This window comes from Bombus vosnesenskii, unplaced genomic scaffold (assembly GCF_011952255.1).
Source record: "Bombus vosnesenskii isolate JDL3184/JDL3185 unplaced genomic scaffold, Bvos_JDL3184-5_v1.1 scf7180000013512, whole genome shotgun sequence".
NCBI lineage: Eukaryota > Metazoa > Arthropoda > Insecta > Hymenoptera > Apidae > Bombus > Bombus vosnesenskii.
This window is the reverse complement of record NW_022883093.1, coordinates 1-57,854: the sequence shown is the minus strand read 5'-3', so window position 1 is coordinate 57,854 and position 57,854 is coordinate 1. Positions and strand designations below refer to the sequence as shown.

The window sequence follows — 57,854 nt, the reverse complement described above, 5'->3', positions numbered from 1 at the left end:
TTTTACCATATATACAGTGGAAAACTATATTTATCTCACCTTAATAGATTTTATCATTATTATTTTAATTTTGAAGGTGCCGAAAGTACAAATCCATACGTAGATCATTTGTATATCAAAATAGCGCTTAAGAGAATTATATGGAAAATTATATATATAACTTTAAAAACACAGTATAATAAAATGTTGTGTGTCCTGTATCCCTGGGTAGAGTTCGCAAGTTGCAAGGGTGGCTTTTCTTGTTTCTATCGATCGACGCCTGTGCAGTGAGCGACGTCGACTTGACCGCCGACCGTAGCCCAGGAGAAGCAATCATCGTTCGATCCTCTCTCGTTTTGAACCTGTTTATACGACTATAAATTTCGATCTTGGTGTTCTCATGTTTACGTGATTCATAGTGTTTATCTTCGTCTACTAAAAATCAAATTAGAAGAACAGGAAGAAGAGAACAAGAAGTATTTAAAAATACCACAGTGAAAGCGCTGACAACAATCAGAACAATATTTAGAAAAACAATACATACATGTTACAAGGTAACTACAAAACTGTCACTGTTTTAAACGAAGACTTTCTTATTTTAAAGAATAAATAAAAGTGTGAAATGGTGTCCAAATATATAATACACGCCCGTACATAATCATTTGATACTTGCATTATGAAAAGGATAACATTTCATCAGAGCTGGGTAAAATATTATTTCAAGTATTAAATTCTAAACCGCCTGTTTTACTTTAATTCGTATGTATACTTTCGAAAATAAAATAGGTTACTTGCGAGAAAAAGTTTTAGTGAAAAAATGTGAGAAAAAGAATAATATTTTATTTGAGGAATACTGAAAGCAGTGAGGCTTATATTGACATATTTTATTTAGTTTATATTTCTTTACTATCCAATATGAAGATTACAGTAGCTTCTAAAGAATATAATGATAGATAAACGTAATTATATTAGAGAAACGGTTTAAGAGCTTTAAAAGAAATAGCAATTCCAGATACATAATTTCAGTCTTTTTCATTTCCGCAAGGCAGAATACAAGATATAGGAACATGACTTTTTAACATTTATTGAAAAACTCAGTAGTGATATCCCTGACACTCACAACAATATTACAGAATTAGAATTATTCCAATATTTGGATGATAAAATTTAAAGCATCGAATCTACAGCGAATCTAAAGCATCACAAAGTACAAGTAGAAGAAACAATTTTATTTATTTATTTTCAAAATATAATATGTCGATATCGACATATCCTTCATTTAAGAAACTATTAAATTACGCTGGATTGACTTTTTGTTCATAAAGGAGTAGTCTAAGTGATGAAAACTTTGAACGATACACCTTGTTATATGCGAATAGTTAACCTTAAAAAGAAAATAAATTTAATTTGTAAATATTATGGATTTTTACATTCCAACATTGACTTTATTCTTAATCTACTTTCACTTTTAATTTTAATTGTTAAATGTTTTAGATACTATTTATAATACAAAGTTTAAATATTTTACTTTTATGCAATACAATATGGAAATAAAAATAATTTTATTTTCCGAAATTTTGTTTTCTATTTGAAATATTATTTTATTTGAACTGTAAAATGACGACTACTTAAAATAGTATTTTAAATATTTTTTCTACATATTTTACTCAGGACTGCATTTTATTATTACATACATATGTATCGTACAACATATGTCAGTTATATCCTTGAGTGTACCATGGAATAGTTTACTATAAATAACAAATTATTATCGTATAATTTTATTTTAGCCAGAAGATGCCATACGAAGACTACTGGAAAAGAACATGATAAGTTACATTTTTTTCTTTTACAGGAAGGTAATTTTAGGACTCACTACATTGTCAATCAATTTCGTATTACTAGTATCTTTATATTTGGTTTCGGAGTTAGTCATGTGTTTTTTCATTCTCTCCAAAATTTAAAAAATATGCATTGCTCGTCATAATGTTACGATATTGAAGATATTAAAATATTGCTTCTCAAAATAATTATAGCTTGGGCTTCTACAAATTGTCGTCAATTTACTAATTATTTTTAAAAGGCCTACATCTGTGGACTTAGCAGGTTATTTGGATTTTGAAATATTTCATATTAAAATTCTCCTTTTTAATCATAAAGTGATATTAAAATCAGAAAACTGAAAAATGTACTTATCATGTTTTCTCCTGTAACCTTCATATGCAACATTCACGCTATATCTAAGATTGTTACCAAAGCATTAATTACTTAATTTTACTATATTATGTGTTTTATCATTTTATATTAATTTTGTAACAAAGGATTGAATTCAAATTATATTCTTAACTATTTTGTATACTTACAGAAAATAGTAGCAGTAATATAATAAACTAAACTACTGATTGGACTTATACTTGATTAATCAAATTTTTGAACCTATATTGATATATAATGTCATGTACATGTGTATATATAATGTGAATTTGAAGTACATTATCACATAATGTATACGTATGCACATAAATAACATAACAATTATTTCGATTAATTTAACTCGTTATTGATGGACATTTTTTCGAAATATCATTCAAAAATATCAAAAGTTATATCTATTTTTACCATGTACCTAATTATTTAAAAATTACGTTAATACTTCAAATAGCACACATGATATTGATTGGCTTGTAGATATACATTGTGATAATTTCAGAGTGAGATGTTATGAACAAGTTTTTCCTTTTTAGATTGGGGTTAGGTATATATAGTAAAAATACAAACGGTGTAAGATATATTTATTTTTAACTTTTGATTTAATTAATTTTTTAATACAATGTTATACGTTATGAAATATTCTAAACACTATTAAGGACAAAAAAGATAAATATATGTATATTGTAAAAAGTACTTTTGTAGAAAATATATATGAGTAGTATGAGAGTAAAGGTCCAAAAAATCATCAAATGATGAAAATATTTTATGGATAAGATTAATAGTTCATCTTTTAAGGCAACAAAAAATAAAATTTTCTATAATCAACGTCTACTAAACGGTTATTTTGTTAAAAAATCAATGAAAGAGCTGCAGGACAAGCAACATTCAATTCTTGAGATGAGAGACAAGTATGTTACTGATTTATTAATTAAATGTTGCTAACTTGTAAAGATTATGAAGGTGAATATGATTTGAAATGTGAATCACTCATAAATATGTATAAAATATTAGATCTATTTAATCTTATTTCGATTTTTCATTTTTCTCTATATCTAACTGCATGATTTTTCTCTCTTGTATTACATATACAAGCTTATATTACATAAATTTATATAATACAATTTATTTTATGTTATTCAGTGTTTGTAGCAAATTATTGTTTAATTAAAAATTAATATAATGTTGTAATTAATTTGAGCGACTTGAATAACTATATATAAGTAATACAAATAATATAAAATTTGGTGGAGATGAAGAGAAAATTGTAGAGTTCCGTTTAAAGAGAAATATAATTGTACTTTGCAATTACATTGATATATTTGGGACAAAAAATTGCGTAGCAGTATGATAGAACGTGTTAAGCAATGTAAAATTTTCCTCTATAGCTTTCTTAAAACTTCACTTGGAACAAAGTTATAAGGCCGTTCCGGTACTCAGTACCAGAAGATGAATTAGTATCGGAAGAAGAGTAAGTGGGTCATAATCTGCGAAACGAAATTTAATTAGTTACAATGATTTATTTACATATATTATATGAATGATCTATATTTTAGCATTAAATAATATTAAACAATTTACAATTCCTGGATATTGCCTAAAGAGAGATATCAATGTGCTCATGATCAGCTTGACGAACTAACAATGTTTCATCATAAGCAAAAACTGCTGTTGGATATAATAAAAATTAGGTAAAAAAAGGAATTCGAGTAGAGACTCGCAGAGGCGAGTAGTGTCAAATGTACACATGTTTCAAATGTTGGCAAAGATGATTTGAAATTAATAACGAGAGAAAACACATGAAACAATTATAGATCAGGATGTCGCATGAAATATGTTTTCGAGCTGTTTATTTTTAGTTGGTTTACGATGTATGATAGGAGGATATGCATCGCCAATATTGTAGAACTGTCAGTTTAGAAGGATTAACAACACCTTTATGTAATAAATGTATTCATTGTTGTTTAGGTTTGAGTAACAAGATCTTACTAAATCAGATTCAAGTATCTATCGATATACAATTTTCTGATAAATGCAGTTTAGAGCAAAATTTCAAATAATCAATGAAATGTATATTAATTAATGTAACGACGAATGTGGTGTTATTTTTCCTTCGATTTATATTTTAATCGTGTTTTAATAGTACCAAATAGAATATTTGTAAGTACGACAATTTCAGGGGCAGCATTTTGTGATTGCTGCATTATTCCTTCATTTATTACTTATGCATATGTATGTATACATTTATAGGGTATTTCACCTAACTTGACCATTTTAAATATCTCACTTATTTTTTATGATAGGAAAAACTATCAGAGGGAGAGAATATTCGGTTCGAAGGGGAAAATGTGGTGATAGGCAAAAAAGTTTTCTCATGGTTATTTTTTTCTTCGAGATTTCAAGGTTATCAAAGTATTTTTAAATGGGACCACATATTTTCATTACAACAGTTTTATAGCTTATATAAAAAAAAAAAAGAAGATTATGTTTGTATAGGGAAAAAGCAAAGATAAGACATTGACGTTTCAATGCAAAATATTTATTTCAAAAAGTGTTCAAAATATGCACCATTAACCTCAACACACTTTTGGAGACGGCAAATGGGTGATTTTTCTATATTTTTAAGTACTTTTGTAGTAATTGATGTATATCCATGTAGAACCCTTTCTTGCATGTTTTCTGGTGTTGTGGGAGTATCATTGTGAACACACTGTTTCAATGAAATTGAGATTCTTTCATTTATTCTGAACGGGTATTGAAATTAATTTCAAACATTTCATGATTCTTTTATGAGTTGTAAGATTGTTGACATGAAAATATGTAGTTCCATTTAAAAATACTTTGACGTCCTTGACATTTCGAAAAAGTGACTCTGAGAAAAATTTTTTGCCTATCACCACATTTGATATCTTTTACATTTGATATTTTTTCCTATCATAAAAAATAAGCTATGAGATATTTAAGATGGTCGAATTAGGTGAAATACCGTGTAAAGTGAACAACAAAGGTATTCAGATGGCGTGGTAGGAAGCAATATATTTTATTTGAAATAAAATGAAATATAACAATTTGAAATAATGAATTATTTCAACTAATAACATTGAAAAAGTAATTTTATTTCATGTTAAAACCAAACAAACCATTTTCAAATAATTTCTTATTTGTATTCATTAAATCATTCAAATAAAATAACAAATAATCCAATATAAAAGGTTGTGATGAAATAATTTGTTATGTTATATTATTTCTTTATTTAGCTACATTAAATCCTTAAACTTGAAGCCCACGAATTTTTATAATATAATTGCCAGAATTGAGCACTTTTACAAAGGACAAATAATTATTCTAAATAAAATAACAAAAGTTTATTTCAAAATAAGTATAAGTACAAATAAACTCTAATCTTATTTGAAAAATAAATTATTGTCAAGTGATAGTTTCAAACGATAATGCAAAATAAAAAATGATAATTTTTTTTTTAACATACTAATTATTATAAATTATTCGCTCTTGATACAACTCGAAAGTCAAGCATTTCATCAGCTGGTTGATTTGCACGATTGTTAATAATGGTAACATAAAAATAATCATTCAACCGGACCTCATGATGGAAGAGCAGTAAGCACTTGTAAACAAAATGAAACATATTTGAAATGTTACATATTATGTTAATCGAATTAGGTCTGTTGAACATAAAATGAATAATGAATAAAATAAAGAGTACGAATCGTGATAAATATAACTAGAATAGGGCATTAGAATATAAACAATAGAGAACAGAAACACCGGCGATAATACATATTGTCATAAGTTTGTGTTTTTGAAATAGAGGTTCTACCATCAACCCACGACAGAAATAAAATTATTTTCCTGGTACAGTCAAATAACAAATATCTAAATTTTAAATAAACTAATAAATAATAAAATTATTGATTTTTTAAATAAACTGTTATTTAAATAACATCATCTAATTTAAAGTAACGGAGAAAATAACAAATAAAATAAAAATTTTATTTGAATAATTATTAATAAAAGTTTGTTTCAATAATACCCTGTTCTGATAGCCATACTTGCTCTCAAAATTGTTCTCGTTCCAAACATTTTGTCAGAAAAACATGTATATTGTAGCAAAATTGTGTGTGAAAAACTGTAAGAAAATATGTACGTATTTTTGTTGCAATTGAAAATGTTGAATTAGAAGGATTAAGAAACATTTAAGAAATTATTTGAATTAATATTCATTCATTTGATGGTAACACAATGAAACAATTTAGAAAAATATTAGGTAATTATTCGGAATAGGGGCGGTCCCACCGATTTCGATGACCCTGAAATAGCTTGTCAAGGTCAACATTCTGAACAATTTTTTCTATATATAATGCAACCGTCGCTCGGTCATAGGTTTCAAGATATTCGCGGAATCTTTAGCTTACTTTTACAATTCATCATCGATTAGGCGATCAAATTTTTATATAGCATAAATAAAAATCAGTTATAGGTAAGGATAGAATAGTGTTCGAACTATAATGGTAGCTGGTAACGCTAGTGTAGGATAGTTTCTGATGATGATTATTGTGATCTTCAATTGGGCAAAAATGAAGCAAATGTACCTGTCATTGTAAGGTTGTTTACGGAAAAAGAATTTATGGAACAATTGGTTAAGTAGGTGACACCTGGTTAGAAAATAATATATGCAAAATAGAATGATTAAACAACGGGAACCCGTGTCGCATTTGAGTTACAGATTAGGCAATTTTAATTAATAGTTAAGTACATAATCATAAACAAATAGCACGTAATAAAGTTTTTTAAATAAAAGATATTGTTATTGTAAATGGATATAATTCTCGTAATTGTATAATGGCTTACATGCATCTTTGACAATATTCCTATGCGCGAGCAAATTTACCTACACGAACGAAAGCAGATCAGATCGAGCAGCGAGGTAAATACATAGTGATCCTCAAATCGAAGGACACATGGGCTGCAGCTTATCTCATACAAGTCGTAGAGAAGACTATGACGTGTGGAAGCATAAACCATTCTGTGCTAGGTTTTGTAAGAAAAATCATAGATAAGACATTAATCTTCTTAACCCATGGAAAATTTATATCAGCATATCGAAAACTATACTATGGAATTTTAGAGTATATTTACACAAAGATCGCATACGCACCGCGAATATCCAGACTGTTCACAGAAAAATCGTAATGAAAATAGCAATCGTTTTACATTACAGTGAATATTTAATATAACCTCTGTTTTCTTGCAAAAAAAGTACGCTATGAACACAATATGTACAACACGCACTGTACGCACTACACACACTGTACAACAAAATCACTCGCGTTAGAATTAATAAAAAAATTAAAAGGATACATACAATACGCAGAAACAATACAAAAAGTAAAAAAATAAAAAAAGTAAAAATAAAAGAATTAAAAATAGAAGATTTCAATGAACTAAAAGTAAAGTGGCCTAACAAATTTTACAGCGAAATAACATAAACCTGTACTAAAACTAATTATAACTCTAACTTTATGTTTATACAGTTCTCCTAACGTTCCTCTGTAGCTGTCGATATGACTTTGTTCTTTTATAATTGCTCTCTTCTCTTATCATATTTCCAAAATCGTTAAAACATGTTACATGGCAAGTTAGTAGTACAGAGTTCGTTCGAAAAGAAAAATTTACGATACTCTTCGTCCATTTTTTCGTTTTCTTTATACCATATAATTCGAAATTAGTTAGAAGCAGTCATGGATCTAAGGTGTTTCTTTTAAAGGCATGGTTGAATATACCTATCGAGAAAACGAACAGTCTGTTCACCAGATGTGTTTTAAAATGTTTAGAACTTCCTTGCAAGGATAGTATCATTTCGACAACGAACATTTTGCTGTATATTAATCTATGTTATTACACATCACATCATAAGACGATACTTTAATTAATCCTATGAGTATAAGCTCAAACAATTATTTTGTAGCTTTTCCTATTTATTGTTTCCTCGTTTGTAGTTATCCTATCTATAATTGTTTCTTCGTTTTTTTATTCCACGTGTATGTATGTGAATATTATCATATCTAGTGACCTATAATTTGTATGGAAAATGTATGTGGGTCATGCGAGATCAGCGTAAGATCACCTTCATTAGCCCCTCAAAAATATTGAATGCGTACGTAATTTTTCTGAGAACATTCACGGATAGGACAATGCGTAAACTTCGTGTAAACATTCTTTATATGTTTTTTTGTTTATTAATTATTTATGAAATGCAAGGATTAGAGAAAACACTAATCCTGTCTACTCGAAAATCCCATGGGACGGTTTTCAATATATTGTTATGTATTTCAATGATTAAGCAGCTTTAATGTTTAATCTCTGATTTTTCTTACAAAATGTCGCGCAGAACGGTTTATGTTTCACAGTGTTATAGTCTTTTTTTTTACAGCTTGCCTGAGGTAAGCTGCCAACCGTGTGTTGTTGGATTTAACGATCACTGTGTATCCTGCTGCTTGTGTTGACCCACTTTCAAGGATATTTCAACCATTTTTTAATTGATGATAATTGAAAAATGAAGCCGAAAACGCAACCTTTTTATTTTTGATTTGAGTCTTATTTTGGTTTCAAGAATCTCCCTTTAAATTTGTTTACTCCTGTAACCGAACCCCCTGTATGTACATTCACTAAATGTATGTTAAGTTAAAGAAAAATTTAAAATATAAAAATGAATTACTCAATATTTGTTACAACTAAGTACATACAAATAACACGTAATAAAAATATTCGAACACTGTGTTTTAAAGTACGCAATGTATAAACATGTAATTATCTAAAGATTAAATATAGACAAATGGTCTTTAATGTGCTTCTAACAAAGCTTGAGAGCAAACAGAAACGAAAATTTAATGTTGATCTACAATTGAGAATCATAAGTGAGAAGAAATCGGAAAGAAATAAAGCTGCACGGGAAGTTATTTTTAAAGTACATAAAAGGTGAAAAATCGCATAAAGAAACCACGGATCTTTTAAGCAGAAGTAGATCACCAAGCTAATAAAAAGGTATAACCGTGGCAGAAATATTGCAAACAGAACACGATCTGGATGTTACTTATTAAACTGAATTACTTGTTCATAACATCGTTAGAACACCTGATTTACGCAATAAATATATACGAGTGAATCTATAGAAGATTCTTTTATAACTCTAACTTTTTAATACTCTTAAAGCGTTAAATTGTATTATATTTGCATGGCAGAGAAAGATAATAGTTGTGACTTCACACATTATGATAATTTGTAAATTTCATTTATTCATATCCAAAATTTATTTTTTATACGTGAAATTCTCAGTCTACTGCCGCAACTACAAAATTTACTCTGCAACCCTTGCTCAGTGATGAATTTGAAGTTATTTACTAATTTTTCCTTTATATATATACATTTTACAATAGTCATATTTATCATTCACATTTATTTTTACTTTAATCGACTTCACTTTATTGACAAAAAATATCTAGAATCTTTATTATCACTTTTATATCTCACTACTGTCTGTGAAATTATTTCTAAAAGACCATATCTATAGCATTGAGAAAGGAATCACGTGAAGCAAGTCAAAAGTAATCAAGTGAACTTAGTGTACTTCTTACTTTTTGTAATGTGTAAGTGGCCATTTTTGATTAGTTAAAATTGTAGTCGTATTATATTCCAAGTTTTTAATTTTTATTAACTTTTGTTTAATGTAACGCAAATATAAAATTGGCATCTAATTTTTTTCATATTAGAATTAACATTAGAATAGTAATTCACTTGAGAATTTTTATCATTTAACCTCAAAATTCTCAGTTCTCTGGTCTCAGGCCTCTGTCAAACAATATGACAGAGAGAACTGAGAGAAGTATTCAGGGCCTTGATAAAAGTGTGTCTCGATTGTATTTACACTACATAGATACTTAATAAATGGCTTGCCTTGTTTAGATAAAGTAACCTCAATCTTGACTGTTAGAAAATAATGTACAATTTATTTATTTTAATTTACGATAAAAGACGCAAGATTTGAAGAACTAGTTTGTTTATGTAAAGAATAAATATTCATTGACTTTGAAAATTCAAAGATTTTCGTTTTTAAGCTTGAAAGCATTAATTATTTTTTAAATTTAATTTTTTGTTTTCACTTTCAAGTTTAACTGACAATTATCAAGATTGGTAATTATTTCGATTATAATCTAAGTGATTGCAAATTACTATTGATATACGATGTTGGATGTTCAAATTTTGTAAATAATCTTTCAGAAAACTAATTATCTCTTAACTAATTCTTTGTGATAAAAAGTGTGTGAAACTATTGACTTTTTCAAGTAAAAACCTTTAAATACACTTGATTATATGAGACTTTGATTGAAATCTCAGTTCTCTGGATATTTCCTCAGTACTCCTGATAGTTTCTAAAAGATACCGATAAAATCACATACAGTTATTTATTTATCTGGCTTCTTTTATAACAACCAGCATGTCTTCTGGTATATTTGAAGTTTATTACAATTCATAAATTAAATGAAAAGATATATGCACGAAGTCATAGTCACATAATTCCCATATTTTTGGAATCAACCATACACCTAAAAATTTATAAATGTAGTATTTCACTTATAGTCAATTTTTACTATGGTCAATTTATAGAACAAATTATTAAAATCTAGATCGTTTTAAATGCCTAACTGAATGCTTACTTTTAGTAGAAGTAAAAGAACTAGAAGTGAAGAAGTTCAAATTATTAAAAATATTTAATCGTTATATAATTATTTAATGATAACAGATTGCACATTCGATTATCTCTGCAATAATACTGCACTTTTAAACAAGTAACTTAATGTATGCTGTCTCTATCGTAAATAATTCACAAATAATTTTGTTTTTCAATTGTGTTTCATAGGAAGTAATTTGCCGGCGTCAAATCTAGAGTCTCGTAACGTGTCGTAGGGTGTCGTAATGGAGTATCGTAACAGTGTCCATCATAATGTTTTAACGGTTGTATTTAAGTCAACAAGTATAAGTGTAACTACCTACTGTAAGTAAGGTAAACGATAAATCCAAAATCATTTAAAAAAATATCTCCTCAAATTATCAATAAATAATACTTAATATAATATTTTCTCATAAAAAGACAAATTTGCATAAATTTTGACAATAAAAAAATTGTCCATCATGGTAATTAAATATTATTTTATAAATCTGTGGGTTATTTATATAATTATCGCTATATTATCATATGGATAGAATGCAGGTAAATCATTATATACTGAATGTCCAACACATTAAGAAATGAGATTTTATTATTACGAAAATGTAGTTGACTTTCTTAGATCCTCTACGTAACCATTTCCAAGGAAACTAATAACATGAAATAGTGCCCTCTTCGACACTATTTAATTTTTACTTGTAAGATTTTTCTCATACAGTAAGTAATTTTGCAATAATTTGAAATCATGAAGTTAGATCCCTCATTCTATTTAGGGCAAAATATTTTACGTACTAAGCAATAATTTTCTGTTTCTTCAATAATATCACGCTATTTACTTTTTTATATGACTGGGAAAGACAAATATATTGTAAATAAGATAAATGTTAATTTTACGAGAAATAATTTCGGTGACCTTGACCCTGATATACATTTGTTGTCAAAGACACTCTCCTGAGTAACATCCAAGAGGTTTTAGCCGTCACTCCTTCCTTTAATCTTCCTTAAACGGTTATTAACAGAAAATTGTCGTTACCACTACAGTGAATACTGCCCAAGGTCGTACATTGAAAAGAATTAAATAGCATCTAACACAAGTTTTGTTGTTTCGCACATTCATGCACACGTGTACATATATCGGTCTTTATCTAGAAAGCGGACGGCATTCTATGGTTTTTAAATATATTTTGATAATCAACATGTTGGACAATTTTTTCCTATTATATATAACCGCTAAGCTCGAGATATTTTTCGAGATATTTACAACAAACTATCGTTATCATTATCGTGAATCGCTCAACCTTTTTTTATATACATTAAATTACTAACAAAAGATAAAAATTAGGTTTGGGTTAGATGTTGTTTTATCCGGACGCTTTACGGCGATTGACAACCAATATTAGTGTATATGTCGCCGCGGACACACATGTATAGACACAATTTATGTAGTAGTGACGACAATTTTTTGTTAAGAATCTCCTAAGAAACACGAGCGACAACTAAAGTCCTCTGGAAGTTGCCCAGGAGAGCGTCCTTGACAATATATGACATGGTCAAGCTCATCGGAGGTACCTCCCCTAAAGTCAGTATTTATCAGCAATAATGTTAATATACACAAATGTCAATAGAACTTTGGTACCATTTTTCAGAGAACGGTTGAGTTTCGACCCTTTCATGTATCTTTTGATACGTTTACTCCTCGTGATGAATAGAATACGACACAAGCAAAAAAATTTGATCTTGAATTTCAAGATCAAGACCAATTTTGCGACAGCTTGCTTACATTAACCAGTTATGATGGTTTCAACATATAATTTCTTTACACCTTATACACCACATGCTGTGAAGAAGAATATTTAATGATTTGCTGTATGATCCAATATTTTTATCCCTCAGAAGTGTAACAGTAACCTTCTGGTTATAGATTTGTTTAAAAAGTCCTATAGATATCTGAACAAACTTTAATATTATAGAAGATCATATTACGACATTGTTTTCATATTCATATTCAATAGATAATTATTCCAGAGAAATCATGGTAAGATTATTGACTCGGCACGTCAATTTTACTTCACATTACACGTTATTTCTTTCTAATGAAATTTTACGAACCTCGTTATTTCAAACAAATTTAAATAAACTTTTAATGAAAATATTATCAAATAAAGAATATTAAACACCATTGTCGCATTTTCTCTAGCAACCCTACAAATAAAATAGGATATATTATTGTTATAAATGTTATAATCATGCTGTTATATATACTATGTTAAAAACGAATGGCTTGTCAAAGTGTTATAATTAATCTATTCTATTCAAAGCAGCATTTACCTTTTTTAAAGGCATATATCATCTTATACATTTAAAAAGAAATCGGGGAAATTATTTTTGAACATTTTTAAGTTTTATATACATATATTGAATATTCTGGCGAAGGAATTTGTTGAAATTCGAGTAGTTAACGAAATTATGACATTGAAGAAAACGGAATGTTAGGACAAATAAACTCTTAATCTAAGTATATAATTTATTGCACAAGATATATTCTACATAAGATTATATACAAAATTGAGTTTTAAGATATACGGAGCTTTTAAAAATATCGTTATTATATTCTTCCTTATATTTAATACCATAAGTTATAGAAGATTGAAATTAAAATATCTTTTAAACTAATTATTTTTCAACCCTAGCACCTTAATACTATTTTGTAGAAAATTAAAAAATGTATAGTTCCATTTTAAAGAATAAAGGACTTTAGTATAACCTTGAAAAGTTGTAGGGAAAAATTTCTTCGACATCGACATTCTTGATAAAAACAAACAATAAAAGTTTCCGTACATTTTTATCCTATCACCTACCTTCAGTAGTTATATCATTCTGCACTTATCACGGAACATCCTGTATAGTCTGATTTTATTAGCTCTTTATATAACAAATACAAGCAGTGATCAATGTTGCAATGTTTAACACAACTATGCAAGAAAATAACGTATAATGTGCGATAACTATATTAATATTTAATATATTTCATATATTTAATTAATATAATATATTTAATTAATATTTGATATATGATAACTTATCTTGTAAAATATTTTTCATGTCATATTATTTTCACAAGATTTTGTGAACGACAGTATGCTTACTTTGAAAGAAATATGACTGCTAATTAATAGTAGAACTACCACACCAGTCAAATTGACTGGCTTTACAGTTTCATTTTAAAATTCCTACTTCATGTTATATTTTTCCGCAATGATGTAATGACTTTCGCAACGATAACTAAAAGAAGAATAAAATGAATTTTATTTTGTTTTTTATGTATTCAAACTCGAAATAATTTTGTATCAAGGCTACTTATACCAATACCGGTCAAAGGTACTTGTCAAAGTGTAAAAGGGTCCTGCACTCTGTTTATCTAACCCCAATTAACCAGTTTCCTCGTTTTCTACAATTTGCCATATGTTTTTTAAATTTTTACTGCGTATCATTAATCAATATGATGATATCAGTTATCAGGAAAATTCCGGATCGATCGCTAAATCGCTAGATGTTAATGTTAGAAATGCCACAGCAGTCAAAATGACTGGTTCTACAATTTTATAAATGTGTCAACCCTCCTTTAGGTCGATCATAGTCCCAGATGAATCCATCTAATAATGCCAAAAATGTACTACATGGCATAGAATTCCTTCTGTAACAGTGTAATAAATCAATAACTATAAAAATATTCTATTATCACGTATTTTTTAAAAACCAGTCATTCCTTTGAAGAAAATTGAAAGAAAATGAAGAACAGTTATGTTAGTTTAACCAGAATTATATGAAAATGAATTCTTTTCATAGAAGGAAACTAAAAATTTCAGCTATTGGATAAAGTACATTTCAATACATGTATAAAACGGTAGCAGTAAATAGAAAACAAGTCTTGCTTACAATTAGTATATATTAGCAATTCTGAAAATTTTAATATAACCTAAATTCTGGAGATATTCCATGATATCTGTTTCTAATTTTCAACTTTGGGAACTGTTTTCACCTCTTCAATGTGAATGTCAACACGTAGAAAGAAAAACTTGACTTGAAGAAAACATTCTTGTCCGACAATAGTTAGTACATCTGCTGGAACAGCAGAGGCGTAAGTTGTATAAATTTAATATGAACAAGTATAACAAATTTGGAGAACATTTAATAACATATCTACCAATAAGACTATCCTTGAGATTAACAAATAATGAACAAGTGATAAGAGATATCAGAATCTGGATAGAAGACACAATGATATGGTATAATAAGAAAATAATTGAGTATCAAGAAAATATGATAATGCAAGAACTGGACACTTATAATGATCTAAAAGAATTATGCAAACTCTTATGACTAGAGTTCTGCCCGAGCAGTCGAGCTATACGGACGTGTGAATCAGTGCTTCTGCAAGTGCGACAAGTGGGAAAACAAAGTGACTCATAATAGAACCAATCGCTAAATGATGAAAAACATGCAAAAAATACCACCAATAAAAATTCTAAATAAAGGTGAAACATATTCTATAAACAGAGCTGTAGATAAAACTAATCCAAATAAACGAACAAACGAAGATCAGGATTGCTCAGTTATAAATGAAATAGAAATGGAAATTACACAAAATAATGACGAAAAGAATAATATCAACAATGATCTATCACATCAGAACGAAAGCTGGAGGACTGTAACTCCCAGCAAGAAACGAAAAATAACTTCAAACACAAATGTTAGGAGGGCTATAGAAACAGAAAGGCAACAATGGCTACAAGAAATTCCTCTTAAAAACTCCTTCAGCTCACTGCCAGAAGAGAAGGATTCAGACCCAGCTGAAAAACCAATAACACACATTGCCAAACCACCCCCAATTTACATAGATGCTAAAATAATAGACCTCCTCATTGAACTGCTAAACAGCACGGCAGGAAAAGAAAATTACACCATATAAACAACTTAAATTGGATGAGGTAAAAGTACAAACTAATACTCCAGAAATTTTTAGAAAAGTGACAAAAGCACTAAAAGAAAAAAACGCTGGGTATTATACTTACCAACTCAAAACTGATAAAAGTTACAAAACAGTAATCAGAGGATTACACCCAAAGACAAATACAAGTAACATATGCGAGGAATTAGCCAAAATCGGACATCAGGTAAGAACAATAAATAACATAACCAGATTTGATACTAAACAACCATTACCGCTATTTTTAATAGAACTTGAACCTAAAAATAATTTTCGAAATTAAACAAAGTTCTAAACACAATAATTACAGTCGAGCCACCCAGACACAAAAAAGACATACCGCAATGTATGCGGTGTCAACAATATGGACACACAAAAAATTGCTGCAACAGAAACCCGGCGTGTGTCAAATGCGCAGAAATGCCCACTAATAATGAACTGCCCACACACGAGAAAAATAAATGATATAAAATGTTACAACTGCAGTGGAAACCACCCAGCTAGCTACAAAGGCTGTTTAGTCAGAAAACAACTTCAATGTAAACTGTTTCCTCCGCTTCGTAACAGGACATACAATAACTCACACACAACAGGACATCACAGTAACTGAGACATCAACAAACGTACAGCATGTAATGAACATCAGCCATAATAATACCAACACCTATGGTAGCCGAAGCTACGCGCAAGTAGCCAAACAATCAACACCATTAGATAATCAAAACCAGAACAATAATATCAACGACGCTACAGAAATCAAAGAACTGTTAAAGCAATCCACCAAAAACACGGAAATGCTAACAAAAATGATAAGCGAACAAATCGCAGTCCTTAGACAGAAAACGCAACAAATAACACTCATACTACAACTACTTACAAACATGCTAAGCAAAAAATAAAAATGGACACGCTTAAAATAGCAGCCTGGAACTCTAACGGCCTACAATAACTAAAACATTCCTATATAACAATAATATCGATATACTACTTGTTTCAGAAAAACATTCCTATATAACAATAATATCGATATACTACTTGTTTCAGAAACACACTTCACTATAAAAAGTTATATAAAAATACCATACTACATCATATATGATACCAAGCATCCCCCAGGAAAAGCATAATAAGAAACGACATTAAACACCATTTACACAGCCAAGTTAGTAAGGAATATATCCAAGCAACCACCGTTACAGTACAAACTACCAGCAACCATTTACAGTTGTTAGCAGTATATGTACCACCGCGACACAAAATTACATCACAAATGTGGGAAGAGTACTTTTAACATTTAGGTGACAAGTATATTGCAGCGGGAGACTACAATTCAAAGCACGCACTATGGGGATCAAGAATCACTACACCTCGAGGTAGAACCTTGGAAAAATACATTAGAAACAATAATCTCAATATATTATCCACAAGAAGACCGACATACTGGCCGACAGACCTAAGCAAAATACCTAATCTGCTAGACTTTGCAGTTACAAAGGGACCAAACGCAAATAAACTAAACATAGCACCCAGCCTCGAGCTTACCTCCGACCATACGCCCGTAATAATTACATACAGAAACAAATCAATACTTTACAGCAACACAGAGAAGCTATGCAATAAAACCACCAAATGGCAAATATTCAAAGAAATAATAGAGAGCAAAATCAGCTGCAACATCCCACTGAAAACACCTGAACACATCGATCAAGCAGTAACAACATTCACAGAAACTATCCAAGAAGCAGCATGGGCAACCACCATACCTGAATCAACTAATAGACAAACAAAAATAATTCCCCCAGACATCCTCGAAAAAATTAGAGAAAAAAGAAAAGCGAAAGCAAAATGGCAAAAACATAGATCAAAAGAAAACAGAAAACACCTAAATAAACTCGCAAAGGAAATAAAAAACAAAATAAAAGAACACAACAACAACGAGATCACAAAATTCATAGAGTCACTATCTGCACACGAAAACTCCAACTACTCCCTTTGGAAAGCCATAAAAAAAATAAAGAAGCCAATAAATCTAGTCCCAGCAATCAGAAAAGCAGATAACACATGGGCAAGAAGCAACGAAGAACAAGCTGAAGAATTTTCCAACCACCTGAGCAACACATTTACACCACATAATATCAATAACAGCAACCACAATTGTCATACCGACGAGGATGCGTTAACCACTAGTACCTCAACTGACAAACACTACATCATACCTAAAACAACAGCACAAGAAATTAGAAACATAATTGAGAAAACAAAAAACAATAAAGCACCAGGAATCGACCTGAACAATGGTAAAATCTTGAAAAACCTTCCTCCAAAAGCGATACGACTAATCACAATAATTTACAATACAATATTAAGAATCCAATACTATCCTAAACTATGGAAACTAGCACAGATCATAATGTTACCCAAACCAGGCAAAGACCCACACCAAATAGCAACTTACAGACCAATATCACTACTTCCTGTGTTTTCCAAAATACTAGAAAAAATAATTTACGCCCGCTTAAAACCAATAATAGAGAAGGAAAAATTAATACCAGATCACCAATTTGGATTCAGAAACAAACACTCCACGATAGAGCAAATGCACAGACTCACTAATGAAATAATACCAGCATTAGAAAACAAACAATACTGCGCAGCCCTCTTTATGGACATCGAGAAAGCATTTGACAAAATAAACCACGAAAACCTACTTCAATCAATCAGAAAACAATTCCCGAAGCAGATATACCATTTAATAAAATCTTACTTAAGCAGCAGAACCTTCGTAGTAAAAATTAAAGACACATACTCTGAAGTTAAAGACACAAAAATAGAAAAGTGGCTTCAAGTTAAACAAATTAAAGCAAACCCCGATAAATGCAACCACATTACATTCACACTGCGAAAACAGATACCACCAAACATTATATTGAACGGCACGCACATAATACAAACAAGGCAAGTCAAATACCTAGGACTCCACTTAGATACACGATTCTCCTGAAAACTGCATATTAAATCAATAATAGACAAAATACAGATAGCAAGGAGACAAATGCATTGGTTAACAAGTCGAAAATCCAAACTAAGCATAGAAAACAAACTAAAAATATATAAAATGGTCATAAAACCAATCTGGACGCACGGAATAGCACTATGGGGAACAGCAGTAATGAGCCATATAAGCAAAATAGAGAGAATCCAAGCTAAAATTCTTAGAACAATAATAAACGCCCCATGGTACATTAGAAACGAGGACATACGGAAAGACCTTGGAATACCAACGGTCAAGGAAGAGATTAGCAGATTCGCAAGAAGGTACAGAGAAAGAATAGCAACGCACCCGAACCGGCTGGCAGCGGAAACGATCAACACAACCATAGAAAGGAGATTAAAAAGGAAACACCCAGCAGACCTCACAAAGAATATATCTTAACAAACACGAAGATGGTTCCCCACTGGGGGTAGCCACCCACATGATAATCAAACAGCTAAAAAATTCTACCAAATGTCCAAATTGGACAAATTGTGAATGTGAAATATTAAATAAAAAAAAAAAAATAAAACTCTTATGACTAGTTTAGACAATGCAGCTTTCTGACGAATTGGTAATTGAAAGCAGCGTGTATACATTTCAATATTTTCAACGCATGATCAACTTCCAGACATATGAATTAATGGTATTCAATGTGGTGTGTAATAACTGTTACTATAAACAGTTTATTCACATTACGATGAATTGTTCATTTGGCGCCTCAATTGTTTGTTTAGTAGTACATACTTGCATACATTTCATATGTCTGTATATAATAATCACCGATTCGATCGCTTTCAACATTCGGTTTTATCGATGTGTGGAGTGATTGGGCAATAAAACCGAATATGTTATTGCTTCGAAAACTATCCTACTGCATGGAAACAATGGATATCTTCCCTATTTTTCTTCTTTTCCTGATTACAGGAGGTTTCTACATGTCCCTCTCTCCCTTTCACTACACGTTTAATACCTTCGTATTAGAGACTTGTTCTTGATCCCTGAACATTCCAATCATTTCTCTATCATTTAGTATTAAGGCAAATAATCCATTGTTTCCATACAGCACGATAACTCTCGAAGCGAGAAAGTCAGTCACTTTAACCGAAACAAAAAATTGTTTATAACTTTGAAACTATTAATTTTTTAGTCCATGTTTGTTGGAACCTTTTTTCATCATTTGGCGAGCACTATCTACTCTAGCAATTATGAGTCCTTTCTTTTCTTTCACCCTGTATATATAAAAACGAAAATGCTGATATGTAAAATAACTAAGAAAACAAAAAAAAGGAGAAAAATCAAGTACAAAAAAGGCACAATAGACATAATGAAAATACGGAAGTCCCATTCACACTGGACATACTTTTGAGGCGTCTAAACATTTTGTCAGCTGTGCAAAAATATCTTTATGTGGAAACCACTAGTGGCGGTTAAAAATAATAATTGGGAAACCCAGAATAGAATAAGTTACTTGAATCAGTAACTATAGCGATGTTGACCTACAAATTAGGAAAGGGGAGTCGAAGAAACACAAAACAGCTTTCTGGAAAATTTGCTAAGTGTTTTATGATACACTCCAGACTACATGCTACAAAGGAAAGTAGGAAAAACTAGATTAGAAAGGAAAATTGTGAAGCGAGCAATAACTACTGCTAAAATCTTTTCGGTGAAAGGGAAGCACTTCTCAAAGTCTTGCTATCAATTTGTTACGTCGCGTAACCCTCTACCTAGCCGAGGCCACACACCGCTGGCAATATGGCTACCAGATGTCTTCGGATACTCGCAGCGTATCTTCCATGATTTCAAGGACCTTCCATAAATCATATAGATTTCCTAGAAAAGGTCCTTCAAACGAAACAAACATCTGGTTCGGAGGAATTTCTAGAGACTATTGTCTACCACGGCTTAACAAGGGAAAGTTAGTTTTTGTCACGTCCGCTGCAACTTTCCTCCCACTAACCACTTTCTCTCGAGGGCGGTTAAGACCCTTCGTTTAACCAATTAAAAACGAAGCCTATTCCCTCACTCTCCTAAATAACATCGGCACCAACAAATCCGATGGTCCCGTGCGCTAGACACACTCATCCTTAGCTCTCCTCCGAGACAGCATCGTCTTCCAAGAGTACTGTTTTTGCATCCTTCGAACGGTCAACATCCTTCGAGCGGGTATACACACCCGCAGATCACTCAGTCACTCACTCATCTCGTACATACGCACCAGTGTAACTATCCTCGCTATAAGTTGTGGAATAAACGGTGAAATATAACTTACTACTGTGTCATATTCAAATCAACTACCTCTGTTATCCTAAACGAAACAGGGGAACGACTACTTCGCGGCGTCGATTCACCGAATCGTAGCGAGAAGTTACGCCTCTCGCTGACGCGTTTTCCTCGCGACCGCGTCTCTCCGCGAACGGTCGTAACACAATTGCTGGTCAATTTGGTGGAAGGATTGAACCAAAAAAGAAGCTTGAGCTCGAGCCTGAAAGAGTTATTCGCAGAATATGGCAGAATATGTGTAGATATTTAATTTATAACAGAATCAAATTATGGACAAAATTAAAAAATACTCACTTAAAGCGTCGATGATCTATAGCGTCATATACGGGGTATTTTGTGTAAAATAGGCCAGTTAAATATTTTCTTAATCTGTAATAATACATATAATTTTTGTTGCTGTATGTTACAGCTAACACTGTTGTACATATTATTCATGTGTGATAGTATAACCTTGAAGTGATTCTAAAATTTTAAAATTACTATAGAATTTATTTTCAGTGAGATTCCAGGTCGCCTTACACTACTCTTCAAGTATAGCAATCGTACCAAGAGTGGATGGATGCCGCTTATAGCGGATACGAGGAGGGGTTTTTAATGAGTCGGCAAATGACAACTCGCCAGCCCTACATAACTGACGGGTACGGGCCGAGGGCTGATAAGTATGCGATGTGCTTTTTTCCTTCCTTACGGAAAGGAGAGGTTAGCTTATATTGACACGCAGTTTTTGATGAACTTTAATGATTTGTTTCATGGGTAATAGTCTTACGTTCCTCATGTTTGTCACCGATACTACCATTTTCACGAAATGTTTTAATAATATTTATGTATATAGAATGCGATGGACAATTACCTATTGGAAATCTTTCTTTGTAACTCTGTAAGTTTCTCTTAGATATTGTTGAGTTTTATTATAAATGAAAATGATTTCAATTTTTGCCTCCTTCGAGTAATGCATTATCGTTTGTGGATGTACCGAAAGTAAATCTTTGATTATCTGCAGAGCAATAATAAATGTGTTTATTTTCAATCTTAAATTGACTTTTGTCGTGGTTGAAACCTAGAATCTCGTTGAATGTAATGTAATGTTCGACACTAATCTTAAAATTTGTGACTTTAAGGACATTTTAAGCTGATACTATCATACATCGATGAATGTAAAGTAATGTTGACTATAACATACAACAGAAGAAATTATGTGTATATCCTCAAAAAACATAGATGACTTTGAAAAAGCTATTAAAAAATTATATTTGCTAAGAAAAGTTTTTTCTGTTTGATTTGCCTCTTAAAATCAATTAAATTACGCAAGTTTATTAAAGTTACGTAAAATACGTAAATACATATCTCGTATTATAACAAGTAACGAAGGAGTTTAGGTGACCTATTTCACATGAAATACCCTGTGTAGCAGAATAGCGGACTTGACGTAAGGAGAGAAAATTGAATACTTAAGTTTGAAGGCACATTGCGTTGGATAACAAAATAATCCAAGAGGGTTTGGTTTGTACGAATTGATTGTAATTTATAATTACGAATTATTGCTAAACTACTGCTGTATAAAAAAGACATTCAAAGAGGAATTGAATGGTTTTGAGGGATCATAATGTGTTAGTAATTAGTTTTTCTGTAGATGAACGCGTAGAGATCATATAAAGGTGACATATGTTCTTTTAAGTGGAATTATAATTTTTGCATGAATCTACTCGACATCATTCGATTGTTGTTTGAACATTTTTTTTGATACAGCAGATAGCTTATCGGTATACCGCATTTATAAATTAAAACCGGACACCCTGCTCTAATAAATAGCAACCTAATGTGTATTTCTAACGAATTGGAAGTAAAACATGTCTTAATTTACTGGCTGCAATACGAAACATTCGGACTGAAGTCTATCCCAAACAAAAGTAACATCAACTTTCTAGCAACGGAGAATAAGGGGGCAGTAAAAGATATTTTGGGGTGCGTTGGAGTCTGTATGAAATCTCTCTCTCTCCCTCCCTCCCTCTTTCTCTCTCTCTCTCTCTCTCTCTTTCATTCTCTCATTGAACTATTGGAATCCTAAACGCGATTACTAATAGCATATCATAAGATACTACCGTTTTGTTTTCTTTTGTTTTAACTATGGAGTTCAAAATCATACATGTACAGGCTATTCAAAAATTATTTATTGTCGTTTTGGAAGGTGATTCTACATCTTCAGATCGGTGGAGATCTGTTTAAAAAATGGACCACAAAATTGACCTTAAATATGATTGATTGAATTGATATATATGACTGATTTGAGAAGATTTTTCAAAATTTTTTCTATGGCATCATATAGCATTCATCACGGAAAACAAAAATCTCAGAAGAACCATGGGTCACAAATGACCGGTTTTCTTAGAAAAAAATGTTGAAAGATTCATTAATTCCGAAATTGATTTTATTCCCATTTTGAAATCAGAAGTAGCACAAAATAAGGTCAACTTACTTGTGAACGTATAACATGTATCACTTTAACTTTCAAATAGTCTTTATTTATATGGAAAAGATGCAGATTCAGATGAGGAATAAATCAGACATATCAAGCGGTTCTAACTAAATCTCTGTGTCATAATGTGAGGATTACTATACGTCCAAATTTGGCATTCTGATGATTGAGAATGTTGCTGTGGAAGATCTGCTCTCATCCGTGAATAGGATATCTTTAAGACATCATGGGTTGCGTTCGAATCATTTTAATAGTATAATATCTTTTAAATTAATCGCATTCAGCGATAAAATTTTCGTTGAGCGATATAGTTCATGTTGAGATAAATGTCATGTTAGTATGATCACTAGTTTCTATATCCAAAGTTGGTACAACTGCTTGCGGTTCTCTTCTGTTTTTCCCCGTCCGCCACGTTTTTTTCATCTGAGTATCCGGTGTGTTGTAATGATTGTACAAGGTGGTGAAATACAGAGCATACAAAACTAATCCGTGTAAATCAATTAAATATCAAAACCTAAACCTATGTAATAACAGTTCATTCTATGAAGTTCTTGCACACGGTGAACCTTGTAAGGATGTTCATCTTCATCACATATTATTTTTCTCACTGCGCCGTATAAAGCATAATACTTATTCGACGAGCTATTCTTCGCATATACATCAATGAATACACACGTAAAAATTTGCTTTTTTTATGCCAATGAGCACGAGATCCATGGAATGAAGAATTGCTGTAACAATTGTCAACCATTGAACTCTTTGGGAATCGCGATGATCTGGAACTTCTCCTCGATGCTGCAGAGTTCTATTAATTCTTGGTGATTGTTAATATTATACCACGTCATAAAGGATAGTTCCCACCGGCTTCATCAATGGCACGCTTTCTAACCTTTATTGTTTATCATCATACCCATTATGTTATATGATACTATATTATTATATTATTTATTTTGTTTATTTATTTACTTTTAGTATATATCAATTTTAGTTTATTTATTTTGGTGCTCATATTATCTTTTATCTGTAATATATTACCACAATATAATAAATAAGATCAATTTAAAAATTAACGGAACTTTAAACATTTTTTTTTCAAGAGGAGTCATTTTCGATACGTGGCTCCTCGTGATAGTACTATATGATGTAATAAAAAAAATTTTGACCTTGAAAATCATACTAAAGGGCAATTTTGCGATCTACTTATTTAACAAATTTCTATTAATTCGGGGGTGTAGAATCACCGTCCAAAGTCATGACAAATAATCTTGTGGCATGACAAAGATTTTATTAGGCAACTACAATAGTCTAACTACAAAAAGTAAACTACTACCATATGTGTGTATATATATACATTACTACTAATAATATTATATTAAGGACAATATAATTATATAGCGATAACATATATAATTTTTTTTCAGGGTTTTTGGTGACCGATAAAACACTAGACAAGTTACAGTACGGAATTAATATGGGAATATTGCCATATTCTAATGAATACAATTAAAAGGTATAGAAGTATATATTACAATCATCCTCGTGTCCGCAGTAATGAATTTGGAACAGCAACAAAATTCTTGATTTTACAGAGATATGAACGAAAAATAATAAAAACAAATATATATGAAAGCGGGCGTAAGAATGTTATTGTCATCTGGTATACAACAAATGTAATTGCAATAGAAAATACTTGTTTATTGAATTTCTGTCAGTTTAACTGCTAAACTGCAAATTATTTCTAAATAAACTTTAAATAATTTGATTGCTGTTCAAATGCAGTATTTGAATGTATATAAAATTAATTTATTTAGTGTTTTAATACGATATAATATTAGTTGCCATAATTTTGTGAAACTATTTAAAATTACATTAATAAATCGTCGAAAGTTATCATTCAATGTCAGATTTTAAGAATATAATTGATCATTTCGAAAGTAATGAAGATATATATTTTGACGAAATTTTAAGAACTTCGAGTTGATAAAAAACTTCATTCCGTTAACATTAACTGAAAATTAGCAAAAATTCATTAATTATGAAAAACTGTTACATTGAATTAAGTATGATGATAAATAATGAATACAATAACATACAATTTTTCATATTTTATGAAAAAATAATAGTTCTCTAATAGTTGAAAACGTTGAGAGATACGAAAATGTCTGAAAGTAAAGCAAAACCGGCATCACCAATACCGCCGGCTACTACTATACAATGCTGTAATAGTTTAACAGATACACAATGTCCAGCACTTCAAGTGACGTCACGAATGTTACGATCGCCGAGTCATGAAAGTGTTACGACTGACCTCTCTCTATTTAGCGTCTCTTCAATAGCAAGCGAACTGCGAGGGGTTAACAGACTCGTTACTTTTAAATCTTATACCGATATACATCTTTCTGGTCGTGGCCCATCACCGAAACCTGACTCTCGTCAGGTTCAAAGCAACAGGTTTGTGTTATTTATTTATACGGACAGTCTATCGAAAGTATCGACTTGGTCGTTAACAAAAGTTTTATTGATAGATGGCGATTCTATCGAGGTATTAGAAACATGTCAAGATTTTTGCTAATTTTTATCTTTACTAATCATCACATTAATTAAAATTGAGGTTTTCGGACATAAATCGTGTTCTTTTGGAATAAAATATTTACCTAGTTGATCAATTAAAAATCTTTGTACGAGATACGGCATTGCTTATGAAATATATATTCTGCTAGCCAGCTTTATGCGCTACAAGCCCATTAGCCACAATTAACCACGGATTGTATGATCAACTTATAAATCATTTTTCGGGAGTTGTGTTGTATCATATCAGAAAATGTTCACATCTTGTTCAAATTTTTATTCCAATAAAGCATCTGTTATTAAATCCTATGTTTTATTTTCAAGCATGTAGATTTAATTAATTAATTTGTAAATGCTATAATGAATGCAATGATCTGCAAATACTTTTTTTAACCACTGCGCGCTAATTATAACAAATGATACGTTTTCATTATTTCAAATAAACTTAGTTACGCAAACTTTGTATATACTAAAAGTGTTTTACATTACATTAGATTTAATAATTAGTATGTACATTAGTTTCAGTAATGTAGAGAGTTTCTTTATTGATATAACATAACTATAATAAGTTTAAGTTAAACTTTACAATCATTTGTTTATTTCAATTATTCATTCCATTTCATTTTTTCCATTGATGCATTGATCCGTATTACTGTCGCCTTCACGAATATTCCAGTAGTATCCAATATTTTGGATGGTTCTGTAATGGGTGTAACTTTTAGCCTAGGAAAGGCATTTAGTGATTTTAGATGGTGGTGTATCATGCAATTTCTATCGTTAGGGTTTGGCGAAGGTTTCATTCTGATCCAGTGTCTTTCGTTGATACTTTTAAGGGTTTATACGATTGTTAAGTCGCATAAAGTATTCGCTATGTTGTTATTACCTATATACCATGGTGCAGTATCGTAAGTATCATCTTCAGTAGTTTGGATTATACTGTTTTAATTTTCTTCAGATTGCTTTTGATGGTTGTATTCTATAGAATTGAAGGATATGTCCATAATAGCCCAACCATTATTATATACACAATGTGTCGATAAAGCTATTGCATAAAAAACTTGTTATTTTGTGATTCATTTTAACATCGCATCGCTTAGAAAAGTATTGGGATACAAATACACACACTCACAGGTTTAAAATACACGTATAGCGTGTCTCACGTAACTGGACAGATGTATCTTTCAAATGGTTAGAAATGGGTAAACATACTTCGAGTCAATATTAAATAGTATCTAATGATACATAATGCGGAAATAATTTATTACACTTTTATGCATTGATATGCTTAAAAAATGCAATTTTCTTTTAAACAGAATTCTATACCTTTGATTGACATAGTCGATGCAGTTTTATATTTTTAAAAAAACGTACTAAGGTACTTAATACCCTAGACCTATTAATTCAAAACTTACTGTAGTTAAGAGTTTGCTAAATTATTTCGATATATCTGCAAATGTGATATTTACGCAATAACAAATGTTCGAACGATCCTGCATTGGAGTTTATGCATCTTTACGCCCACTTTTCTTTACTTTAGCTGACGCTTCAGTTATGTCTTTCTCTACAATTTTTGGTAATTGTAGCAAAATACATTGTTAGGTGGCTTGCACACTACTAGCAGGATGAGAATACATTTTGTCTTTAAATATTTTCATAAAAGGAAATCGAATGGTGTTAGATCCGATGATCGCGATGACCATAAGGAATTCGTGTAGCGATCTATGTTATCGCCACAGCGATCACTGGATCTAAGCCACTCGATTTCTCATCCAATTTCTTATAAAAATGTCCATTTGAGTTTATGAACTTTATCAAATACAATATATTTTGTCTGAAACAGTTTTTGGTATAAGGATAACGAGTTATTTTACATAAAAAGTTTTATTGACTTATTTTGCATATTCTGTTTTTGTTTCTAAATTTTGATTTTGATTTTCTTTTATTTAATCAATGCAGCAGATTTATAACTGTTGCTGTTTCTTCTTATACGAATTATTGGAGGAGTTTATTTTATTTTATGTAATATAATTTCTAAATATCTGTCTGTGCTATCCAACAAATAAGTTTTTTTAACTGGTTTCGGTGTCTTTTGTACCATTTATAAATATGATAGTTATATGGCAAAGTTTATTTTATACCTTTCGGCTTAAAAATGGGGGGTTATATTATAGTTGTATGTTAGATTTTATGTTAAATTGAAATTATTATTGATATCGTAAATTGTGGTATTGTCTGTGAACGTTAACGTGATAATGTTAACGTAATGTTAACATTAATCTCCTTAGTCCTTTAGGAGAATCTGAAGTAAAAAATATTTATTTATATGTATTTGAATTTTCATTGTCTATTTTAATATAAAAGAATCCGTTAGTTACATAGCCACGAAACATGTTTATCTGATATTTTGGTAGTTCTCCTTTTGAGAGTAATAACCTCGGTCTGTATAAAGTGGATGTTTATACTGGTTTCTCTGGTAAGTAGTAGAACAATTCTTGCATATTTTCACACTAATACAAAGTCTTAGAATCTCATGATTGCATTGAACAATATTGTAATGTGCTTAATTGATTTTAATATCATGTCTTTTAGGATTTTTCAAATAATTAGACCTTGAAATCTTTTTAAGGTTAAGATTTCTTATTAACACTTTGATTTTTTTCTAACTTGTTCTGAATTTCTCTAGAGGTTTCAGTTTTTGTTTTGTATGTTTTACTTTATTGTTTGTATTGTAAGTATTCTTGGCTAGTTCTGTTTCGCGTTGTGCGTTCTCTATGGAACATTAGTCTCCTTCAGTTTTATAATGTTTTTCTACTATCTTCCACAGATTATAATTTGTACCTTTGGTGGTTTCTAGGCTTATTATGTATGTTTCGATTGTGTTATTGCTATAATCCTTGAGTAACTTTTTCACTTATCTGTCGTATATCGTTCTAAATGTCGGTATTTCCTCCATTTCTTATTCATTCTGCATTTCATTGGTGATATAGAAAGTACTGTCACTGTTTGAACTATCTTCTGCCTCCTCAATATTTTCTATTGCTTTAAATCTGCTGTTGGAATTTATCTGACTATCTAATCCCTTCCTGAATTCACTTCAGTTAATTTTTCCAATTATTCTTTAAGAAAGTCGCGTTCAAATAGTTCAAATAGTCAAATAGTCGTTTTGTGTGTAAATATAAGTGAGCGAATAACGGTAATAAGCGAACGCAAGTGCGAAATCGAACTATAATACTCGAATACCGGGATATAACTAAGTCAAAATGTTAAAAAAGAGGACGCCCATCTTCTTCACTAATATTTACTGTCGCAATATTACAGAGAGATGTTTGTTGTCAAAAATATGGACCACGAGATACTGTACAAAACCATATTATTGTCTACTATGAACAAAAAATTATCCTCTAGGTTCAACACATGCAATACATCAAGAGACATTTTAGAAAAATGTACATTATGCCCTCATTTCGCAAATTACAAAGGGTACACGAATACAGAAATCTACAAACCACGAGGTAAATTAGATAGAGACACAAAAATTATCAGAAGTAAGAAATAAGAGAAAAATTATGTTTAGACCAGAAAAGTTAACACAGAAGAAGTAGATAATAATAACTATATTAATAATAACTCAATTCTGAACCAATTTTTATACAAATTGAAAATACTGTTTAACCAGTTCATGAATCAAAGCAATATAATCATAAATGCGTTAACGACCGTTACCGAAAAATAATAACAATGAGTTGCGACTTAGAAATAATCATATGAAACGCAAACGATTTAAGACAGCAAAAGAAAATGGATATGCTTCTATTTCTAAAAACATATTTTACAAATAAAAACTACTCCAATATCTTTAACTACAAAATATATTCCATGCTACATTCAGACGGAACCACTCATTTTAAGGTACTGCTACGATTATTAATCCCATGAGCGTCATAGTTTATCACTGAAAGTGTTTTCGATACTAGCATGAATTTCCCGCTACTAGCGTATATGTACATCGTAACCAGTACACTATCTTGAGAATTGAATTTACCATTGAACAAAAGAAGATAATTTTGAACAAGTAGGCCAGTAGGATGAGATATTTCAAAGTATAATACAGCAAAGTCTCATAAGTTAACATATCTGACATAAACAGTGACATACATAATAATTTTCATAATCTGATTATATCCGTCATTTCCGCTGTGAATTGACTTTGATACTGACGTATATATGCTACATAATCGCTTGAGGGATTAATGGAAAGATGTCACACCGTGAAATAAATAATCGAATCACGAACATCAAAATAAAGAACTCAAGAGCTTCACTGCTCATAGCTGCGGTATATTATCTCCCACGATACCGAACATGTTTAAATATGTTAAATGAGAGGTTTATAGCAGGAGACAACTGCAATGCAAAATATACGCAATGGAGTTCAAGACTCATCAACTACAAAGGTGATACACTCCATAAAACAATGTTATCAAGAGGATATAACTAGATAAAATCTACTTTGTTGGCCAACTAATTCAGTAGAAACTTTCTTGGACTTTTATATTACAAAGGGTGTCTCCTTAAATTATATTAACTTTTATTCCAGCTTTGATCTCTTATTAGATTCTTAGAATGTTAATATATAACAATGTTATATTAACATTGAACTTTATCAATTGTAGGAAATAAAATACGCTTATTTTTGCGCACCACAAAAACTAACTAGTGACTATCCTATCTGTAAGAGAGGAAAATAATTCGTAGGCTAAAGAAGATTAGAATGAAGCTAAAATTTTCACGATACACTTATCTAAAGTCTTTTAATCCGATGACGATTTGACATCTGGTAACGAGAGTAATGCCATTATAGATTACCCAAACACCTCATCGTAACTTAGTAAATATGCTCAACATTTCAGTTTCAAAGTAACAAAAGAGATGGAATTACTAAATGAAGGAAAAAGTATCTGAATATAATTTAATAACTGACAAAATTTTAACAGAATTACCAAAAAACAGTGCATAATCACAATAAGCAAATAAATAATCGAATAATTAGAAATCAATAATTTCCAATACGATGGAAATTTGCTGAAATCATCCTTATTCCAAACTTAGATAAATATCTCACTACTTTCTTATAAATCGATTTCTTGCTCAATTATTTATAGCCACCCTGTCAAAATTATCTGAGGAGTTATTTTTAAAATAAGTAAAACAGATAATAAAAGAAAATTGTTTGATACTGCGATATCGATTTGGATTCCGGGAACACTACTGGAAAGCAAGCAGGTCAAGCAATCGATAGAGTATCGCATACAAGCTAATTATACAAACTCAACCAGGAATTGCCACGCAATTATTATATTCTACAGAAGTTGTATTTAAACGAGAAATATTTTCACGTTAAACAAAATGGCAGTTTCTTCAAGATTAGTCCCATACTAGCCAGTGTTTCTCAAGAAAGCGTTCGAGTCTCCATGTTATATCAGATAAACCTGTCTTTCTTCTTATATGGTAAACGCGCACTATGCAAACAAAATCGTATAGCAAATGCTGTGTAAAAATTGATTTGTAAGAAAGTATAAAACCTGTACCAAACTAATTAACACATACTATACAAAACGTAATTTAAAATATAAAAATACATTCACTAAAAATATTTTATTTCATGAAAATCTAAATTATATTTAAGAAAAGTAAGATTTGAAATATTCGTACGTGTGTTTTTTAGAACTGTGTAAAAGTAAGTAAAAAACATCGAGTAAATGTAAATGAAATGTGTTAAAAAATTGTGTAATTATGAATAAAACGTGTTAAAAAGAACCACGTGACTGTGAATCGTGTAATATAATGCTGTATAAAAAGTGACACAGATGTATTTATAGACCTCTCTTGACCCTGTAGCGAAAATGTGTTTACAGTTACATATTCAAACGGCGCTATGATATTGCCATTCCACGAAAATCTCTCTGAACCATCAAAACTTCTACAGAATTCTTTGGACAAAATAGCTGTGTGAACAAAGAAATAGACAAGAAATTAAAATTCGTGCAAAAAAATTAGCCCACCTTTTATTTTAAAATATGTTACGTGACCACAAATCAAATTGAACAATAAATATCTACATACAATATTTATAAAAGACACAATTAAATATCTTGGAATGTATCTAGAAAAAGAACTTATGGAGAGAAATAATATATAAATAGTGAAAAAATAATTATATTTAAAAGTAAGTCTGTATTAGGCCCTGGGATACAAATCTTCCCTCATATTACAAAAAAAATTCTGTTATATAAAGCTACTTTCTTATATGGATGCATTGTATACAACTCTGACCAAGGAAGCAACTTGCACACTATCCACAGATTTCAAGATGAAGCTTTAAGAGTAACAACCGCTCTGAGCTATGTCAGTGGAAGTATTTTTCACAAAGACCTTAAGATAAACTACGTCATAAAGCAAGTACATAAATTCGCGATAAAGAAAAGATCGCCCTCAAAAAGAATTTACTATTTACGATCGCGGCGTGTGTGTGAAATTTGTATTTATTTTTTTATTATTTATTATTGCTCAGTCCGTGCCTTTCGGCTTTGAACGAACTTTCAGTTTTACATCTCATATGTCTATTTCGCTTCTTATATGTCTACCTTCCCTCTTAACCACTCTATTCTATTGCACTCCCTTAATTATCCTATCTCTAGAAACTAAAGCTAGAAACTACAAATTAACAACTAATGACTAAAAACTATTGCAACTTTGGGCTTTAGCCTCCTTGCTGTGCTTCCTTCCTGTCGTTTGCCCTTTTCTTCTCTATTATTGCTTTCAGTTCTGCCAAATATTCTCTAGTTTCATTTAGCGTTTTTCCTATGTTCTTTGGTCCTGCCGTTATTTCACATTCTTCTATTATATGTCTCAGGTCTTCTTCTTTCTTTCTACATAGTCTGCATCTTTTTCCCCTCCTCTTCTTTCCAGTATTCCCTTGCTTTGGTCTCGTTTCCACATCTAAATCTTGCCAATATTCTTCTGCTCTTCCACTTCATCCTCCCTTCTAAGTATTTTGGTAATTTTTCTTTGGCGATATTTCTGTAGCGTATATTATATTTGGATTCCCTTATCCTTTTCCTCCTCTCTTCTGCGTCTCTCTTTCTTCTTTCTTCTATAATTTGGTTTGCTGTCATCCTTTCTTGCTCCTCTCTTGCTTCTATCTGCGTCCCTCCCTTTCTCACCTCTTCTAGTCCCTTCTTTCTCTTTCTTGCTCTTTTCCCTTCTTGTTCATTTCCCCAGATTCTCTCTTTCCTTTATATACTCCTTTACTAGTTCCTTTTTTGATTCTAGGGCTTTTTCTTCATACCTTGCTGCCCTTTTTAATGCTTTTTCTTTTATTTCTATTATCTTGCATTCTTCTATCAATTTGGTGTTGTCATATTTAAACCTAATATCCATTTCGTATATCTTCTTTGTATTCTATCCAGTCTTTCTTCCATGTTCCAGTCCCATACCTCTGCTCCAAACAGCACCACGCTCTCTACGAGTGCTCCAAACATCTTTATTCTCCTCTTGTAGTCCTGTTTGAATATTCTTTCTCCCACGTTCCATGTTTCCTTCATTGCTATTGTTGCTCTCTTTTTCCTGTCTTGTATGTGTCTCATCACTGCCGTTTTTCTATAGTATGTACCCTAGGTATCTTATCTCGTCCACTTCTTCTAATTCTTACTCTCCCCATTTCCATTTTCTTTGTCTCCTTTTGTTCCTTCTTTTTTTCGAAAACTACTATTTTGGTCTTTTCCGTGCTCACTTCTAATTCGGCTTCCTCTAAAAATGTTTTGAATCTCTTTAATATTTCTTTTAGCTCCTCTTCTCTATCCGCCACCAGCACAATATCGTCTGCATAGTTAGCGACCATACCTTTCTTACTCCTACCACTATGCCCCAAGCTTGTCCTTTCCTTAGTTCTTCTTCCAGTCCTGCCACGTAGATGTTGAATAACGTCGGGCTCAACGGGCACCCTTGTCTGACTCCCCTCACTGTCCAAAATTCTCTTGTGTTGTGGTTCCTGACTCTCACTACATTCTTTGTTTCTGCGTATTTCTCTTTAATCCTTCGGGTTAGTTTTTCGCTAATCTCTATTTTCCTCATTTTCTCCTCCAGTTTCTCTCTGTTTAGCTTGTCGAACGCCGCTCTTAAGTCTGCAAAGCAGGCATATAATTTCCCTTTTTCTTTACTCAACTGTTTGTCTATGATATGGTTTATTACAAATACCGCGTCGGTCACTCCTCTTCCTTTTCTGAATCCAAATTGGCTCTCTTCCAGTTTGTTTTCAATCTCTGCCTTCAGTCGTTCGTCCAGTATCCCTGCATAGATCTTGTATGCTGTATCCATTAATGTTACTCCTCTGTAACTCTTCACTACTCTCTTGTCCCCCCTCTTATATATCAGACATATTATTCCTTTTTTCCAATCTTCTAGTTCCCCTCCCCGTTCCGTATTTTCCTTAACAACTCTCAACGCCTCCCCCACTTCCTTCGGTGCATACTTCTATACCTCATTTTCTAAACCGTCTTCCCTCATTGCTTTCTTTTCCTTCAAGTTTCTTAACTGGTAGATCACCTCTTCCTTCTCTATATTATCTTCTCTCTCCTCCATTATTTTCTCTTCCTCTCTATGCTCCCTCCCCCATTTTTCTGCCCTCTTTGTGCTCTGTTCCTTCTAAAATTTCCATAAAGTGATTTTTCCACTCTTCTTCGCTTATATCCTCATCTTCTCTTCTTCTTCTATATTTATTTATATATTTCCACGCTTCTTGTTCTGTTTTGATCTTCTTTATTTTCTCCATTTCTTCTTCTTCGTGTCTTTCCTTTCTTTGTTTGCACCACTGTTTGAATGCCTTTTTCCCTCTATGAACACTTCTCTGCTGCATTTTCCTTTCATAAACTTTGTCATCTTGTTTCTCATCTCTCTTTTCACTCCTTGTCGTGCCACGCTTTCTCTCCCATGCCCCATTTCCTTATCTTCACTTTCTTCTTTGACATTGCTTCGTTTATCTTCTTTTTGATTTCAGTCCACATTTCCTCTACTGTTCTTCCCTTGCAGATCCAGTCTTTACATTCCTCCAGATATTTTTCTACACATTCGTTTGTCCATTCCCTTTTCTCCTTCTCTTCTTCTTTCTTTTCCTCATTTTTTCGTAATTCTGCCCCCCTCCCATTTCTATTTCTAACGGCATGTGGTCCGACTCTGTTCTTTTTCCTACTTTCATGTCAATTATTTCTTCTGTCGCCTCCTGATTACGAATCATATAATCTATTACTGAGTTTCCTCTCTCCCGAATATATGTCCACTCCTCTCCTTCTTTATCTCTTCCATTGATTATCATCCAGCCTCTCTCTTCCAGGTACTTTAGCAGAGTTCTTCCTTCCATGTTTATTGTCTTGTCTTTTGATCGCCTGTTTTTTTCTTTCCCTAGATCCTCGTTTATCGGCCCTCCCTCTTTTTCCGTTCTTGCATTCCAGTCTCCGCCGATAATTATCACTTCCTCTTCTCTTTCGTCTACTCTTTCCGCTATTTTTTTCCATGTCCCTTTTGTGCCTTGATTATAAACCACCATTACTCTGTACGTCTTATCATTGTATACTATTTTTCTTTCCACTATATGATCACTTATTTCTTTGTATTCTATTTCTCTCAGTTCCTTATTTATACCCGTTATTATTCCCCCCTTTACTCTTCCTTTTTTCCTTACTCTCATTGTTACTCTGCATTTCCAGTCGAATTCTTTGGGTAGTCTATATTTTAGTTTTTCCCAATTGTCTTCCTCTATCCATGTTTTCGTGAGTCCGATCACGTCGAATGTCTTCAAATATTCCCACACCTTAGGAAGTCAGAAATTTATATAAACATTGTTTATACGTGCCTTCGTTTATTAATTATTTTTGGCGGCAACATATTAGAGAAAATACTAATCCTGTCTACTTGAAAATTCCATGCAGTGCTTTTGTTATGGATTTTAATGAGTGAGCAGGTTTAATGTTTAATTTGCGATTTTTCTTACAAAACGTCGGATAGGATGGTTTACGTCTTGAAATGTCATAATCTTTTTCTTTGCGACTTGTACGAGGTAAGCTGCTGTTCAAGTATCGTTCGATTTGAGGATCCTTGTGCGTCTAAGAATCACCCCTTAAATCTTTTACACCTGTAGTCGAACACCGTGTTTATTGATGTCTCTAACATGAATTTGTTTTATTGTCTATGATTTTTTCATTAACTCACATATCGTTTTTCCTTCTTTTGCTTGTTTCGTGTTCGATATTTATTTGTTGTAGAGCCGATCTTGCAGGCCATTTAGTTCCAACATTTTTCGTATTGGATCTTAATATGAATCTTAATTCATTCTTGTTTTCTGGGATTTTCCTTTTTGTACTTGATGGGGTATCTTTTGCTTTAATGTATCTATCGTATTCTGAACTCTCAATACGTGTTTCTATTTGTGTGATTTTTAGCATTACTATTTTATCTAATTGCTAGTTGGTCTTTCTCCATTAATTTTAACTTATGTTAAATAGCAGATATTCGCTATTTGTCACATACTCTATGATTCGAGGCGAGAAAATTTAAGATATTTACGCGCGTTTTCATACATTTTTGATTTGATAATTTTTCGATTAATTTTGGTATAAGTTATTACAAAGCATATGCGTGAGTATTTTTGTGTCATTTAACTTCTAATAGAACCAGTTGCAGTACTTATGAAACATTGAGATATTTTTACGAATAGAATTTTTTTGTAATTGAATCTGGGAGTCCCAAATTTCTGGTTATCATATTAGAAATTTTATAATAAGCATGATAAATGAGATGTTTTTCAGAACAATTAGTAAGAGATGTTCCAAGTTTATTCCTTCGTTAGACATAATATTGTATATTTAACTACATTTTATTCGTTTCATTATTCTTTGTTAGCTTTCTATGTAAAATAATTTTACAAATTCTTTACATAAAATATGATTGATTATATTCAACACTTTTTGACGCTGTTATACTAATGTTATAATAGTAGTATAGCTGTAGTATCATATAATATATAATCCGTAGTATTAGTAATTTTAAGTATAGTACAGCGCAACTTATAAAAATTGCAAGAAATACTGTTAATAAAATTACACTTGGTAGATTTTGCATTCTTCTTTTTAGGATATAAAATGTCGTGTATATGTTTGTGTTTGGAGTTTCACACTCTGTGGTAATGGCAGCACTCCTGTAGAGAGATTGTGGCGCCTTCCATTATTCTTTTTGTATAACTGATGATGGGAGGCCGTTGTCCGTCATTCGTAATTCGCGATCGTATCAGTATCCGATTGGTAAGCTTGTGATCATGTATATTTAGGTATTATGTGTATTACTCATAACGTGCATTTCTTCTTATAAACTGTCAATAATATAAAACAAATTTAATCATTTCGGGTCAAGTTTCGAATTTTCAATATGTTACATAATATGGCATATATTTTCATATGTAAAATAATAGAAAATGGTATGTAGACAATCTCAGCAGTTGTTGGAATGCACCACATATGTGTGATGCATAAAAGGAAAAAAGATAGATGATATTTCTATTTTTCTGCTAATTGATAATATGAAAGTATGCTTTTATTGAATAAAAAAGTAAGAAGCATCCTAAAATATTTTTCATAACAACATACGTTACATTTATATGTGTGCTACATTACATTACAGTTTATAAAGTCAATCGTGTGTGTGCAAGTGCGTGTTTTGGATATTTTTCATAATACAGCATTGCATGGCAAGAAACATTCTAATATTATCATTCGACCAAACGCACATACTGGTATATGATAGATTGCATTCAAGATGATGAGATTGCAGACAACCATTCCTGTATAGTGCAAAACAAGAAAAATAAGTCTCATACAACATTTTTGTATATGTATAGTGTATAATATTGTTGGTATTTGATTAAAAAGTTCCATGTAAAATTGTCTGACCTAGAAAAGCAAGTCAAATTTTCTTGCTTGCATCGTATTCTACTCATCACGAGAACTAAGTACGTGAAAGGAATCGTAAGTTGCAATTTAACCGTTGTCTTGGAAAATGATATTAAAATTGCATTGACATTTTTTACAATATGTCCATAGAGATATAGAGAATAGATATAGAAAATAAATATCGGAATATTAATGAGGATTCAGGAAATTATTTCATTGCACGTAAAATAGACGATCTCAAATGAAATAAAGCATTTAACTCCCTGCTTTAAAAATATTACAAAATTACTTTTACTGATATGTATGGTAGTTATAGAAAAAAAGCATAATTTATTAAAATGCCTCCTGGACCAATTCCTTTTTAGGCATGATCAATTTAATAGTTTCTTATATGGAATAACGAATAGCATATCTCGACCAACTCGAAAATATATAATACTATTTAAAGAAAATGTAGTTGTAGCTTTTATGTGTCTTCTACGTGTCCACCCAAGCAAAGACTAATAACACCGAATCTTTTACGCTATTTATTAGCGCTTTCGCTAGCTCATTGCTCTCATGAAGTATTGTAATAATAATTTTGTAATATTTTAAAATCATGCAGTTAGGTATATCACTCTATTTAGGATTGGCCATTCACGAACTAAGATATAATTTCCTGTTTCCCCATTAATATCCCCATTAATACTTTCTATTTGATTGTGAAATATAAACATGTCGTAAATAATTGTTTCGATCGTTTGCGGAGAGACGCGATCGCGAGATAGCACGTCAACGAGAGTTGTAAGTTCCCGTTACGATTAAGTAATCGACGCCACGAACTGATCGATTCCCTTATTTCGATTATGATAATAAGGGTAGTTAAATGAAATTCCACAGAATTAACACAACTAAATTAACGTTTATTTTAACAACTTATTAACTAGGAAGACATAAATGGAACAAAAAAAATGTAACTGCGTTTTTTGGTTGATAAGTAATGCGCGATATATGAGATGTGTTGACGATTCGACTTCTCGGAAAGTTCTGCGCGCCTTTCGATTTTTTCCGTTTTTTCTGGAAGGCGACCCCCACTACGTTCGGATCACGCCACATTCTTTTACGCGAGGTAAAATAACGGCCACGAGTCGACGTTTCTGGAGATCGCCCTGCTTAATGAACCATGCGCTTGCCACTACAATGTTTGTTTGCCGGGCAGCCGCGACGATCCGTCTGCGACATTATAGTGCCGCGATCGACAGTTAAGAATATGACCTATGGTAGGCCGCATGGCGTAACAATAATGTCAATGCAAATGTAATGAAATGTTAAAACCATTTTCTAAGGGAATAGTTGTATTGCGACCTATGCTTCCTATTGCAAGGTTGGTGTTTGCGATGAGTAGAATACAATGCAAGCAAGAAAATTTGACCCTCATTTTCGAAGTCAAAAGCAACTTTGCACGGACTTTTTTCTTTGTCTTATTATGTAGTCTCAAAAACGACGTTCGTATACTTATAAATGACAAGTATTAAGACTATTTACGAATACGGAAGAACTTACACTGTCAATACGACTAATAATGATAAAAGATAATAAAATTCGGTTAGTTATAGAAATTTTGTTGAGACGGTTTTAATCTCTTTGTTTGCACGCGTGAAAAATAAAAAGAATGAGCTCGCGTTTTCAAGAACGATCTTGAAGAGAATAAAAAATGTTTAAAAGAGGGAAATATGAAGAGAAACTTTAAGAACATAGTAATGTTTATAAAAACAAAAATATATTTTTTATGTAAATTAAACAATTTACATCAACATCCTAATGAATATTAAGGTATTTGATTTTTATTGAAATGTCGATTTCAAAGAGGACTAAACTTCAAGTTCGAATTATTTATTATTTATTATATATCCGATATATTCGGAGTAGTTAAATCTCTGACCAGCTCAGAAACTTCATTTAGCGTTTGTACAATTTTGACGTCGTTTTTAGGGTGTTACATTAAACAACATTCTGTAAAATTAACGACATACCACCTTTCTCATTAGTCACGCCCAAAACATATATTAACGACCAACGTAAAAAACCATCGTGTGATCGCGGAAACTCGGTAAGGTTCATGAATCCTCAAGCGTCAAGTTCAGAATTCAACTATAAAGTGTACAGTATGAGTCAATAAGAACTATTATTTGAAATAGCTCATAACTCAAGGTTTGAATAGATGTTGCATTTGAAGGGATTCATTGAATGGATGGACTTTATTTTCTTTATATCTTATGTTTCCTGAGATATTAAGATGACCTTGATTTTTTCGAAGTGAATGTAAATGAAAAACGAATCTAACGATTAATAATAAAGCGATCTTGAGTTAATCTTGAATCTTAAAAACAGACAAAATTGAATGTGATCGTATCACTTACTTGTAATATTTTTATTCAGAGTTTTTGTCGTTTACTTGTTTATATTTCTCTGAACGCTGTCGGAATGAATTACGAATTACTCTAAGCGTGTCTGACATAATTTCCTAGCATCATAGTATGATTACAGATGTAGTAGTGTAACCGAATATATACGGGGTGTATAAGAGATAGGCGTAAAAACCACCACAGCGAATACGTTGGATCACTCTAAAAAAAAGTCCGTGCAAAATAGATCTTATCCTTGAGAGTTACAGTTAAATATTTTTGTATTATGTTATATTCTACTGATTATGGCAACGAAAAGTCTCAAAGGAATCATGATTTCTTGTCATGATCATGCGCAACGTAACCACTTTCTTAGAAAATGACGTTAAAATTCCACTAGTTTTTGGATATTGTTTACAATGTAGTGTTGCTGTGCATTTAGATGCAGAGTAAATAGGATCTATTATCGTACGTAGATAACCCTGATACATTTTTAGATTGGGACTCGCGTTTCTACGTATTCCAGCAAAAATTCTCCCCGAGACTACGCGTTGATTTTAAAGAATATTCAGTTCGATATTTTAATAATTCAACTCAGTTTTAAGCTTTATATAACCACGATATGAAAGTATATTATGCATAAAATCAAATGTGGGATAATGAATTCAATGTTTCAGGATTATTTCACAAACATATTTCACAGAAAATTATACTTTATTTAAAACATAATTTATTATAGATTATGACAAGGGAAGACAATAGTAGAAAATTTGAAATTACACGCTGTTTATCTTTGAAAAAATCGATTCCTTTTGCATCCTTTTTTTTCAAAAAATGTGTGCAAAATCCTATGACTGGATTCCGAAAGTTAACTAGAATATCCCAATAAATAAGTATACAGGATGTTTGAGGTGGTAGAAAAATTTAGAATTGATTCTTCTAGCTAAAATCAGATGAAAATCAAGAACAAAAAGATTGCGTTTCTAGTTTTATTTTTTAGTTATTGACAATTAAAAATCAGCCGAAATATCCCTGTACGCGGGCAAATTTCTTTACACGAATGAAAGTACATCAGCTTGAGTAGCGGGGTGTACAGTGATCCTCCAATAGAACGATACACGGGCAGCAGCTTATTTTGTACAAGCGGTAACGTTGAAGATTATGACATTCGAAAACATAAATCATCCTGCACGGCGTTTTGTAAGAAAAATGGTAGATTAAACACTAAGCCTGCCTACTCATTGAAATTAATAACAGCATAACGAAAATCGCCTCATGAAATTTTCGAATAAAGAGGATAAATATTGCCTCTAATCTTTTGCCTGTGATTGTGTAATTGGATTGATGATGTTTATTGAATCGTGTAAATGGTACCTGTATGTAATTTTATTTATTAATTATTTATGGAGGCAAATGATTAGAGGAAATATTAATCCTCACTACTCGAAGATTCCATGAGGCAGTGCATCTCGCTACTTAGGCCGACCTACTTTCGTTCATGTAAATAGGTATACTCACGCACAGGAATATTTCAGCTGATTTTTAATTGTCAATAACTAAAAAACAAAGCCCAAAATGCAATTTTTTATTTTTGATTCTCATCCTATTTTAGGATCAAAAGTCGCCCTTTAAATTTTTTTCACCTGTAGCCGAACATTTTATATACTTGTAAAATATTTGCTTCTAGAATATTTACTAACAATTGATTGTTGTTAAAAAGACTATTAATTTTTATTAAATAGAAACGTTTGTAGAATAAAAATGCTATTGTTTTTAGGAAATGGACATGCTTTTTATCATTTTTATTGAGTGAAGATGTATCTTTAAAATAAAAGCATTTAATAAATACTAATTCGACCGTCACAGTCGGACCTTATTACGTTTGCGATTAGACTGCTTCCCAATCTGTCGATCGTCAAACGTGATTGACAAAGATGGGAAACGGGCAATAAACGTCACCCATGTGAGTCGACATCAAAGTTGCTTCAGACTTATCCGTGTACGGCAACACGGCCAAGGAAATAACATCTTTAATTAATGGGGAAGCGGAGGATCTGGGTTCGAATCGTTCCAGCAACTGGATCGGTTGAATATTTTTCACCCTACGAATTGCAGGAGTTGTAGAATCGGGATTCGAATGCGGATATTTCGCTTGCCGGGCAAGTGCTTTCTCAATTAAGGAGGTGTCCTAAATTAGAATGTTCTAAAACAGCGTCTTTTTGCGATTTTTTTTAGAAGAGAAAGAAAGAAATGAAATTATTGAATTTTGAGGTATGGTTTTACATATATTTAACGAATCCAAAAAAATTTTTTTACAGTAAAAAAAAATTATAACGGATTTCTAAGCCTATTTCATCGGCGTGAAAGATCCACCTCGTAATTCTTGACTGAAACGAAAAACCAAAAAAGGATTAAATTCCTATATATTTTTCTTCTCGATGAACTAAAAAAAAGGCAGAAAATAGTGTGAAATTAAAAATTTTGGCGGGTTTAAAGAAAAAATATGTTTTATAAAAAGAAAAAATAAACTTTAAGGTGCTTTAACAATTATTTAAATAAACTTTTTGACGAACATTTTAGTTCATCGAGAAGAAAAGTATATAATAATTTAATCCTCTTTTGGTTTTTTGTTGTCTCTATTAATAGTTTTTTGTAGTCTATGGTTTTCTTCGGTGGAATCTTGCGTTTCAGTTGCATCCAGTCCAGATAATGATTGTCTGAAACGAACAACTTAGTAATCGTTCTTTCCAAATTATTTATAAATTATTAGTACATTTATAATCGCTATATTTAAACTAAATTCAAATCTCACTTTGTGGTATTATGTTATTGTTTTTGTCAATGGTGAAAGGTAGCTTATCGTTTGATCAGATATATCAATTCCCTATTTAGTAGCATTATATGTAAGAACCATTTTTGGCCTTTTATTTGCTCATTATTTCGGTGCTTCTTTTCTGTCTTAACTAATGACAAATCGTGTTTAATCGAAAGCCTTTTAATAGGGCATTTATCTATTCTCTTTACTATTATTGCCAACATTTAGATAGTTCTTCAGTTTTGCATGTACTGTTACTTTTGGATTATCTTTTTTATTTTTTCATTATATTCTTACAAGATGTGTTTGTGTTTCAAATAATATCTCTGCCAATGAAAAACTGAAGTATAGAAATTATCTGTGGTAATAGTGCGTTTATTATATAAATATTTATCAGTCAGATGTAATACTATTTTTTTGTGTGTGTTGTGTGCCATATCTTCGGTTGATATTCCTTGCAGGCAACCATTCCTTCCAGTGTACACATAATTAGTATATGTATAACCTTTCAGATCACACAATTTATAAATTTTTGTTAAGGTAAAGAAAGGATTCGGAAATACAAATAGTTTACTTTATTTTACACACAACAGCTATACATATATATTACACTCTGAAGACCTCGATAACCTTGTTGCACGCACGCTTGTTCTCAACCGACTCTTGCAGATTCTTCTAACATCTGGCAACAGTCTTTTGTCTCCCCTAAGACCTGGACGCCCTCTAACGCTTACACACACATTCACATGTACAATGTAAATGTATCATCTACCCAACAATTTTTACATCATATTTTTTTATTTTTAATACGATTATATAGTCGGAACATTAGGGGATCATGCCAGGGAAGCGTACTCTCATCAATTACTATCGTTTCTCTAGAAACCTCTGCTGCTACAAAATTATTTTCTAGCATTTGAAGCGAGTCTCGAATTTTAGCTAATCGATCTGCTCCAGCGGGTTTCAATAGTAATTGGAATCTATTATGTAATATAATTCGGAAATAAAATTGGTCTTATAAAATTTCTTTTTGCTCCAATATAAACTAATGAGAGGATGAGTTGGATCAGTTTTTTGTCAACTTTCGTACGAGATGATCTACTTACTCTTGTATTTAGAATCACATATTCCGCATTAAAAGTTGTGTGGTTTACAATTGAATCATAAATATAATGATATTTATGGTTACTAACGATTAACCATCTGACTAAATATATCTATTGGTTGTTTGAACTATGACTGCCGCATATTACTTGTTGCAGATATGTCGAAAACATCAATAAATGGAAATATTTTATGATGTGCTCCACTTACGGTGTACTAGGAAATAGTAACTGGAACTAGAATGTTATTTTCATTTTTATCATCCAAGATTTCATTACAGTTACCTAGAAGCTCATGATCAGAATTTATACTTCCATTTGCATCGAACATGTTTGATTTATTAGAACTATTACCGCATAAAATATTTTCATCCATAGACTTACAAACGCGAAAGGCTAATTCATTAGATGTTAAATTCAAAAGGCTAATTCATTAGATGTTAATTTCTTACTACACACAATATTGATATAATACTAGCGTCGGAGACATATATGATAGAGAAGCATTATACTTATTATTATTATTATTATTATTGCTTAGTCCGTGCCTTTCGGCTTTGGACGAACTTTCGGTTTTACATCTCTTATGTCTATTTCTCTTCTTATATGTCTACCTCCCCTCTTTTCCACTCTATTCTATTGCACTAGCTTGCTTATTCTACCTCTAAGAACTAAAAATTGGGGACTATAAATTAGCAACTAATGACTAAAAATCTATTGCAACTTTGGGCTTTAGCCTCCTTGCTGTGTCTCCTTCTTGTCGTTTGCCCTTCTCTTCTCTATTATTGCTTTCAGTTCTGTTAAACATTCTCTAGTCTCATTTAGCGTTTTTCCTATGCCCTTTGGTCCTGCCGTTATTTCACATTCTTCTATTACATGTCTTAGGATTTCTTCTTTCCTTCTGCATAGTCTGCATCTTTTTCCCCCTCTTCTTTCCAGTATTCCCTTGCTTTGGTCCCGTTTCCGCATCTGAATCTTGCCAGTATTCTTCTGTCCTTCCACTTCATCCTACCTTCTAAGTACTTTGGTAATTTTTCTTTGGTCATGTTTCTGTAGTGTATATTATACTTGGATTGGAAAGCATTATATTAATATTACTCTATACTATGCTATACGAAACATCCAACAGGTGAAATACACAGTGGTACGACAATGGTCATAAAAAATATTAAGCATCACTTGCATAACGCAACTAGCTTCACTAGGCTGGTATTTAGTAATAGCAAACAAAAATTCGTTTAGAGCTTTTTAGACCTATCCCTTTAAATTGTTGGAGAAAATGGTATGTGTAAAATTTCAGTAATTGGACAACGGGAACTTGTGTAGTCTATGATAAAAAAAAAAAAAAAAACATTATTTGAGAAGTATTAAAGAATATTTTGAAATAAAACCAATAAAGGTAAAATACTATAGATGTATAATAATAATATTTAAGTTTTATTTAGCATCAAGTTTAGCATATAACACAGCATCTGAGTAACGCTATTATTCCGTAATCCTATATGATTTATATTGTTGATCAATATCTTAATATGTTTTTATTTATGTTTTTATCAGTATCTTTACTTAGATTTTATCAATATCTTCATTTATAAAATTTCTGTAAAAATCTTGAATCTTTCCGTGGTACTGTTTGATTAATATGATGTGCAGTCACAAAAATGTCAGAACTTTAAATGAAATGCGGCATGGGTTCCCATTGTCTAGACACTCTGGAATTAAGGCACATATCATTTTCCCACCAAGTATCACAATTTAGGAGGGGAAGGCAAATAAATATTAGAAATCGAAAAAGAAAGACCACTCTGCCCTAGTGGTCGGTTGCCTGGTGTAGATGAACGGTTTGCGCCAGTGTCACGTCGGAGACACAATAAATCACGAAACCGATAGATCACCGGAGATCTTGTCCCGTAAAATTGATACTTGGATTGTTAGAGAAGAGAAAGCTGAGTCGTAACCCAACTATTAATTTTCTTTTATCGAACTTTATTATAATTTTAGCACTTACAATAACAGAATAACACTGAACAGGAGAAAGGAGTCGGAGTTCTTGTACAAGAACAGCGACTAGAACAAAAACTCCCCGAGCTGGGTGAAGTCTCGGCTTATATACGTTTTGGTTTGAGAATGTTGAGGGGCTCGATGTAGGTTATGATGTAGAAAAGTGTCCGAAGGTCGGGAGTCGATGCCTTATCTGTGATGTGGACTAAGGTGTGTCATAGCTTCTGTGTAGGTGGTGATGTGTCCAAAGGAGTCCGAAGTTCGGGGGTCGATGTCTTATCTGTGATGTAGGTTGAGATGTGATTGATGTTACAATTTCCTCGCGTCACAGTTCGAACGTTTCACGAATAAGGCGAAGAAATTGAACTTTATATATGATAATAGAGTTTATTATCCAAATCCAACAGAGTGGCGGTTCAAAGTGTTACAGAATGATTGAAAGTATTACAAGAGACTGAGTCAAAATATTTTAACAGACTGATTCGAGCGCTTATTGCTTATTATTTGGAGGATTTTTATACTGTGATTTTAGTCCCTTTGGATCTCAGAGGCGCCTATTCCGTCACTATTTGGTTATTGTTTTGATGGCTGTTGTATGCAGGATGTCTAATCTGTCGTATTACTATTTCTAAGCAGTGGTCTTCTTGAGCGTGTGACACCAGCAAACGGAACAATTTACTGCTGTGTTTACGTCCTCAATTTTTTTTTTGCAACTCACACGAATGTTTTGCATTAATTTATTGCCGCATTTTGTGTCCATTTTCATGTCGTATATTTGCTCAGTTCCAGTTTAGTCATGGATGTGGTAACCCATTATCAAAATCATAAAAAATGTATTTGCCTTATATCCATATTAAATTATTTAATACTGTATCAATTTACCATAAAAAGGATGTCAATTTTTTCAAAGGAGAAAGCATTTACTTACATATTTATTGATTTAAGAGAAATTATTTAATTATTTTCGTATGGCCGTAAAATCTTTTGATGAATTAAGTGCAAAACTTAATGAAAGTTTGATGTAGCATCCAATAAAATCGAAACCGTTCCTATGAAATGAGTTATATGTATAAAATAATGTACTGCTTCACAAGACATGTTCAGCGTTTCGTTTGCGATCCAGCAGTACGAAGGTCCGTTTTAACACTAGGTTTACGGACGTTTCGTATATACCTATCTCTACGAGCACCCGTCAAATTGATGGGTAAACGAAAATACGCATTTTTCTTTAAAAAAATAGATTTATTCAAATTAAGTCCGAAAGGAGCAATATTAGGCTTCACATTTAAATAAATTATTAATAAATAAAAAGTCTTTTTTTTAAATTATCACTAAAAAAATAACAATAACATTAACACTATTTTTACGGGACCCGCCAATTTGACGGAATTCGAACTTCGAAATGAAATATCTCAAGAACCATAGCATTAATTTTAACCATTTTGCATTGTAAATTAATCATTTCATCTGAAGAATTTATGCACAAAATTATCTTTTCCTAGGCTTTCTAATTTTTGAAATTTGTATGTAGTATATCTATCTCTATGAACCCCGTCAAATTGACGGGCTAACTGATTTCATAAACAAACTGTTTTTCAAAGACAGTGTGCAAAAGTTTCAGTTATTATAGACATTTCCTGTTATTGTCTCGCTTATTGTAAGTATTTACAATAGGATAATTGAATTTGGGCACAGTATTTTCTTTTTTTTTGACCAATCCCCCTTTTCTAGCAATCACGAGTAAATTCAGGAGATATAATAAAATATTGAATAAAATTGTCAACATGAATGAAGATTGTTCTGAAGATATCTCCGTAGAAGATCAATATGAATGAAGATCGACCAAAGCGAAGTTGAGAGTGAAAGTTCTGAATACACTGAAAGTGGAGAGACAGAAGGATCTTCGGATAGTGAAGAGGAAAACTTCTTGAAAGTGTGTCGTAACAAGAAAAGGATGCGTATTTTTTCTAGTTCTGACTCCGACGATGAAAGGGCGAGCATTCCAAGCACGTCCCAAAATGTAATGGGTGAAACTGAAATTGCAATTGATGGGACACTGTGGATAAAACTGAAGGCAGGCTGATCTAGGGGTAGAACGCCCGTTCGTATGTTATTCAAGGATATCTCAGGGCCTACTGGCTATGCTAAGGGAAATATTATGCCGGGTTGTATAACTAGTGCTTTCGAATTGATAATTGACAGACACATAATGGAACACATAAAAGATTGCACTGAAACCGAGGCGCATCGAGTTTTGAAACAAGACGGACAATCACAGTTGCTAAGTTACGTAGTTTTCTAGGAATTCTATATGCCCGGGGCGCATATGAAGCGAGATCATTGAAAGCCTCCGAAAGATCACAAACAGATAAATTTGCGCTGATATCCGAAATATGAAACAGATTTATAAGTAATAGCCAGGCTTGTTACAAGCCATATGAAAATATCTCAATAGCCCGATTTACGCAATATATGCCGAATAAGCCTCATAAATTTGGCATTAAGTTTTGGTTTGGAGTTACCGTCCAAACAAAATATTTTGAATGGTTTCCCTTATATGAAGAAAGATGAAACTCGATGCTCAAAGGAGAAAAGGACAAGATGACTGTTTTCCTCAAATTTATATAAATCAGAAAACTGCACGCTTACTGTGTATAAAAGTAAACCTAACGTAAAAGTCCTCCTTCTAAGCACCACACATACAGGTATACAAGTGGAAGACAATTATAAACGTGTTCCAGAAAACATTGCTTTTTATAACAAAACAAAGTTTGATGTGGACGTCGTTGATCAGATGACACGCAAATATAGTGTGAAAGCAGGGAGTTTTCGTGGCCCCTTTAAGTTTTTTTTCAATATTTTAGATTTAGCAGCAATAAACGAGTGGATATTATGTAAAGAGTGCAACAGATCGAAAATATACAGAAAGGAATTCATATTTTGTTTAGCCGAGGAATTAGCTGGAGAAAACAAGGAGAACATTTGCCAAAGATCAGAAACGTCAACGTCAGAAATGCGAAAAAGTTGCTAAGTGGGTTATTGCAAAAAAAATAGAGGTAATAATTATTCTATATATTGCAAAAGATGCGGAAAATGCACAAACAACATTCAGTATATTTGCAAAAAATGTGCTCAATAGATATGATTACCCTGTACCGTTAATGTTATTGTTATTTTTTTTGTGATAATTTAAAAAAAAGACTTTATTTATTAATAATTTATTTAAATGTGAAGCCAAATATTATTCCTTTCAAACTTAATTTGAATAAATCGATTTTTTAAAGAAAAATGCCTATTTTCGTTTACCCGTCAATTTGACGGGTCCCGTAAACCTAGTGTTAATGGACAGAGATTTATTGCATAATTACCACTCAAAGGCGCGTCTAGTGTATTTCTTCATAGAGATTTATGTTGTTCTTTAACGCAGCAACAAATTGCCGCGACGGTGACGGTGGCGTAAATAGATCGCCAGCATAGCGCCTAAACCTTGCACATCTTCAAGTAACAACTGTAATAATCAAAATAAATAATAATATGCCTAACACGGCAGTCATTCACAATTTACCAAAATTCTACATATGACAGGAGTACTCCCTTTGTTGGCGTACCATTCATGATAAGCGGTGACTATAATCCAATAGCCCCTATTGGGGATACATAGTCATTAATCGGAGACATAATTGTCTTCAACAAGCCATTCATTACTTATCTATAGATATTATATGAACAACAGAGCTTGCTTGTTGGAGCAAAATATAAGAAAAAGAAATCTGAACTTCTCAACTTCGCTGGTTGTAAAAGTATTAAGAACTATTAACAAGCTGTATCTTCCAATCATGAAAATCGTGCTTAGACTTCTATCAAAACAAAATTTATTCACAATATTTCAGTATAGTATTTTCATTCGAAACGATTATGGAATTGTAGAAAGGTTGTCAAAATAAAAATGGATAATGTTATCGGCTGAAATTTATTAATATATAAGTATTAAGAAATTTAATTTGGATATAAGAAATGAAGGACGATCAATTGAAAATTATCTACAGGATGTTGCCTGCAAGATAGGTGAGGAAATAATAAAATTGCTTAAAAGATTAAACTTAAGAGATTGCTACATGGTAGGAAATTTTAAGAATGCAAGACCGAAAAGTGGATATAGCTTCTGACATATGAAAATGGAGAAGGATCAATGCCAAGAAGTGTGCGGAAGAATCAAAAGCAATAAAAAAGATATAGATGAAACGCATGCAACATTACATAATATACTGAGATGTCAAAATTGTAACAAAGCTGATGTGATAGACTGGTTAAAATTTGATAAGAAATATAATTAGTGGGACAGAAGCGTATGCTAGTGAAATTTTTCAAAATGTTATATTCAAAACAGTCACGGTTTGGTTCAGCATAAAAACGAACTGAAAATTTTTCTAAACCTGCCAAAAAATAGATATAATGCTTATTTCCGAAACTAATTTTGCGGACAAAAATTACTTTAAAGTCAACGATTACAATATTTATCACATTCAACACTCCTGCGGCAGAGCACATGGCGGATCAGGTATTATTATAATATACAAAATTCATACGATGATCCATACAAAAAGGATCATCTCCAAGCAACTAACATTATGATTCAAGATTGGCATAGTCCGTTTGCAATATCTGCTATATTGTCCTCCAAGGTACAGCCTACCAAAAGAGGATGTTGATCAGTTTTTGGAAATCCTGGGTCACAGGTTTATAACAGGAGGCGACTTTAATGCTAAACACACTCACTTGGCTAGTAGTAACATCACTCCAAAAGGTAGATCATTATACAAAAGTATTTTGTCGAGTAAATTAAATTGCATTAGTACAGGTGAGCTCATGTACTGGTCTACGGACACAAACAAATTATCCGACTTACTGGACTTCTTCATAACCAAAAATGTTTCTCCGAGGTATATTCAAGTGAATTCTTCTCTAGAATTGTCCTCAGATCACTTACTAGTTATTGCAATAGTCAGCTCTATGATTATTGAAAATCAATTTGCTATTTCAATCTATAACAAACTAAGTAATTGGTCTCACTTTAAGGAATCCTTCAACATTTCAACATCAACACTAGTACCATTAAAAACGAAAGAAAATATAAATGCAGCAGTTGAATATCTGACAAACGACGTAATAAATGTGGCTCACTTCTCTATCGCTAAGCTGGAGTATATCAGTTCGCTGTGGAGTGCCGAAGCGTGCAGACGTGTCTCTAGCGCCCAGTGTAGTCTGAAAACAACACGTGTCGCCCAACCGTCGAAAGTGAACACAGCCAAGTGTTTCCTACCCTTTAGGGAGAAGAAAATCCCACGCACCTAACCCCAACCCGAATACTAGCCTCATAGCCTCACGACTAGTTATTCACTTTGAATTAACTAGCTCGATGATGGCCCAGCAATCGCGACCAGGCTCTCCGGAGCAGACTCGCAACTACCCCGCGCTACCTCCTCCGTGGCAGAAGTGTAGCAGAACTCTCCGCACCAACGACGGTAATATTACAAAGAAACGGAAAATAGAAACATCAAAACCAGACACGATCGACACCCGGAACGAACAATGAACGATACAAATAAACACCCACAACAAGTTCGCCGTACTGCAATCCACTAACGACGCCATGGAAATCGCAGACCCGCCGCCAAACCAACAATCACGGAGAATCCCCCCTCCCCCACCTTTGTGGATGACGTCATCGACATACAAACAATGATCAAGTCCTTAGAGAGAGATATCTCCAAGGACGACTACAACCTGAAGATCAACAACAACAAAGTAAAAATTCTGCCGACAACCCCCGACGCATACAGAAAAATCACCAAACTGCTTAAGACATTGAACGCCAACTTTCACACGTACCAACTCAAACAAGAAAGACCTTTCCGAGTAGTCCTACGCAACATCCACCACTCAGCAGACATAGACGAACTCAAATACGAACTCTCAAAACTCGGCCACGAAGTCATCAACGTAAGTAATATAAGGCATAGAGTCTCGAAAGACCCGTTATCCTTATTTTTCATAGGCATAAAACAAAAGCCTAACAATAAGGAAATCTACAATATCAGTCGCCTAATGAAATCAATAGTAAAATTCGAACCACCGCTTGTGAAAAAAGAAATAGTGCAATGCAAAAGGTGCCAAAGGTACGGTCATACGCAAAAATACTGCAACCATACTTTCCGCTGCGTTAAATGTGCAGGAACTCACTCCACTGACCAGTGCGCTAAATCACCGGAAACCCCAGCGAAATGCATCCACTGTCAAGGTGACCATCCTGCCAACTATAAAGGCTGCTCAGCCTATAAAACTCTATACACAAACAGGTACCCTGAACTCAGAGCAAAAGAGGTAACCAACCAAACACCCAGCCCGCCGAAATTCACGACTACCCCAATCCCCTCAACCAACCAAACACCCAGTCCTACAAAATTCATCACCACCTCAACCTCCTATGCCCAAGCAGTACAAGGCATCCAAAATAACCCGAATAGCCAAAGGGATCTTTCCCAAAATAGTGTCCTCAACCCACCTAACACAGACAACTTCTCTAGGCTTTGAAAGCTAATAGAGAAACAATCAGAGCAAATAAATAATTTGTTATCGCTACTAACACTCATCATGGATAAATTAATACGCCCCGACGCAAAATAAAACCAAGGCGCATAACTCTCTGGAACGCCAACGGTCTAGCGCAACACAAACTTGAACTAGAACTCTTCTTAAAACACCAGTAAATCGACGTAATGCTCGTATCGGAAACCCACTTCGCCGACAAAAACTACCTGAAAATAAATGGTTACAAATTCTACCATACCCAACACCCCAGCGGAAAGGCCCACGGTGGCACCGGAATAATAATCAAAACAAGTATTAAGCACTACGAACTTCCATCATTCCAGAAAGACTACCTCCAAGCAACAAACGTAGCAATAGGAGACTGTCATGGCACAATCACCACTTCAGCAGTATACTGCCCTCCCAGACACTCCATCGCCAAAGAAGACTTTGATAACTTCCTGGACAATAGATTCATAGCTGGAGGAGACTATAACGCCAAGCACATCTAATGGGGCAGCAGACTGGTTACAGCAAGAGGCAAAAACCACTTAAACAGCATAATAAACAACAACCTCAACTACCTCACCACATACGAACCCATATACTGGCCCACTGACACCAACAAAATACCCGACCTTCTCGACTTCTTCGTAACTAAAAATTTCTCATCAAGACACGTCCAAATCAACTCCTCGGCTGATCTCTCCTCTGATCATTCCCCCGTGATAGCAACAGTCAGTTCAACAATTATCGAGAATACACCTAATGGCTCCATTCACAACCAACACACCAACTGGTAGCTCTTTAGAGAAGTCTTTAGACACTCAACTTCAGCCTTAACTCCACTGAAAACCAAGGAAGAAATCGAAGCAGCCACGGAATACTTAAACACGAGCATAATAAACGCCATCCGCCTCTCCACACCGACAAAGACGTCTATCAGCAAACAAGAATATCCCCAATACATACTAAAAAAAATCAGAAAAACGTAGACTAAGAAGAGTAGACCCATGAACACCGGATGACAAACGCAAACTAAACAACGCAATTAGAAAGCTATCCAAAACCATAAAAAATTATAAAAACGACTGTTTCCAAAAATACCTCGCCAGCTTATCCCCCACAGCCGACTCCGACTACTCACTATGGAAGGCCTTCAGGAAACTCACACGCCCCCCACAAATAATCCCACCAATCCGCCGTCCGCAAGGTGGATGGGCGCGAAGCCCTATAGAAAAAGCCGACCTGTTTGCTAATTACTTGTCTAAAGTATTCAAACCCCATTCCCCCAAAGCTGCCGCGGACGTTACTGAATACTTGCACACCCCCTTCCAAATGTTCCCTCCTATCGAACCCTTCACTTCTGCAGAGACTATAGAAACAATCAGTCGCCTAAACCCCAAGAAAGCAGCAGGGCACGACCTAATAGGCAACAAAGCAATCAAGGAACTTCCCATAAAAGGGATCGCACTCATCACATCGATTTTTAATGCCATCCTTCGCCTTGAACACTATCCTAAGGCCTGGAAAATCTCATTGATTACCCTCATCCCTAAACCCGGTAAACCGATATACGAAACCAGCTCCTATCGCCCTATCAGTCTTTTAGCTACCCTGTCTAAACTATTTGAGAAGATGCTCACGAATCGACTCCTTCCACTCCTAGAGGACTTGAAAACACTCCAGATCACCAATTCGGCTTCCGAAAACAACATTCAACAGTAGAGCAAATCCACCGCATAACCCATACGATCAGCCAAACACTCGAAAAGAAAAAATATTGCTCAGCGGTTTTCCTAGACATCCAACATGCATTCGACAAAGCATGGCATGAAGGGCTACTATACAAGCTTAAAAAGATCCTACCTCACCCCTACTACTCCATCCTAAAATCCTACCTAACCAATAGACAATTCATGGTTAAATGCCTAGACGCCACTTCCGCAACAATCCCAATAGAATCCGGCATACCCCAAGGTAGTGTCCTCGGACCCCTACTGTACTCCATCTACACTGCCGACTTACCTATATCAAACGAGATAACAATAGCGACATTTGCAGACGACACAGCGCTATTAACTACCCACGCAGACCCGATAATTGCCTCATCCACTCTCCAACGATGTCTCGACTCCATGGAAAAGTGGTTTCATAAATGGGGCTTCAAAATTAACGAAAAAAAATCCTCACATGTAACCTTCACGCTCCGAAAACAAACCTGCCCCCAGGTCACCATCAACAACACAACAATTCCTAGCATGGACTCAGTCAGATACCTGGGCATGACCCTGGACAAGAGACTAACATGGAAAAAACACATCTCAGATAATACGAAGCAACTAAAGGACAAAATAAAAAAATTCTATTGGCTCACGGGCCGACGCTCCAAACTAATCATGCAGAATAAAATTACTCTCTACAAGACTGTAATAAAACCTGTCTGGACCTACGGAATCCAACTATGGGGAACAGCAAGTAACTCCAACATTGAAATACTCCAACGCTTCCAATCGAAAACGCTAAGATCCCTAATTGACGCACCTTGGTATGTAACCAATGAAACAATACACCACGACCTCAAGATACCCACCGTCAAAGAGGAAATAGCAAAATATAGCGACAGATATAGCAAAAGAATCAACAAACACCGAAACCCCCTAATCACTGGGCTACTTGATACGACGGACCAGATTCGCAGACTGAAGAGGCACTACCCGCTAGACCTAAACGCTAGATTCAATTAGCTATCTAAATTAAGTAATATTCACTTATTTATAACACACTTATAAATTATACTTATCTATAATAAGTACTAACTTATTATAAATAATCAGCCATGTCATTGCGCCACGCCAGAAAAATTATTGAAAATTCTCAACGCGAGAATTGATTGTAATTTCAGCAAATAAATAAAAAAAAAAACTGGAGTATATAATCCAACACGAGTGTCCAAACGCTATGAAGAAAAAATCGGAGATAAAAGGAATCTACGAATGTTATGACAAAATAGTAGACATCCTGGAGATAAAGGAAACTGAACAACGCAACTCAAGAACAGAAAACTCAAAAAATTTCTACAAAGATCCAGAAATGAGTGTTTGATTAATGTTTTTAAGCAAAATTATATTATAAAATGTTATTCTAAAACTTGTATGAACCTAGGGAATACAACTGTGGGGCACAGGTAGTAACTCTAACAGTGAGATCCTACAGCGATTCCAATCGAAAACGCTAAGAGTTGTCTGTAATGCCTCTTGGTACGTAACCAATGAAATCATTCATAGAGACTTAAAAATGTCAACAGTCAAAGAAGAAATTTTGAAATTCAGTAACCATTACAACACACGCTTGATTAAGCATTCCAATCCTCTAGTCAGGTGACTTCTGGGTCTTTCTAAACAGAGCAGATTACCGGAGAGGACTGAAAAGGCATTATACACTACATCGACACAACAGATTTAACTAGCAAAGGAAACTTTTATTTACTAAAATACGTATGAAAAAAAGTAGCCTTACCATAAGTTTACATAGCATGGAATGGAAACATGACGACATAATTACTAAAGATTTTCTGTGAGAATTGATTGTAGTATTCTAATCAATAAAAAAAGAAAAAAAAAGAAAAAAGAACGAAGCTCAATATAGTTGACGAACTTTACTTTTTTGAAACAGTTTCCCAATTTTCCAATAAAGTGATCATCTGAATGTCATCGGATCAACAATAGAATTGTTAAGGAACTTTCTTTAAAATCCTGACTATTATTCGTAATTCAGCGTTAAGAACAAAATATTTCCCAAACCGATAGAATAGCAATGAAATGAAAACAACCATCAAAGCAAAAAATTTTATACCAGATCATTAATTCAATTTCTGTAATCAATATGCTACAATCAAAGAAGTTCATAAATTTATTAACAACACCATTGCTCGTTTCGCAAATAAATTATGCTGTTCTGCTACATTCCTAAGCTTTGAAAAAATATTTTACAAAATATGACACAAAGGCTTATTGTTCAAAATCGTTACAAATTCTTCAAATAATTATTCTGCGAATAATGGTCAAAGCATTATGGTATATTAGAAACGAACATCGTGAAGAAAAGATCTTGAAATTGAACCAGGAAAGTAATTGTTAAAAGATATAAAGAGGCGTTAGTCCATCATCAAAATATCTTAGCAAATAATCTATATGGTCAACCCACTTAGCTAACCGAATAGGGAGATCTCCCTTTTGTGAAGAATATCGCTGCGTGACCGGACGGGGAGATCTCCCTTTTTCACTTTAGCAACGCGTTTTCTTTTTTTTATCGTTATTATCAGTTATTGTTTACCTAGAATTGTTCCTAATTAATTGCGCCACTCTTTCTGCTTTTATAAAGTACAGTATATAATAAAATACACCAATTTAGTGGTGTTAAAATTATTTAAAAGTTACGCTATCTATTATGACTAAATAAAGTTTTAACCGAACGATACCACGCTGTAAAAAAATATTAAAATGCATTATGAATTTTTAATTTCACGTTCAAGTGGTTATTTATTTTTAGTTATTTTTAATGTTTTTAATTTTACCTGTATTTTTTTATACGTTTAATACATACTTTTAATTTGATGTTTTGTATAAATAATATGTGAAATCGTTAAATAAAACCATTACCCTAAAATATAATTAACCACTTAAATAATTTTTA

General features: G+C 32.6%; 1 protein-coding gene and 2 pseudogenes across 2 annotated transcripts; 2 read left to right on the top strand and 1 right to left on the bottom strand.

The window, feature by feature from the left end:
* The first annotated feature begins 263 nt into the window (after nt 1–263).
* On the top strand, nt 264–30,132 carry LOC117238463. 2 transcript variants are annotated; one of them, XM_033503365.1, is made up of 4 exons: nt 264–533; nt 25,126–25,214; nt 25,294–26,155; nt 29,591–30,132. In XM_033503365.1, exons 3-4 carry the CDS (start codon nt 25,863–25,865, stop codon nt 29,826–29,828), a joined length of 531 nt encoding a protein of 176 aa, XP_033359256.1. In that variant the 5' UTR covers nt 264–533; nt 25,126–25,214; nt 25,294–25,862; the 3' UTR covers nt 29,829–30,132. The 2 variants fall into 2 exon arrangements, with proteins under 2 accessions (XP_033359256.1, XP_033359257.1); XM_033503366.1 differs by having other exon boundaries at nt 265–533; nt 25,931–26,155.
* Nucleotides 30,133–33,541: 3,409 nt separating this feature from the next.
* Nucleotides 33,542–34,054, bottom strand: LOC117238465 (annotated as a pseudogene).
* Nucleotides 34,055–47,771: 13,717 nt separating this feature from the next.
* On the top strand, nt 47,772–49,026 carry LOC117238464 (annotated as a pseudogene).
* Nucleotides 49,027–57,854: the final 8,828 nt, after the last annotated feature.

Excerpts from the sequence above, each read along its gene's own strand:
- LOC117238463 (XM_033503365.1), top strand. The coding sequence starts at position 25,863 with ATGTCTGAAAGTAAAGCAAAACCGGCATCACCAATACCGCCGGCTACT. Across the intron at positions 26,156-29,590 it reads CGTCAGGTTCAAAGCAACAG|AGAGATGTTTGTTGTCAAAA; the intron begins GTTTGTGTTATT and ends GCAATATTACAG.